Source organism: Primulina tabacum, chromosome 4 (genome assembly GCF_025594145.1).
Source record: "Primulina tabacum isolate GXHZ01 chromosome 4, ASM2559414v2, whole genome shotgun sequence".
In the NCBI taxonomy this organism is placed as follows: domain Eukaryota; kingdom Viridiplantae; phylum Streptophyta; class Magnoliopsida; order Lamiales; family Gesneriaceae; genus Primulina; species Primulina tabacum.
In genome coordinates this window covers 44,724,042-44,796,130 of record NC_134553.1, presented here as the reverse complement: position 1 = coordinate 44,796,130, position 72,089 = coordinate 44,724,042, and the positions used below count along the sequence as shown (strand labels likewise).

Genomic DNA, 72,089 nt, shown 5'->3' with positions numbered 1-72,089 from the left:
TTGGGAACTTTTTTAATAAATTTTGCCTATAAAATATGGGAATATTTGCGAAATTTTAAAAAATATTTCTCCAACCCCCCACAGAATAATTAATTTAGGGGATTGAATTTTAATTAATGACTAGCGTGTTATATAACTTGTATCACGTGGTTATTTTTTTATTCTTTTATAAGGTGGAATATTCAATTTATATGGAAAATTAAATAAGAAGTAGGAAGGTTTCATTAAATTTGTAATAAATTTTGTCTAAAAAAATATGGGGATGTTTATGAAATTTTAAAAAAATTCCCCGAACACTCTGCAAATTAATATATTTAGGGGTTTAAGTTTAATTAAAAAGTAGTCGTGTTAAAAGAACCTGTATAAAATGAGTTATTGAAGAGAATAAATCAAGGATAGTGAAAGTAATTAAAATTATAAGGATATAATAGAAAGATTTACCAACATACACCTAAAAATAATAATTTTAATATATAGTATGAATTGATATAAAAGTTATATCCGGAAAATCGTTCGATCAACGTAAATCAATCTTAGAAAAAAGGACAGGTGCGAACACCACATCTATTGACACATACGTTTTATCTTTACCGGATATTATAATTTATCATTGCTAATTATTTCGGTACATATGATATGGTAAGCGTGAGATATATGGTGTAAGGATAAATCAAGGATAAGTATGACTGGTAAGATAATATATCGAATCTTTGGTATGATTTTAACAAAAGTGATTAAATTTATATATTAGATTACAATGACAAAATTAATTCTACCATAAAAATTTTATTTTTCATTATTATCAAGACCTTGCACTTGAACATCTCAATACTTAAATTATGCTATATATGTGTGTGTATATATGTATCTATATATTTATATATGTATGCATTCAATAAACATTTCACATTAACTTAAATGCATTTTAAAAAAATTAAACAAAGAGATTCCTAAATTCAATTTGTCGATAATATCATGTATATTAAAAAAAATAAAAGCCAAAGCAAATAATGTAGTATGACAAATCTATGAAACAGCCTACTATCAAAACAAATAAACCATTGTTTTCAACCATGTTTCTCAAAACATAACTGGTATGAAATAGAGGATCAATATTTGATCTAAGAAATAGATATCAAATTCACTCTTTTTTAAGAGTTGCTTGACTAACGTGCCTCGTCGGGTAAACTGAGGAAAAATGTCAATTTCTTTGAATTCTCCACTAACTTGTCGGCTACAATAACCTTTTCATCTATTGTTATCATTGGAATTGTACCAATAGCACCGAACACATCTTTAGTTGCATCCTCGGCTTCTAGGAGAGGATCATTTGGCATTTCCGATCGAATAAAATTATGTATTAGAATGCATGCCATGATAATTCGGTTTTGAACTTTCAATGGGTAAAATGATCGACTTCGCCTAATTCAGTAATCCTATGCAAGTTATTTATTTGGGAATGAATTCTTCCTATAATATTGTATGAGAAGTCTTCTGAAGGAAAACTAGGTTTCCGACGTAGCATGTACTTTGTATATACTCGTATTAAAACAGTATAAAACGTCACAAATGCACGCGTAAGGATTTGTTGTAACACTAGCAACACATGAATGTCCTGATCTTCATTGTCCATTATATAGCAACTTCTGTCACACTATAATAAAGATTTTACATCATGTTAATTGCACTGATTATGCAACAATAATCACCAAATCAGCATAATGAATAAACTTTGCTAGTGTTGCAATCTCAAAAACAATCTAAAATCGTTTTTAGATAAAGAAACTATGTTAGTCACAAACTAAGATTAAAAAAAAATTATTTTACAGCTTCGTATTCTCTACGGATTTTTTATTTTTCTAGAAAAAAAAAGGATGACTCAAAACAATTGAGGTTCAACAAATTTTATAAAAAAAATAAAATACTTAAAAAAATTGGTACATACTGCTATCAATTTAAAACAAATATATTATCTTTGTTATATAACTAATAAACTATTAATTAGAAGAAACAAGTAAGCATAAATCCATATAATTATAGAAAAAAATGATGACTTTATTATAGATACAAAGATCTCTGTATTCTTTATTTCTTACCCGACGAACCCGTTTTTTTTTTAAAAAAATTACCCGACCCGATCGTGTCGGATCGGGTACCCGATATCCGAAAATAAACGCCCACCCCTACATATATGCATATTTATGAGGCAAAAACTTCAGACAGAAGAGATCAGTCAAACTATAGTCCACTTTGTCAACCTCTTTCAGATATGAATCTATCTGATTCAGAAGGGAAGAACTTGCATTAGTATCTTAATTCAAACATGGGTTTGATTCGCGTCAAGATAGGCACCTTATCTATGCAATAACGATCTCGCTTTTCAACACAGATTCGTGAACGAGTGAACTGTACTTAGACGCTTCAGTAAAACCACACTGATCTACGAGAGGAGCTGATAGCCATCATCAATGATTAGGAAAAGAAAAAGTAAACAGGAAAGGAGGCCAAAAAGGAAATAATATTGGAAAATAAAGCATAAGAAGGACAACAGCGAGATGATTATTTGTAAAAACAAGAGAAAAAAGCAAAACAAACATCGCACAAAAAAATAACACTAAGAAATTGCATATAAATAAAAGGGTCATAAACCCACTTTGTGGCCCTAATTAACATTAACATCATGACATTCAACCTACTATAATGTCAATATCACACAAAAAAAAAAAACCTGATCAAAACTGATACAATGCTTAATAATTTGCATATTTCATATTTTTGCAATAAATATTACAATTCAAAACAATATAAAAATTAGTTCAAACACAAAATAACACAACATTTTACCTCAAATTTACTTAGTCAGAACTAAAATGTTCATGGAGAAATAGAATCAAAATGTTCATTACTTATTGATTAACAAAAATGGGGTCGTAAAATATCTTTTTGGTTACCAAACGGTAATAGTTATGATAGGGACAAATTTGTCGGCTGCAAGCTTAGTCTATGTTTAGTTGGTTTGATAAGATTTGATAAAATAAATATGTTGTGATTATTAAAATATTGAGCAGGATGTGAAATTTAATAAATAACTAGTGAACTAACGCATGTGTTGCATGTTTGAACTGTATTTTTATAACTAGCATTTAGCACGTACATTTGCATGTGAACTCGTGTTTTATACTGCACAATTAAGGGTCATACTGCAATTTAAAATGACTATATTTAAATAACGATATATCATAATGAGTAGTAGGTATCTTGTGAGACGGACTCACATATCTTTATTCGTGAGACGGGTCAACCATACACATATTTACAATAAAAAAGTAATATTTTTGGGATAAAAAATAATAATTTTTTCATGAGAGATCTAAATAGAATATTCGTTTAAAAAAATTGACCTATGAGAGCGTCTCACTGGAGTTTTTATATATAATAATTGTAAAAAAATAATAAGAGAATAAACTATCATTTCAAATAAAAATATGAAAAACAATAATAGAGAGTCTAAAGGAAATTTAAAATAATGAAATAAAAAAAAGATAAAAATAAAAACCATGACAATATTTTTGTCTCATAATAAATTAAATAAATAATATTATGTGTTATAAAATAATCAGAAAATATAGAAGAGAAAAAGAGAAAATTGAGTGCAGATAATGAGTTCGATCTATTTTTATTCATAACTGAGAATTCCTATTTATAGGATACAATGGTAGAATTCGAATTTGTATATAGAAAGACTGAGATATCTATCTTAATTGAAAATCTATTTAAATAATCATATATATTCATAATCATATCATAATACTCCCCTTTAGATGATTATCTACACAACAACTAATTCGTTGAGTCTTTCATTTGGAAAGATGGTTGCTTGAAAACTTCACGAGGAGTCAGGTGTTGTCTTGATAAAACCTTGGCAGTAAAACTTGGTAAAAACTTGAGCGAAGTAAAAAGAGTACAATAATATATACTTATCCTTTGTAGGACCGAGCGCTTGCCGCTTTACCAAAAGCTATAGCTAGTAGTAATGGTGCAACTCAAATCTTTTAAACAGCACAGCAGCTCAAGCACCACGGTTCGATCGCTCTACTAAGCAAGGACAATTATTGCACCCAACAATCTTCCTCCCAATAATTGCACTCCTTGCAATCAATGGGAATCGAACCCGTGACCTTGGCTCTGATACCAATTGCAGGACCGAGCGATTGCCGCTTTACCAAAAGCTATAGCTAGTAGTAATGGTGCAACTCAAATCTTTTAAACTGCACAGCAGCTCAAGCACCGCGGTCCGATCGCTCTACTAAGAAGTGACAATTATTGCACCCAACATCCTTATATGTTCTCTTGACGATGGATGTGTCTACTCATTAAATCCTTTCTAGTAAAAACTCAATGGGACAAAAATTGAAACGTCCACTAACCGTTTTGCTTAAGAAGTACTGGACTTTTTTTTTCAACCTAACTATTGCATCGGCCGAACACTCATACAAATATATAAATATTTTTGCACCATTTTTAAACTAAAGCAACCAACTAGTATTTGAAATCTAAGGGAATAATCAAAACATGAAATCGTCAAACGTTTTACCAAAACTAAAAAACAATAATTTGAAAAGTATAGCACATACTATCACCTCTCAAAAATTCTCAAAAACATAAATAAATATTCTTAAAATCTTTAACATATATCATAATAATAAGTGCGGAAAAATAGAAGCGCTGGTCCTCGGGTTATGTGCACCGACAGTCCAGCAAAGTTAACCATCAAGACCTCCATCAAACTCACATGCATCAATTACATCTAGTGAGTCTACAGACTCAACACATCATAATATTTATAACAAGTAATACATATACATCTCAAATGCAACAGTGAAAACACTTTTACGTAAAATAACATTTCATGAACATGCATAACTTGAACCCCAACATTTTTCCTTTTTATCATTACATATCATATATCCTTTCATCATGAGCATAAACATTTTTCTTTTTATTGAATTCAGATTGTTAATCGTGACTTTTCTCTCCTCATAAGGTCAATGGATCCATCTACATGTAACCACAGTACTAGACGGCGGGGACATCAGCGACACTCTCACCCGTCAACTGAGCCTTGGCCTATCCTCATAATATGGAAATACAATCGCCGGGCTCCCTCTGGAGCCTTCTCCCATAGACGGGCTCCCTATGAGGCTTTTTTCCTTACGACATCCCCATTCATATCATCATATCATCAAAATAGTTACAATTACTTTACTTCCTCCAATGTTTCACATTTTCATCACTTTATAAAAATCGTGCGTTTAATATCATTTTTTTTAATAACAAACATGCAACATTTCTTTTAACTTTATCGTTTCCTCCAAAAATTCCATAAATAATCATAAAATTTCATAAACATTTAAAATAAATCTTTTAGCATATAAAACAGCATTCAGAGCACTACCATGACGTTTACTAATTTTCGGGTGCAAAATTATCGTTTACCCTTAGACGTAAAATTTCATGTTTTTGACTTTTTTCTTAAATTCATTGACTCTAACATGTCCCAAATAATTATTTAAGCTTAAATTAATTTTTCCATGATTTTATTTGGCTTAAATAGTAGACTTTTTAATTAATCTTTAATTATTTGTATTTAAGGCGTTCTAATCCCGAATAATTTCAAACTTAAATATAAAATTCTCGAGCCAAGTTCGAGCCATCATGATCCAACCTCAAGCCAACCCTTCTCTATACCATACTGGACTCTAAGAATCCAAGGACCCTGACCCTAGCCCCAAAACCGAACCACCCAACCAAAACATGAAGTGGCCGAGAACACCCAACTCGACAAGGACTCTCCCATCGCGCCTAGGACCTAGCCAACCGAACCAGCCCCCAGACCAACACCTTGTGCACTCTATTAGGACCCTAACCCCTTGACCTAGCCCAGCCCGAGCCCCCTGGCCGAGACTCTGAGCCCTTGCGCGCAGCTGCACCAAAAGCGCGCAGCATGGCTCCTCTCGGGTGGGAGTCCTAGCTTGCTAGGACTCCTCCCAGCCCTCTAACTCGAGTCCTAACGTGGCTAGGACCCTCTCCCTAACTCATACCAGACCCTAGCTCAGCCCTGGTCCCAACTAAAACCCAAGCCAAGCAACAAGTCTCAAAACCGAGCCTTCTACGATCACACATGACACCCGATGGTTCCAGCTTTTACTTTTCATGTTGTGCAGCATATTGGTTGTGATTCTAGGACCCCAACTCGTGTAAAAACACCCTTGATCATATTCCTAACATGGCAGCCTTCTTAAACACATACAAACATGATTATGGATCAAATTCATGCCTTCACAATTCACATGTGATATAAAAACGAAAATTTGTTTCATGATGCAGCTTGTTTTCAGGCACAAACGTTTTCAAACAATTACTATAGTATGATAGATGATTAAAAAGGAGAATATGCCGTGCTTTTTCGTAGATTACGCACGAAAAACCGTTGACGATTGAAGAACGACGACGAGGAGGACCTCGGCTTGAAGAACTTGATGTTTTTCCCTTCAAATTCCTTGTGTGTGCCGTGTGTATGTTGGTGGGGGTGGGTTTGTACGTTCAAGGGGTGTGGGGGCGTGGATGATATGGGGTTTAGCGTAGGTTTTAGTATATTATATAGTTAATTAATCACTAAACAAGCTTAGCCCCATTAGTGGGATTAATTAGGTCCATTAGTGTTTAATTAAAATATTAAAAATTATTTTGAGTAGAAAATTTTGTGAATTTATTAGCCTGGTTGCCAACACGTTCGTATTTTTGTTGAAAATCTCGGCGTATAAAATCACCTCAAAACCCCTTATTTTCAAAAATAGGAAAATTCATCAAATCATATTTTAAATAATTAAAAACAATTATTTAATAAAAATATTTTCTATTTTTCAGTCTTCGGTCTCCGTTCCTCGATCACAACTCGAATAATCCTTAAAAATACATTTTAATGCATGTAAGTAGAAAAACTATTAAAACATCATATAAACATGTCACGTAATCAATTTAGCAATTAACATCAATTAATTAATCCTTTTTCATATTTTATAGATTTGCATGCGGTTGGATTACGTCGTCTTAATTTTTGATCTTACAAAAACCTAGTGGAAAAAAAAAGAGTATGACATCTCTTACTTCTGTCTAATCGCCTCATTAAAGCATTATTATGAAAAACTGCTTGAGAAAATTCATAAACAAGTCATATATAGTATATTCTAGATTACTCCCCCTATTGCAAGGATCACTCGAAATCTTTAAGTCATTACCCGATCTTGCATGATATTTTATCAAATTTTGATATCGATAATGCCCTTATGGAAAGATCGGTCACATTGTCTTCAGCTGATATTTATATATGATACTTTAGGACCAAATATATTTTGAGCATTATGAAACAACCATTAATGGATGTAACATCCATATAAAAATGTTTTATTCGTTGTGTACTATGACCAAATAACATATATTTCTTCTGGAAAATATCAATTTTATAATTTAAAGAAAAATTCATGTTTTTTAAGTCGTTCATCTTACGTTGTATTTTAATTTCTTGATAGTTTTGATAAACTATTCATGAATATGTACTAATGTGAATGAATCACATGTGTTTGGATTATCTTAATCTTTATAATGACTTTTGTCATTTTATTGAAAAGATAATATTGAAAATAGAATCTAATTTCATTTGATACTTCAAATCATTCATTGATATTTTTTGTGTTTGACCAACACATTTATTACAAGTGAAAACATTTTCTCATAATCGGCTTCGGATCCTTCTGAGAAGTTTTGGGTTAAAGTTAGCCCATATTGTCATATGCCAATATCCAATCACTTTGTTAACAACATCTACAAAATGTTATTTTATATACTCATTAGTTTTCATATTGACGAAAGATACATTGAGATCAAAATAATTATCAATAATCATATTAATTTGATCTCATAGTTTTGAGATAACATATAATTTGTTGAAATCTCATTTCTTACATATGTTTGTTATTCTCCAAGAATAACATTATTTTGATTTATCAATCCATTTAATTTTACCATCTAAAACCATTTTTTCTGGAGTTTTTCTCTTTCAGTGTACAAAATCTTTTGAATTTATTGGTCTATGCTTCTAGCATATTTTAGATTTACATGCAAGTAAATAAGATATGGTTTTGCAGGACATCGATTTATTTAATAATTTTTCAGATATCTGAACATCTTCTGGGGTTTTACTATTATTTATGTCATGATTTATTTAGGACGATTTGCCTCCTTAATTTTGATATGTTAATTATAAAATAATTTCTTTTGAATGAGAAATTGGTTTTCATATTTAAAACCAATTAGATTATAGAGAGTCAGATAAGACTACATAAATTGTTCAACTAGAACAATATAAGAGCTAATAATGTATTTGAAAACTAAACTTTGAACTTCAGGTTCAATTCATATTTCACAGGGATTGATCGAAAAAGACAACACATTCTAATTGATATACATTTAGCTTTCACGATCCTCTCCCTCAATTTTGGAAAATATTGTTTTACTAAAATAAAAATTGAGAATCGAGTCATAAAAATCTTGTTGTTATTTATTCAAGATACTTCAACATATTTTCAATATCTTTTAGAGATTCAATATAGTGCATTTTTTGCAGAATCATACTTTGATAATAAAATTTGACTCAAACCAAAAATCAACAATAATTAGTTGACACGATATCTATAATATTTTTTGCAGGAAACATATTACATCCTCGAAATACGATATATTGTTTTCAAAATCAATGGTTTAATAATTGATTTGAGGCATTTGATTATCAATCAACCAAACTATTTTTTACTGATTTTATATTCTGAAAATTATTATCAGTAAATATTTTTGTAAACTTCATGTAGCAAGTCGTGTGCCCATGCATATAGTTAATTGTTAATTCCATAAAATATAGTCATTCAATCTCAATTTGAACTATTGATAGTGATGCCAACTTTAATAAATCAACACATAATTCTTGAAATCCTAAAATCTTCTGGTTCTTTAATTCAAGAATTTTCTTATTTATCAATCCAAGAACTTCTGGTATTTGGATAATATCTTTATATACTATCAATATTTTATTATATTATTGTGTAATCAGGATATCAAAACCTATCAATTATGTCAAACTATAAAAGTATTTGTATCAATGACCTATTATTGATATAGAAACTTCTGGTTTGCGATACCAAAACTATAAATTTATAACATAAACAAACTTTTATTCATAATATCAATAAACTTCATATTTACAATATTAATAAACTTCAATATCAATAAACTTATGGTTTATTCAAATATTTATTTTATTTTATTGACATTGATACAATATGATTTCTGAGAAATTGAGTTTGTGTAGCACCCAATTTTATTTTGATATCTTCCGGTCAATCATTTGTATATTATATTTGTATATATATGAGACACAAAAAAAAAATTCAATCTTACTATTTTTTTCAAGAAAATGCATATTAACTCTTCTGGAGTATTATAGCTCTTCTGGACAATTTGTTTGTAATAACAAACTATATTGAATGAATATGGTCATTGCATTCAAATATCAAATATTATCAACACATCATTTTTCATCGTTAATGAAATGATCTTCTGAATCTTTAATATATTTATGTTAACTTACGATAAAAATATAATTTAAGTAGTACTCAATTTCTCCACAAATTCTATATCTTGCCTGATGAAAATCGATAAGAGCTTTAATATACTTCAGGTACGGTATACTGATTCGAGAAATCAATATACATCTGGTACGACATTCGATTAAGATATCTAATAATTTTATTGTACTACAGGTACAAATATTTATTGAGCACACTTGAAACATATAAGTTTCAAGTATTTGTGTCAATATTTTATAATTATTTCACTTCTAATGAAGTAAAATATCCTTCTTCTTTAAAGAATTAATCTATGACAAAAAACATTTTATCGACTATATTTATTAATATTGTCACATTCGCTTCAGGGAATGCATCGTATCGATTAAACAACTCTTGATACTAGTTTTTTATTGCTTCTATTTTGAGACAGTAAATCAAAATTGAAAAATTTTAGGCGTACATTTCTTTTTGTAGATATCAACTTGATCATTTACCTTATATAATGAATTTCAATCCACCGTGAGATTTTTTTTTGTTTTGACAAAGCTTTTTTCCCAATGTTCGTGGGTATCATATGGATCTTTTTAACTTAGATTCGCACGTCAGAAATATTTAAACATGTTTGAGTAGATCTCTTATGAGACGGTCTCACGAATCTTTATCTATGAGACGGGTCAACCCTACCGATAAAAGTAGCATAAAAAGTAATAATTTTTCATGAATGACCCAAATAAGAGACATGTCTCACAAAATACGACCCGTAGAACCGTCTCACACAATTTTTTGCCCACATGTTTTGCATGTGAAGATGATATTAAAAGACTCGTATCATTTTTCATTAGCAACATTCATATCATGGTCAATTGTTTCTTGACCCATATTATATGTGATTAAATAAGATATAAAAATATAAAATCAAAATGTCTCTACAAAATAAACTCACATGGATAAAAGCAACATTTAAACACACAACTTATTAATAACAATTAAAAGCATAAATATGAGAACATGCACAAATAAAATTTTATTTCAAAATTGACAATAAACATGAAAATTGTATTATTTTCATTGTTGAACAAATTGATGAACTAACATGGTTATTTCCACAAGCAACGAAATTTCTTCGTACAATATTTATTATGAAGTACGTAATATATATTGGAGTAAGTCTCTTGTAAGGCGGTCTCACGAATATTTATCTGTGAGACGGGTTAACCCTACTGATATTCACAATAAAAAGTAATATTTTAGCATAAAAAGTGATGTTTTTTTCACGGATGACCCAAATAAAATATTTGTCTCACAAAATACGACCCGTGAGAACGTCTCACACATGTTTTTGCCTATTTATTGACAAGATTTCACAAAGGACACATACGAAAATGGGAAAGAAATAAACAAGTATTTCATAAAGTTTGGTGACCTATCTACTCCAATTTTCAAATCATATTCCTTTTTTTTCGAATAAAAAAGTAAATTTTGATATTCGTCAATAATTATGAGAATAATAAAGCATTTTCTACGAAACGTCTCGTTTACAAGTAAGTCTCGTATATAAGCAAATATATACTTACATTTCATATCAAATCAATATTATCCATAAATATTGTTAATTTTTAGATCACAAGCTTTCAAAGCATTAATCAACTAATATTTTTTTGTGACAGAAATCAAATCAATATTCTTTGGGCATAATATTAAATCTTAGATCTAATATCACTTTTTTTTTTATCAGAAATATTGACAGTTCTCGATCTTAGATTGATATTTTTCATGAATACATGCAAATATTATATTGTAGTCCCTGGAGTATTAACAGATCTTATATCGATGTTCTTTGGAAATATATGAGATTAGTATTAATTATTTATAGATTTTAAATGTTTTTGATAGATGTGAAATTTCAAATCAATGTGTGTGTGTGTATGTTTTTGTTAAAAAGCCTACAAAACACTTAAAAATTTATATTTTAACAACATATATCACAATTGATGTCTCTATGATTTATGTATCCCACCTGTCAAAGAAATAAAAGAGTAAATTTATATGAATCCCTCCTCCACTAAAGCTTCAAGACAAATACCGAAAAATAAAAAGGCAAGAAATTTCTTTTACATAAATCAAATTGGCAAAATGTTGTGTGAAACGGTCTCACGGATCGTGTTTTGAGAAACAGATATCTTATTTGGTTCATTCATGAAAAGTATTACTTTTTATGCTAAGAGTATTACTTTTATTGTGAATATCGGTAGGTTGACCCGTCTCACAGATAAAGATTCGTGAGACCGTCTCACAAGAGACCTATTCAATCAAATTTGATAATAGTGGTGTAGGGATCAGGTGTCAAAAGACAACTCATAATTAGCTCTTTCTTTTGCATAAATCAAATTTGATAATCGAAATTTCTTGGTTGTTCGATCTCTCCAACCTTCCCCTTTTATTGTCTCAAAGAAACTCGTCGTCCGGGGTTAACCAAGAAAGAAAGAAAAAAAACCACCTCAGAATGTAATTGACATCATCAAATTTGTAATTATTTTGGGTACTCACAAATATAATAGGCGATTTTCATACTTCTAGACGAAGTTTGAACTTCATAAATAAAAGCTAGATAATCCTAAAAAAATAGGACAGAAAACCCACATTTAGAACTGATCCATTGGTATCATGAAATATAATTATATAAGCACAAAATGTAGTAAATGTAGAACATATAATTATATATATGTAGCGCCTTTACCCGAACCGCTACTAAACAGATTAATAAGCATACAAAAGTAAAACTTAATAACAATAATTAAACAGTGGAAACCAAAGAATTTAATCATCTTACAACCCAAACGAAAACAGAACAATAACAGCAGTCTTAAACATTAATACAACCATATCGAAAACATAGTTCTGAACGAGAATATGGTAACCCAAATAAAACCTCAACTCGATCGCCATCGAAAATGCAACTGCTCTAGCCACACTCATGTCCGTCCGAACCGTCCAGCCTAAGACATGCCCCGTGGAATGGAGTGTCCACAAGGACGTGAGCGACAATCGCTCAATACGAGAATGTACGAGTATACAAATTGATATGATGCATGCGAAATGCAATATGCTCGGATATCAAGCATTAAATCAAGAATTTCATGCTCAATCTAGAGGGGCATGAGTGTGTAGCATATGATCTGCCCTAGGCATGTTTTGACTCTCATACTCATCATCAAGACGTGGACTTACAATGTCTAGGTAATCAAAGCCCGCGGGTCCAATCGGACATTGTAGTTCTCGATGTCCCATCATCCACAATACAGAATAGGGTTGCTTGGCCCCAACAAACGAAGTAAATGTCATGCATAATATACCAAAACAATAAAACATGTATCATGCAACAAATAAATATGCATCATATAACTGTGTATACTATGCTTGGATATCTCAGTCAATACATCACGTACATCACTAAACAATCTGATAGAAAGCTTACTCGTCTGAACTACCAACATAATGAAATCACTAACAAATCAGATTCTGAATTACCAAACATGCTACAAAGTTCTCCCTAATGATCCTTAAACCACTATTTAAGACTTTAGAATTATACATGCGTCCGTCGTCAGCCTGCTAGTGATGTCTCGATCTTAGTTCCCCAACCCCTCCTCGAGTCGACACAAGCTCCGAAACTTCCCGACACCAAAATATCCTAGAAACTGACTAGAAAACCCAAAGCATATGGCTAAAACTCTCTCTAAATGAAGCGGTTTAAGAAATAAAAGAAATCACCTCCCATTAATAAGCTGCATCCGAATTAGTTCAGAAAATCCGAATCAATCTTATCTATCACGTGTCAAAATGTCATTTGTTTAATTAGATTCCTCGGGAAAATATAATCTGAAATAGATTAGGTTGTCCATTTTAAATTCGGTTGATCTCAGTAGATTGATCCTAATTTATCAATTTCTTAATAATACTTAATTAACATTTTTTAATCATATTTTAATTAATACTTTATTCAAAATAAAGATTAATATCTTTACAATATATATGTGTAAAATAATTAAAAAAATACCCATTGGTTCCATCTCCCATTGTGAAAGCAACAAGATCCCAAGGCATAGTCGGTGGATGAAATCAAGACCCTTGATTACTTAATGGTACAGCGGATCTCCACCCTCGGATGGGGTGGAGGGTTCCGTTCAAAACAAGTCGGTAGATGGAATCAAAACCCTTGCTTTCATCTTGCTTTATGCCCGCACGCAAACCTAACATTTAATCATGTACAATCGCCCGCCGCCGGTAATTACCTGAATTCGGAGCCTTCCTTCTTCCGGCCAAAAGGGCGCAGGCAGCTATAATTGACCCCACAGAAATCAATATTCAACCCAGGTTTGAATAACCAAGCGGCAGCAAATTTACGGGACCATATCGAACAGAAGAAGGCATAAATTCAAAAGCTTCTATGATCACAGTACTTCAGAACTTCAAATTAACGTTAAAAACAGAGAGAGAGAGAAAAATAGATGGAAGCCAAAATAAAGCAAACAATAAGCAAATAAAGCAGCTGACAGTGAGTAAATTAATAACTTTCTTTACTGATATCATTATTTCCATTGATGATAACTTACACTTTCTTCAACATATCATCAGCACAACAAGATACAACACCATTAGCACGCCCGATTACTGTAACAGACCCCACCCAGATAACCCTTTATACATAGCTACAAACCACAAACTGAAAGAAAGCAAACAACCTTCCACAATACCCCACATCAACTATTGCTTCTGAATTTTCTCTTAATTCCAGTCTCGTGAATCCCATCGTCCGTATTCTGAAAAAATAATCTACGTGTGGGATTCAATGCTGCTGGAAATCAGAGCCCATGAAGCGAATTCACGAATTCTAAAGTCAGAATCATTTTAAATCGAGACGAAGTAAACGCCTCAAATCTCTTGTAGCCGAATCATCGAACAGTTTGACTTCGCCATATTTTACGTGCTTCTTGAAGAACGATGGTAGAGGCAGAGATCTAGGTGAAGGAGACATGGAAAAGGCTGATCCCGCATACCCGTCAGTGGATGGCTGCAGACGGATCTGCTTCGGCATCATCCCCGGCGAGTCCGGCCCAATCCGACCGGTCCCGCAAACTGCCAGATCATCGACCGGTTTCAGATCCTGATAATTTACGTTAAAGCTTCCTCCTTTGATCTTAGAAGTGAGGGAATCCAACGATTCGCCCCTTTTCAGAAGCGTCACCGGCCCCATCATGGGGCCGCCGCCGTCGGTGACATCATCTTTCCTCCGTGTCTCTGCTGAATTCGATTTCTTCGCTTCTGTAGCCGGGTTGAACCTTTTCTTCTCCGGCTTCGGAGAAATCTTCTTGTAACCGGCGCCGTTATTCGGCTTCCGTTTAACAATCAAATTCGTCAGATTCCCGTTCCCAGAAAAATTTCTCCGACGATGAAACGGCGCCGGCGGAACCCGGAATCTTTCACCCAACAAATTCTGCGGCCGCAAAACCTCCGTTCCCATTTCTCACCCCCCAGAAAAATAAATTAACAACAAAAAATCTTTCCCAAATAATTATAAACACAACCCAGAAAAACCCACCAAAAATTCAAGAAAATCCAAAGATCTCCGGAAAATAACTTGTAAATGCGAGAAAGAGAGCTTCCTATATAAACAATTCCACCAACTCCTCTTCCTCAAGGGGGGAGGGAGACTAAATCTACCAATTTTTCTTCTTTAACTTCTCGTTTCTTTCAATGAAAATTGAATACACCCAACGAAATGAAGAGCGATTGCTATAAATAGGAGAAAGAGAGATTGGGGAAGTTTCAGACCTACCTTCGCCAACGCGTGAAGAATTATAAATTAAATAAAAATTATTATTAATTATTGATTAAAATATAAAAATAAAGAAAATGGATTTCGGGCCCGCTGAGTTTGAATAAATTAAATAAAATCTTCAGGGTCTGACTACACCGGGTCAAGTATTGGGACCCGTTAGTTGCTTGACTCGACGGCGTCAAGTCTTTGGATTTTAATGTTGAATTAATATTATAAATTGAATTTATTTAATTTTATTAAAGTTGATAAGATAGTTAGGGGTGGGTACGGTATACCGTACCGAAAATATCGGTATGAAAATTTTTTTTTCCATACCGATACCGAAATTTCGGTATACCGCACATTCGGTATACCGAATTTTCGGTATGGAAAAAGTTCATACCGGTACCGTACCGACACCGAAAATTTTGTCGGTATACCGAAAATGTTTTCGGTATACCGAACTTAAATTTAAAAAAAAATAATAATAAAAAATTATTTTCGATATTTCGGTATATACCGAAATACCGAAAAAAAATATATTTCATACTGATACCGATACCGATATCGAACATTTCGGTATGGTATGATATCGTACCGAAATGCTCGGTATACCGATTTTTTCGGTAAGTTCGGTATTTTTTTCGGTACGGTTTTTCGGTATTTCGGTATTTCTTCCCACCCCTAAAGATAGTAACTATTTAGGAATGATATCAATTTTTTCATCCAATTTTAATTTTATATGATAGTAATATTACATTTTTGTTTTTTGTTTTGTTTATTTAAATTTCAACCCACTTTTATTTTTATTTTTTTATTTAAACATTTCAAATATAAATTTTGTCCCTCCATAATTTGTCAAATTTCACTTTAGTCCATCGATAATTATAAAAAAGATTATACACACGCATCGCGTGTGCAGAGTAACTAATATATATTATTTTTAAGACTGAGACTCATACGTAACTCAACTCAAAAAGTTTGTTTAAGAGGAAAATGTTGTTCAAGTTCATATATGCAACTCACAGGGTTTTATCCAACATGTCTCATACCCTCATCACGCCCAGAAATGACCCACGCCTCTCACGCCCAGGAATAAACATTTGAAACGTGAATGTTACAAATGATCCAACTATGAGTAAAACGTATGACTCAACTATGAGCAATCCAACACACAACGGTGGAACCTAGGCTTTGATATCATATTAAGATTGAGAATTAGACATAAATCAACCCAAAAAACTAAGCAAAACGAATGATCCAACTATAGGTAATCCAACACATAACGGTAAAATACGAGCTCTGATAAATAATGTTAAGATTGAGAATTGGACAGAACTCAATTTCAAAAACTAGCTCAAGAGGAGATGATTGTTCAAGTCTATATATGCAACTCCTAGATTTTTATCCAATCGACGTGGGATAACTAACAATTATGTTAAAAAAAGAAAAATATATTATTTGAAGCCTAAGAATAAATGATCTCATTAACATTGTCGACAATTTTTCATTCCCTGTTTGCAACTATTTGGATCGTATATTCGAATTTTACTCTGTCCAACCTTGAAACATGTAATGTCCCTAGATATGTTCGACTTCATCATGTGAGTGAAAGATAAACTGAGTACAAAGGACTTTGAATTCTTTGCTATGCACATACATGCGATATGGGCCAAGAGACTGAAGTTGGTGCACAACAGAGTTGAAAGGGGCATGAAGATTAATGCAGAGTTGAGCGAGCCACGCTTGCATGAGTTCCAGGCTGCCCGACTTTCGCTCGTTAAAACATCGAGTAGTGGCAACATCCTTTCCTCACCATCGCTAGACCAGCTAAGATTGGATGTTGATGCTAAACTCCAACAGCTATGCAATCGCAGGAGTGGTACAAAATCATGAAAGACAACATGTGATTGTGTTTGGAACAAAGATCGATAAACCACCATTAGTTGTATACGTTGAAATTCATGCGATTGAGGATGATAAGGCTGGCAACTTACAGATTCACCATATTACTTCGGGTTCTCTTCTACCAGTGTAAGCAGTCACTCGGTCAAAAGAGAATTTCAGTTATGTTGGCACTATTGCGGCGGAAATAAGAGGTCTCTTGGATCATCATTGTCCCTCGATACTGAGCCATGTCTTTACGATCGGTTAATGTGATCACGTGTTCGCTGGCTTCTTTTGCTCTTTCTTCCCTTCCCCTGTTGTTTGAGAGAATGAGAATTTCCTTAGTTGGTTAGGAAAACTTATAATCATGGATTTTGACCATATTTCTTAATAATACAAGTTTTATTATTTAAAAAAAAACTTTACATGATTCTTTTCAATTTACTTCATGTGTTGTGTTATGATTCATCCCAATCACTAACAATTATATGTATGTATGTATATGTATATATATATATATATATATATATACATATATATGTATTGTATGTAATATTTAAATATTTTACAATAGTCAAATACTATTTCTTAAGTATGGGATAATTTGAACAACATCAATATAGTTTGATTAAAATATTTTAAACACCATCATTAAATTTAAATATGGATTAGAAGTTAACCATTTATTTTCTGATTTCCATATTCACCCATGTATATTTTAAAAGCTATCAAATTAATCTTTTTAAACTTACAAGTTTAAATATATACATTTTTTTAAAAATAAACAATTATCTCGTGAGACGGTCTCAGATACTATATCCGTGAGAATTATTAATCTGATCCATATTTATAATGAAAAATAAATTTTAACATAAAATAGAGTAAGTATTTTGTGAGAGGGTCTCACAAATTTTTATATGTGAGATCGATTGAGTCGATCCATATTTACAATGAAAAATAATCTTTTTAACATAAAAAATAATATTTTTTCATGTGTCGAGTCGGGTTTAGATATGTCTCACAAAATTGATCTGTGAGACGATCTCATAAGAGTTTTTGCGTAAAAAAATTATATTTTTTCACGAATCATATCGATGATATGTCTCACAAAATTGACTAATGAGACCGTATCATATGAATTTTCGTGTGTAAAAATATATAGTATTATATCCATAAAAGTGAATTTTCAATTCTTTTTCATGTTGTCAAGGAAATTTACATGAAAAATATTTATCACAGATATAATAATCAACATATAATATACCCTCATGGTAGTAAACAACTTTTTTGCCTTCTAAAAGTAACAGGTTTTGGCATTGCGTATAAGGCCATCTCCAATCCATATCCTCTATTTTTCATCCTCTATCTTCCAAAATAGAGATCCATGATCTCTATTTTCAAACACCTTCTCCAACCCATATCCTCTAAATATTACCAAATACTCTATTTCTTTAATTTATTTCATTTTCAACTCATATCCTCTAAATATTACCAAATAATTTTTTTTAATTTATTTCATTTTCGAACACATACACACATATAATTAATTAATTTCATAATATATTATTTAACTAAACTTAATTAATTCGCTAAACATGGCACAACTACATGTAATTCGCTTATTAATTTTCAAAAGGACTATATGGCAATTTTTAAAATATCTATTTTATAATTATTTTTCACCCATTTTCAATTCTCTATATGAACAGTGATACTCCATAAATAGAGGATCACTGTTGCATACTCTAAAATGGAGGAAACAAATAGAGTACGGTCGGAGAAGATTTGACGGTTGGAAATGCCCTAGCTGGAGCAAAATATAAAGGAGGTAGTGGGGCGTTAAATAAGGTCTTAACGGCGTCAAAATGAGTAACGGCATTGACTGTTGCTTTGTTTGGCGATGCAAGTTCATGTTTATCTGTAGCCTGTCAGTCGGCTATGATAAAGTTATTGGTCGGTTACGGTCGGTTCGTGCGCATTCACTTGTCCTTCTGCCACGGTTGGTGCAACTTGGTGGTGCACGTAACGTTTATGTTTATTTTTTTTGCCTTGTTAAAAAAATAATTAATTATTTTTAAAAATTATTAAATCTGAAACCCTTGGAGTAACTAATTTTGGTGTCATGATCTGTTTTAATATTAGTTATATTAATAAAATGTTAAAGTTTTAATGTAACTTATATGTAGTTCAGTGGATAGAATGGTTGTTTTTTGGGGTTTAGATCATAGGTTCAATTCTCACTAAAAGCATTTTTTTATTCTTTTATTTTTCGATTTATTTTTTAATTTATATATCAAAATTACATTGTAGTCCCTCGCTATTTCTTATAAATATATTTACAGTGTAATACCTCCCTATTTCTTATAATTATATTTTGCTCCTCAGTTAAATATTAATCAAATGAATTATAAAAAATATTATACAAGCACGATACGCGTGCGTCGGTGCACTAGTTTATTTTTAAAAATAAAAATAAATTAATGTTTATTACGTTTCATATTTGTACATCTTTGGTACTGATAAATTATTTAGATTTTTGTCACAAGAGATCTACTCTTGTGAGACAGTTTCATGAATCTTTATCTATGAGACGGGTCAACCCAACCGATATTCATAATAAAAAATAATACTCTTACCATAAAAATTAATATTTTTTCATAAATGATCAAATAAGATATCTGTCTCATAAAATTTTTGTCATCTCACAATCTGTGTGAATAGATTATTTTATTTTATTTTTTGAATGATTTAAATAGAAATTTAGGGGAATTAACTGGACGCATACATATAATCTATCATATTTTTAATTTATTGAATAATGTATACATTAATCCCTAATTTTAGCTCATAATATTCTAATATTGAATTAATTTTATTTTATAATGATGCGTTTAAAATAAAATTAATAATTACAATTTTTATTTTATTTTGTTATGAGATGAATATAAATTAATAGAACTTGCGACATTTTTTTTTTGTTTTTAAACTATTAACATAAAGTTAAAAAATAATGTTAATGATTCATTAATTTTTAAATTTTTTTATTGTATAATGACCAAAATTTAAAAAATATTTAATTTTAAGCGATTCCGACAGATTCAACTCGAATTGAACTCGTCCGGTTAGTTTCCAAAACATAGATAGAGAGTCTCGAGTTCGATTAGACCCGCTTCAAACCAACTTCATTATCATCTTTAATAAAGTTAGTAAATTTAATAGTGGAATAAACCTTCTTCCTTTAGGAGAAAGAAAAGAAAAGAAAAGAAAAGATAAGAAAAGAAAAGAAAAGAAAAGAAGACATAAACATTTTGTACATATAATTTTAAATGTAAATTTAGTTTGCCCCAAAGACTTTAAGCATCTGCAGTGAAAATTGTTTGGATTTTTTAAATTAATTATTGTCTCTGTTTATTTTTATATTCAATATTGGGCCCACATAGCCTAATACATATGAAACCATCATCAAATCAAATCTATATTAAATTATATACTCTCATTTCCATATATTTAGCTTGTGGTTTTTTTCCCATTATATAATTCAGTTTAATTATTTTTCTAACTTTTTTTATCACTTAACTCTGTTTTATTTCATTTATAATTTTTTGTATACAAATAAAACATAAATTAAATAACAGTAAGATATAATTTTATGTCTCGAGTATATGTCCAAATTGGTAAAGTAGTCGAGTGTTTGGATCACGCTCAGAGTTCGATTTTTCCTGCCAATATTTTCACGGGTAAGCTCGTCACACATGCTTGCCCATTATAATTTACCTAATTAATGTGATTTACATGTTGTTGTATTAGTACGGAAGTTTACCCTGTGTGCTTCGAAGTGCAGCGGCTGCGAGTTCTTATAACGTCCTGTACGTCTCATTCATGCTTAATCATACATTAGATACGGAAAATTGCGGAATAATTTTTCTTATTTTTTAAAAAAACATGTGCGTGCTCACAATATAAAATATCATACATTCATAACTAAATTTCAAAATTTCATATGCAATCATTCCCAATCAAACTATCGGACAGCATGCCATGCAACTCTGTCCCTTGTCCATCTTCACATTCGCTAATAGTATCTTCCTCACTTGTACCATCCAAGCATAGCGAATGTAAAGACTTAACAAGTATATTTATTTCCTAACGGGTACATAATAAAATCATCATACATGCATAAGACGTGATCATAACATAAAAGTTTAACATTCTTCGCTTTGGGTGACGAATTATAATAAAAATGTGGTAACTACCATTAGAGCACATTCATTGAGTTCCATGATCATGTAAATAGTTGCGCAACCTAGGTATATCATGTGATACAGCTCATACTAACCGAAGTCAATATGCGTACGGTCCATTCTTGTTTTGAAAGGATTCCCCACAGTCCATCCAGGGCACCAGTCCCATACTATCACCACAAGTACACATAAACATTGAAATAACGTTTTCATGCTCTTCATTTTTTCATGCTCATAAACATTAATACTTGAAAATCATTCATGCTGTTTACAAGAAAATTAAACATGTCCCATGAATTTTCATAAACATCAAGCTTTCGTACTTAAAATAACTTTCATGAAAAGAAATAATTAGATCGTAATGCATTACGTATAGCTAGTGATCCACATAAGCCATTCTCGACGACAATTTCGTTCATCATGTATACAGACCACACTCAGACGCTCACATGCATGCTGTAAGACATAGTTGACCAAGATAAAAACATGAAAAATATATTTCATACCCACGCATAGAAGCACGCCCGCGTGCCCCCTTCGTGTGGGCTACCTTTGGCTTGTGCAGGCCAACCTACGCAGGTGGGCAAGCCCGTGTTCCCCCTTTCTTCGCGTGGGTGGCTCAGCGGCCACCTGCGCGGATCTGTTTCCCTTCACCCCATACATGCACAACTCGATCGTACACATCCACATGCATAGTACATGATTTTTTTCCCATGGCTTAGACCCTTAATACACGTCAAAACACTTTTTTTTTTCAAATCATAATTAAGAATTTTGATTTAAAAAACGCATCAAAAACTTTTTTCGAAATAACACCAGATTTTAACCCTTTCAAACCCTACAAACTCATAAACCTATACTTCTAAATTTTCGAGAATGGCTTACGCTTCACGTACAATCATCATACATCGGTTCTTTCAAAATATTGAGATTCATTGCAAGAAAACATTATAACTTTAATATACACACATCAATATCAAAATATTTAATTTTGCTTGGATAATGCTTTCAAAAGATTGAATAAAACTTGCGTTTGATCTTCGGTAGGGGTGTAAACAAACAGAATAAACCGAATATTGATAAAAATTTAAGGTTCGAATTCGGTTCGAATTAAGTATATTCGAGTTCGAGCTCGATTCGAAATTCGAAGTTTTTTAATTTTTTGGCTCTAGTTTGGCTCGAAATGAAGTTCGCCTCGAAATCTTGAACATATTCGTGAGCTATTCAAACTATTGTTCGGGTAGTAAGGCTCGACGAAGAATGTTTGAAAGCTCGAAACTTCTGAAAGCTCAAATATATATATTTAATATGTAATTATATTATATTCATAAAATATTAAGACTCGTGAGAGTCTTGCCAACTATCGAAAAAAATACCTTTTGCTCGAATTCGGCTTGAAAAAAAGTTCAAACATATCCAAGTTCGATAAATTTGAATATGAATCAAATATTTATCGAGCCAGCTCGAAAAGTTCACGAACCTGCTCGATTCATTTACAGTCCTAATCATCTGTAGGAAATAATTTGGACTCTGAGAACTCGATTTTAGCCTTCAAAAGAATGAATGACACACTAATCTTTCTAACCTAATGGTGCAATTTTTGCAAACCTACTTGGAAAGGGAATGTGAGTCGGCTATAAACATGAAAAATAAGGTAGGGAAAAAATTTGTATGCATTACGCTTGGACCTTAATTCTTTAACAGAATAATCTATGGTCCAGAAGCTGGCTCATAAGACTTAAAATTTAATCTTTTAAAATAATTCTTTTCCCTATACTTAAAAAGAAAATAAAAATTAAATAGCATATCTTAATTTTAAATAAAATCTGCATATTAAACTTATATTGCTTTAAAATTCTTAAACTTTGTTCATAACCTAGTCTCGATTCCTTTCTTCATCGGAATTATACTCATATCTTAAAAACATCAAATAGTTTTTACATATAAATTCATGATTCAAACCATTAACCACATAATCTTGATGATAATAATAATAAATTAAAATTTTCTCTTGAATGGATTCGTCGATTTTTGGACCTTACATTTCTCATGTCATAAAAAAAAAAACAATTTCTTTGTAAATTTTACATTTCCAATAATCTGTGTAAAATACACATGCTTAAATAAATGGGATGCGGAGACTAGATAAAATACAAACTATGTTGTCCAAATTATTATATTATTCGACATATTTTTAGATACAATAAACATTAGGGGTGTAATATTAACCTCAATTAACATAATTTTTCTTGATTTGTATGATTAAGTTCGTCCAAATTAGAAGTCCAACTGCATATATAAATTTGAAAACATAATAATAATTAATTTATTGATTGAATCTTACCCAAAGCAAAAAATAAAAGAAAATAAAAAAAATAAAATCACTCCATTAATTATTGTGTTCTAAATTACATGTTCAGTCGAGAGACACTGGCTTTAAATACTCAGAGTGACCAATGTTTGTACGATGTTTTTTATAATTTATTTGATTTATATTTAAATTAGAGTTATATAATAATTGTGAAAAATAGTGAGAGTCTAAACTTTAGTTTTGAAATTTTAAACGAGGATCATACCACGATTGTGGGAAATAGTGAGTGACTAAACTAAAATTTTGAAATACCGAATTTAAGAAAAGACTAAATTGCAAAAATAGTGAGTGATTAAACTGTAATTTTGAAATAATGAAATAAAAAAGCAAACAAAAAAAAAACAGACCATGTGACAAATTTTTAATTTTGTTTATATTTAAATGAGGATCATACTATAATTATAAAAAAAATAGTAAGGAACTAAACTACCGTTTTGAAATTTTACGTGATAGTCATATCATAATTGTGAAAAATAACGAGAGATTAAATTGAAATTTTGAAATAATGAATTAAAAAAATCATAATTTTAAATGAAAAATAATATTATAATGGTGAATAATAAGAAAATTTAATAATATAATAATAGTAAGCGATTAACAAAGACTCATTATTGTTGAGTGAAACAAAATAATATAAACCCAACTTGCTGCCGTATTTGTTGATATGGCCCCCTAATAATTAACCATACAATAAATATTATATGACAAAAATTTAAATGAGACGGTCACACGGGTCATATTTTGTGAGACACATATCTTATTTGGGTCATCCATGAAAAAATATTACTTTTTATGCTAAGAGTATTACTTTTTATTGTGAATGTCGGTAGGGTTAATCCGTCTCACAGATAAAGATTCGTAAGACCGTCTCACAAGAGACCTACTCTTATTATATAACGATTCAAAATATAATCAAGTAAACAACATAATTGAGGAGGTGGAGGAGACCTAGACAACATAATTAAGTTTATTTGGATACATTATTTTTTTAAATGAAAGAATTTTGATCTAGATGGTATTACATCGGAATATGTTATTTAATTTTTAAATAACAAGTACTTATTTTAAAATAAAAAAATATAATATATTGTCTTAAAATATAAATAATAATTTTCCGAAATAATGAAATTTTTTATAATGTTGAGAATACATGATCGCTCTCGCGCGCTCACACACATATATAGTTACAAAATAATATAGATTTATTTTTTAAAAAATTTAAAATTCAAAGAAATGAGCAAATCTCATTATATAATTCAGTCAAAGATTCTTTACATGTGTATTATTAAATGAGCTGTTTTATTTTCTTTTTCTTTAACACAACACCGCCTTATTTTGTTTATAATTAAATGCGCCTTTGTTTCCGTAATAAGGTGTTTAGCGACATTATCACGCTACCAATGCCTCCTCCCCACCTACTAATGATTATTTATGTGATGGCCAAATTTAGAAGTCTCTATGACTTTTAAATCATTAAGGGGGCCCGATTATAAATAACAATTATCGAATATGATATTACCAAATGATATCAAATTGCTAAAACACAAAAACTCTTGTGAGACGCGCACAAATTCTCTTTCTGCGGCACATATTGCACGTTGCACAACTACAAGCTGTTGAAAGTTCAAGATTATCCACAACGTACATGTGCACACTGTTAATACTATTATCTGCGGCGTGCATATGTACGCCGTTAATACAATTATCCGCAGCGTGCAATGTAAGCCGTTAATATTCATAGAACATCTAAATTTAGCGACGATTTTTCATAGGGATGTCAATGGGTCCGGGTTTTACCTAGACCCGCAATGGACCCGCGTGTATGGGGTGCGTTTGGGCATACTAAATGGGTCATGAGACGGGTCTCGGGTCCAATTTTTCAGACCCGTCCGGATATGGGACGGATCATGGGTCCTATAATACCCGCCACATACCCGCCCTATATATGTGGATATAAATACTCTAAGGTTTTAGTTTTATTATTTTTCATTTTTTTAGTAGCCCACCTCAACCATAACGGTCTTAGTTATTCTTATGTCAACTGTTGCATTCGAATCTGCTTTTAGTAATAGTGAAAGAATAGTTGGTCCTCATCTTAGTAGACTTAATCCAACGACTTTGGAGACATTGATGTACTCGCGAAGATGATTGTGGGGCAAGGTGAAAGGTAAATAAATCATAGTTTTATTATGTTATTGTACTTTCATTTTAATTTTTTACTGTACTTTCTGTTTTTAAATTATATTTTTTTACAATTTGAAATTACAGTTTTATTTTTTCAATGTACTTTCTCTATTTAATTTTTTAGTTAATTCTTCAAGTAGTTTACCAACTTGTCCCACCATTCTAGATGAAGAGAAAAATGATCCCGAAAAATGTGTCTGAAATATTGCATACTCGTTGATTTTATATTGATCTGTTTAAATTATATTATAACTTATTTTTGGGGATTTCAAGATTTTTTTGGAGAGCTTGTAACTCTTTTTTTATGTAATTCTGTATGTCGTGAAAATACTTTGTTTGTTATTATTAAGTGTGGTCGAAGATATGAATTAATTTTTCACAAGGTTGTATTTAGAGGCTTGTTTGTTTCATAATTCAGTCATGTGAAAAGAAAGATTACTTTTTTATTTTAAAAAATTCGGGTCTCACGGGTCTACCCGGCCCCGTTTTGTATTCAAGGTGGGATGAGTCCGAATAATATTTAACCGGGGTGAAATGGGTAATGGGTCAAAGTTTTTTTCATGGGGAGGGTCTTTGATTTAGCCAAACCCGCCCCATATCCGCCCCATTGACATCTCTAATTTTTCACAAACCGTCGCTAATCGGCGACGGTAAAAGACCGTCGCAACCGTCGCTACTTTAGCGACAGTTTAAATTACGTCGCTAATTTGCGACGGTGTTTAAATTTAGAGACGGTTACAAAACCGTCGCTACTTTTCGCGACAGTTCAAAAACCATCGCTAATTTTTCGTTAAATTAAAAAAAAATTACTTTTATAATTTAATAATTTTAAAAAAAATTACAATATGACTATGATAACAATACTCATGATCTTAACTAACACTTAAAAAATTAACCAAAAATTGAAACAAAAAACGTACCCTAAATCGAAACTAAAATCGAATAAGAGAGAAAAATTTAAGTGTTGTGAAGTGGTGTGGAGGAAAATTGAACAAAAATCGGATATTTATAGTCAATTTGCGACTATTAGTGATGGTTTTTAATTAAACTGTCGCTATTAGCGACGGTTTTTTCTTGAACCGTCGCTGCTTGAAAATGAGCGACAAAAGTTAACAGGCTATTAGCGACGATTGGTTAGTTTTATTAAACCGTCGTCGATTTAACATCAGCGAAGATTTCTTTTAAACCGTCGCTAAATATAGCGACATTTGGTTTAAACTGTCGCGACTTTTCAATTAGCGACGATTTATCTAAAACAGTCGTTAATTTAAAAATTGCGCCCATTTTTCGCATGGTGCTAATATGCATGCCGTGAATAATAATATTGACGGCATGCGATTAATGTACGCCGTTGATGTCTAGACACGATTTTTTTAAAAAAATGATTTACTTTTGACAGCGCACATAAACATGCACACTGTTAATAATACTATTAACGGCGTGCCTTTATTGTGCTCTGCGAAAATTGCATATGTTATTAACAGCTCACATATAACTGCACGCTGTCGTTTATATAATTTATTAACAGCACACATAAATGCAAGCTGCAGATATTACTATCCGCAGCGTGCTTTTAATGCACGCCGTTATTTTTGTCATGTGCAACAATATTAACAGCGCACATATGGGTGCACGCCGTTAAACGTAATATTCGCAGCGTGCTTTTAATGCACGCTGTTGATGACGTGCTGCGGAAAATCATTTTCTTGTAGTGTTATCATATGAATGTTATACGTGGGTTAACCGTAAAAGAGTATTACTTTTTATTATAATATGGACATGGTTGACCCGTCTTACGAATAAAAATATGTGATATTGTTTCACAAGAGACATACTCTTATTAAAACAGGCATCGTCCTAAAGATGGACAACATGTTTTTAGTTAAATAGATGTAAATTTTTACAATTGAAAATTGACTGGGATTTGTCATTTGACATCAAAGTCTTAAATTTGATGTGAGATTTTTTATTTGAACATAATAGTAACAATCACCTTCTCCAACAATAAAAATATTGATTCAGATAAATATCCCTCTAGTTTCAACCGATTCTCGATTATGTCTCGAAGATTTTCACGGGCCAAATTTGTCCTCACCTATTTGTTAGAGTAGGTGCCCGGCAAGCCAACTTGTGGCTTGGGCTTTATTGACTCTAATATAAAACAATCTTTATTTTAATATTATTTTACGATTTTATTCGATTATGGCATTATACTTTATCTGTATACCCATGCAAGCTGCATAGATAAAGTCCTTGAATATACAATAGGTACCATGAGGTCTGCGACTCAACTAAGATCATGAAACTCATTAGGAAGTGTACCGTATATTCTAAACAGGTTCCTAGTCGAATCAGCCGCCTAAAACAAGGATAAAGGTCGCTCGAGCTCGAGACTAGCATCTGTGATGTAAACGCCATGTTTCATTGGCAAGGGCATGGAGATGTCCATTCACACAGATGGGTGATCATATGATGATGCACTGAACAACCCTCCCTCGGACTATCCAAGTGGTTCCCACTTATCGAGTAGAATAGTTCGCAGTTATGGTTGTACATCATTAGTCCTTTGACCCGGGGCAATGTAGGGGCTATACGTACTAGCATGCACTTTGATCCGTTTACCGACTCCATCGAGGGTCATCAGGTGGCGAGGTTGGGTGTAGTTTCGAAATACGTAGGAGCAAATGCATTGTAGTCGGGGATTCACCGTTCGCCTACGGGTGAAGATATCCTATGTGATCTGATGAGTTAATAGTGCAAGGAGTCTCTGGCCAGAGCAAGAAATATGCTTTAGGAAAAGGTGTTTTCCTAGTTGCACATGCCATGCGACTATTAATACTCAAAGATAAATCACATCATTATCGAATTCATATGCAACTCTCGATATACCAATGGTTGCAGATTCGATCGGGATATATGTGTTGAAGAGACCGTACTGTACGCTAACCATGACTAAAGGTTCTTGCAGGCACTATCAGTGATACCTAGGGGATCATGGGGCGATGCAACTAGACGCTCTTACCATGATCCGATGGGTGCAATCAGAAATGAGTTCTGACATTCTTGATCAAAGAGTTGATGAAAAGAATGGGGTTAACTAGGGTAAACTCGAATAAGAATAAATGTTATTATGAATCACATGGAGATGTGAACCCACGGCTAGCTATATCCATGAACCATTGAGGGTCACACAAGTATCGGATTCTGTGTTCCCGTTGAGATAGTCAAATTTCAAGGAGTTGGAATTTGGCGACTATAGTTTGATGGAGATCAAACGAGAAGCTTATAAAGGAGTTTATGAGCTGATTCTATAGGATGGAAGAAGTGGAAGTTAGCATGATTGCTAAATAAGGAAGGAAAGTGGAACTGCCTGTTTTGTGAAGGAGTTCACTAAAACTGGCAGCTGCCAAATATGGTAACTGCCATATATGGTAAGTTCTAAATTTGGTAAATGAAAATTTTGATCTTCGAAATTTTCAATTTTCATTATATGAACAAGATTTGTATCATTGATACATCGGCGCCCTCGGATCGTCGATCGGGGTTATAATGAGTTCGGAATCATTTTTTTTTGTGAATTTAGAATTTACTAATTAAATGATTGTGCTAGTAGTGGTGCTACTAACATACACAAATTCCCATAAATATTCTAGAAGAGTCTAGAATTAAATTGACCAAGGAGTTAGTTTTTAAATTAAATAATGGTTATTTAATTTAATAAACATATACATGTATATATTTTATATGATGATATAAAATATGTGTATATGATATTATTATATTATGTATTATTAAAGATTAATAAATACATTATATATTAAATATATGTGAGTTTAAATATAATGAAATTATTAGAGTCCTTGTTGGAAAAGGACTCCTAATTAGATTAGGAGTATCCTTCTATAAATACAACATTAGGGCTCATTGTTGGGAGATGAAAAATTGCACACAAAATCACCACAAATCCTCTCCAATATAAAGTCACGGCCATCATCTTGAGAATTGGAAGAAATTTTTGCCCAAATTAAGCAAATTGGATTTGCTTAAATTATTGATTGAGAATCAATTATTGTTTGGCTAATTATGGATTGAGAATAAATAAGATTTATTCAAAAATATTCTCCAATTTCCTCCGATAGGTTCACGGCTACCTTGAAGAAAAATTGAGAAAATTTTTGGTCAAGTGCTTTCATCCACGCCGCGCCGCACTAACTCCGAATTTTGGAAATTTGGAGAATACAATCTCAACGCACAAATCGCTTGTGATTTCTAGTGCAATCCAAGCGAGGAAAACAGTTTTCGATCGTAGATCTAATTGGGCGATCAAAGAAGAAGAGCCGTTCGTAGGGATTTACAAGAAGAGCTATATCCGCCTAAACACCGGAATAGTTTGGAGTCCAGCATCTAGAACGCGAAGGTATAATTAATCAATCACCCTATGAATGTTTTGAACACACGACGCCCAAGAACAAAATTTTTAAACTTCCGCTGCGTCTTGGGTGCGAGAATACGATGTCCCAACACTATTCACATTTATCATAATATCATCATTGTCGTCAAATCCATCGTTTATTTCGTGAAATTCAATCTATTGAAATAGCTGGAAGTTTTCGTCAATATCTGCAATCAAACTTAAGAATCGAGAATACACATACAGTGGTCGAATAATGCCGTTGTGCGCTCCCGACGCCGTCATAGCGGTGAAAAAGCGACATATCGGAGAGAAATTGAGACGTATGAGATAATGAATTAACCCCAAAACAATCGAAAATTGACCAATGTTAAATGTTTAAATGTCCCAAAAAAAAAAAAAAAACAATCTGTTCATGTGTAATTTGTTTCACTTTATCAATATGAATTTCAACAATTTTAAACATATTGTTAATTATTTTTATTTAATTAAAAAGGTATAACATAAATAAAATTATTAAATCATTTGTATATAATTTTGAATGAATATATACACACTTTCAAAATTTATCAATTATGTTGCAATACAATCAGCCACTTTAATACAAATTTAGCCAAATTTTAATATTTTGAACATAAGAAATTGACGTTTAATTATTTTTTTAAAATTGAATAAATTATTATGTCTAAAATGTACTTTTTATAAAATGACACCTTTGCAAGCTTAATGGAGACAGCTTTTCCCACTCCCCAAGAAAGTGATCAACTTTTTTTTTTCCTTTTTATAAAAAGAAACAGGAAAAAGTATTTTATTGATGGTGATATTTGTGAATATTATATTTATTTGGTAAAGTGTATTAGTTGAATAAATCTGGTAATAGAAAATGGCAGTTTGCATAACATACATTGATAAAACAATGGCATGACAAAACGTCTCCGTGTAGATTGTCTTGACAAAAGAAGAGTAGGTCTCTGGTAAGATGGTCTCACGAATCTTTATCTGTGAGACAGGTCAACCCTACCGATATTTACGATAAAAATTAATACTCTTATCATAAAAAGTAATAATTTTTCATTGATGACCCAAATAAGATATCTGTCTCACAAAATACGACCCATAAGATCGTCTCACACAAATTTTTGCCACAAAAGAATTAGTTGTACTGCTATATTTGCTTTTGCTTTTCCTTTTGAAAAACAAAATATTAGAGATAAAAGCAACCATAAATTTATCATCTTTATCTTTTTGCACCAACCAATTTAAAATTTATTATTATTTTTTGATAAATAATGTATTATTAAGTTGTGTTTTAACGAACTGCAATATATTTTTTAAAAAAATATTAATACTACACAGTACACGACACATTCTTAATGAAAAACTTGTGAGGATATTACGAGAAATGTTAGTTATATGAAGAAATATGTATAATAGTTCATATCTATTATTTTTATTAAATAGCTAAAATAGAATTTTATTCACTAAAAATGACAAAAAATAAAACCCGCTCAGTTTTCATTTTAGTTTTGAGTTCTGTTTCCTAATGTGTTTATATCTTTTTTTACATTCTTCCATAACAAAATTATCTTTAATTTTATTGATAGGTGATTCAGCAGGAAAACCTCAGAAGCCTGGCCAGCCGAATGAGTGTTCAACTGATGAAGAAACCCAATTGATCAGTCCAACTGAACGAGTGTGAAATCAGTTCAACTGACGAGTCAACTGATTTCACCAGCCCAACTGAAAGATCAGTTCAACTGACCAGTTCAAAGTATCAGTTAGAATCTTTCAGTTATGGATGAAGACAAACTCTTTCAAATGGAATCCAGCTGTACGTGAAGGTACAAAGCCATTATCCAGTCAAAGGACAATAATGGACGTTGCATCAGTGCATTAAAGACAAAACGTTTCGGAAGGGCAGTCGACAAGTCGAGACACAAAGTCCAAGAAACGAATTCAAGATGCAACATATACAATGAATGAGTCTCATTGTACGATCAATTTTCCCGCCTATATAAAGAGAAGATCAGTGAAGACTCAAAAACACACAACTCAAGAGACAAAAGAAAAGGGCACGCTTCAAAGTCATATCAGCTTAAGAGAAGCATTCATCAATTGCGATTTATTTTCAAACTCATACTCAGTTTACAAATCGCAATCTCAAGCTCACACCACACTAAGTTATTCCTAGCAATCATGATACTCATTTGAGCTATTCAGTTTTCAACTGATAAATTTTGTAAGTAAAAACTAAGAATCTCAATTTTGCAGTGTTTAAGTCCAAATTGAAATGGATTATTACATTTTTATTGTAACTAATCAAAGTTTTTTCGTAATATGAATCTTCCCTTCCACTAATATATATAAAACAAATAAAAAAGAATATGCAGCCAAAAAATAAATGAAGCACCAAAGGATAAGAAATAATGGAACAACGCGATATATAATGAAGTACTGTGAGCATTTCGAATTTCCACTTACGAAGAAACTGCGAGTGAAAGGAAATAAAACAGTAATATTTGAGACTAATCAGGTGATAATGAATACAAGTAGGGGTGTGATTTCCTCGGAAAACTCGATACCCTATTCGAATGTTGGAATTTATGGAGGATATTTTTTACAATATTAAATAAATGAGTAATCGAATATCGGATATTAGATAAAAATGGGTTTTAAAAAATCATACTCACACCAGACCCGAACACACGATTAAATTAATATATATATATATATGTGTGTGTGTGTGTGTGTTTTTTTTTTTTTGGGCTATAGTGTTAATTATAATATATTTTTGTTGAATGATATCAGTTGGATGGAATGAAGAAAATTATTAGATATAATTGATGTTATTTTTGTAGGATAATGACATTATGATAAATTATTTTAAATATTTTGTTATTTCTTTTATAATGTTTAATTTACTAATTTTAATTATATTTATTTTTTTTCTTATTATTCTAAATAAACATTCATAACTTACTCGAAATTGCTTAAATTTGATAATATGCAATTATATGTGATAATATAATATTTGAGTAGAATATGAATATTCAATCTTCCGGCAGATATGATGATGTAGACAAAATTGAATATCCGATGGGGATGAAGAGGAAGATGAATATAAAAAATGGAGATAGAAACATAAGATATGAAAATCATACCCAAACTCGATTCATTGTCATTCCTAAATAGAAGTGATTGCCAACACATGAGAGATTTTAAGGCAGCAAACCCGAACTTGGAAACCATGTGTTCAATCGTCGGATAAAAATAAATTTGTGAGGTGAATGGTGAAAGGCAAAAAGTTAAGTGGGATTTAAAATCTTGAAATCTCAAAATGAAAACTAAACATGGTTTAGATTTTGATTTTTTTAGAAGTTTTGAAAAAATGGAATTTAAAGGAGAAAAACTTTATATGTGCGTACCTGAATGGATTCAAGCAATGCCTGTAGAGTTATAATCGAATAAACTGAAGAAGACGGGGATGAAATAGCACACATTCCACACTCTCCTCCGTTTCGCCATATTTTGCGAGAGAAAAATAATTGCCTGATATATTTCGATATTCATTCGCTCCTTTGCATCTCGATTTTGCCCAGAAACATTTTTGGATCAGTTTCAATCAATTCTCCAGTCTCGAAGTGGGATAAAACTTGATCCTCGATTTTATTCTCATTTATTTATAAGTTTTGGACAGTTTTCTATTTTAATTTTTAAAAAAAAAAAATTATTTCACCCTTCTTTTAATTGATTTTTTTTATACTTATAAAGATTTTTTAAAAATGATGGACTTTTGTGAAGTTGATTGCTTTGTATTGACTGTTATAGATCTCATAGAATTGTAAAACAAATTTCATTGACTCTTATAGATTTTTTTTCAAGATTTTTGTAAACTTTTTCATAAAATTATGTGAATTTTGTAATATATAATTGTGATTTAATTTTTATTAATTTATTTGAAATAGTTATTGGACATAGATAACCTCTTCAATTTTAAATTATTTTTTATTTATTAATATACTTGAATTTTACTTACATAAAATTAAATCAATTTACTTTGTAAAAAACGAAAAAACTATTCAATATATTGAAATCAAAATTTCAATTTTTTTATGTCAATTCAACATATTAATGAACGATATTTTTATAAGTTCATAATAAAATTTTATTAAATGAACACTAAAAATAATGAGTAGTCTTTTATAAAAAAATTTAACCATTATTGACAATTTGATCAACATCGCTCCACATTCCATTGGCTATGATATCCCTCCATGTATTAGCATTTGCTCGTTGTTGTTCTTGAGTATCAAATAAGTTATCAAAGTTGTCATCTTCATAAACTTATGCCGATGAAGATAGTTGAGCTTCATTATCTGGTTCAATTGGAAATTCATCACATAAATACTTCTTTCGAAGAAAATTGTGTAATCTAGCACAAGCCAATACAAGCTCTGTTTAGGTAATATATGGAAATGGAGGATTCATCTTGAATATTTTGAACCGTGATGTAAATCTATCAAATGTCCGCTCAATAACATTTCGCAAAGAAGCATGACGAAAATTGAACATCTCTTTAGCATCTCCGGGGTGACGACTTTGGCTTGTAAATTCTTGCAGATGATAATGTACACCTCGAAAAGGAGCTTTGAATTGACGTCGATTTGGATATCCACAGTTGGATCAAGAATTTGGTATATTTTGGTGGTTAACAAATAATACTATGGGAAAACTGACTTAAGAGAAATTGATACAGCGGATACAGTTAAACAAAATTGATATCGCTCTAAAACTGAATAATAAGTCTAAAGGATTTAAGTTTATCAAACATCAAAATCAGTCTATGACAGAACTCTAAACTGATGTCCACATCAAACAGTCTGAACAAACTGATCACAATAGTGTACGAGTCAAGACTGATCGTAACAGTGTACGAACTATCAGAAAAGCGTTGTTGGAAATTATAAGTTTCATAGTATGACAAACTGATCAGTAACCGATCTCATAAATGAATGAGATTTATCGGACTGAAATAAGACCAAGTAGAACTGAAGTAAATAAAGTTCTAAAAATTATTAATAAGTCTCAAACTGATTAATCGAAGATTAACAAACTGAATTATACCAGAACTGAAGAGCATAACTGAATGTAAATTGGTATAGCATAACAGAAAACTAGAACTGAAGCTATAAGAGCATTCAAACTGAAAGGACATTAGTTAGACCAGCTGACTGATCATTCGAACAGTTTGACTCATGATCAGTTGATCACGTCATCAGTTACAGTTTGAATCTCAGCAGACAAACTGACACTCCGTACCAAAGAAGAATAGACGAAGCATAATAGTCTGACACATCGTACCTTTGTCAGAAAAAGTTGTATACATGAACTAAAAGACGATTCAACGGATATTAATCATTAAATAGATTCAATGTGACTGTTGGAATCGAAGAGCATATATAGCTGAGGAGTTCGGTTGTGAAGTGTTAACATTCTCACGAAAAACAATTACGAACAACCAATCAGTTGCGATTTATTTTCAAACTCATACTCAGTTTACAAATCGCAATCTCAAGCTCACACCACACTAAGTTATTCGCAGTAGTCATGATATTCATTTGAGCTATTCAGTTTTCAACTGATAAATTCTGTAAGTAAAAACTAAGAATTTTCAATTTGACAGCGTTTAAGTCCAAACTGAAATAGATTATTACATTTTATTGTGATTAATCAAAGTTTTTTAGTGAATACATATCATTGATATTGAAGAAGTGGCGTATGAGCATTTGAAGTATCTGAACATCCATAAAAATCCTCATGTCTGATTCTTTTGTTCATTCAGTTATCACAGTACCCAAACCAGAATATTCAAATATATCCTTCAATTTATTTCCACACTATCTCGGTTAACTAATCGATATTGACATACAAGATTTCAGAATCAATTCTCAAAGAGTTGATTCACATTCGAAAAATATATTAAAAAGCTCAAGTGTTTATTCAACCTCTCATTCTAAACACTTTACATGCATTAACCGATCCTAACAGGATGTATCAAAGCGGTTAAATATTGTTCTTGAATACTTCTATACACATACATATGATAATCGTGACTTCTTTCAATAAAATCATAATGTTTTTCAGATAAGAATTTGATGACTAAAAGATTAGAATGCAGGCTCATCTAGCTGTACAAGATGATGATATGTGGTACATCATAACTGATAGACCAATGAAAATAATGAAGGAGAATACTGCAGTTGCTCTAACTAATGGAACACTTCATCGTATTGAGAAACCACATGATGAGTGAACAACATTTCTTCTTTTTTTATTTATATTTTCCGGATTTTATTACTTTCAATTACTTGATCAATAATTGGAATGTCATATTTATTCTAGATCTATCATTCGAGATAGGGGATTCGAATAGAACCATAGGAAAATATATTGTTGTTGTTTATAGAGTTCGGAAGGCCTATAACTCCAATGAATCCATTAAAAAAATTCTTGCGTTATTGAAATTATTTATTGTTTGATTTTTTTTATAGGGATATTGGAATCGACTTTAGATAATTGATTCATACGCAACACTTGCAAAATGGAGTATGAATAGTTGAGAATTCTTGTGTAGTAAACGGGTTGAAATTATAAATATAGATGTCAATGATAATTTAATATAGTGAAGACCAAGTGAAATCGTACATCTAGATTCTTATTCTCGCTGATTTTAAATCGTTTGCGCGCTTTCATTAATTTTATTTCATAATTAATAAAGAACATTCTACTAAATTTTCTAAATAAAGTCTGATTATTAATTGTGGTAATTAATTTATAATTAAATTGCACTCCCTGTGAGATCCTGTGAGATCGATATATGTTCTCCACCGAGTACTAAAACTTGACACCGTATAATTGCGAGTAGCAAATATTGCAATACATGGAGATATCCATTCATATAGATGGTGCTCATTTTTTTGAGGCACTGAACAACTCTCCCTTGGATTTTCCAGGTGGCTATCACTTATCGAGTACAGTACACCATTAATCTTTAGACCCGAGACAACATAGAGGCTTTGCGTACTAGCATGCACTTTAATCCGTTTACCGACTCCATTGAGGATCATCATGTGATGAGGTTTGATTTAGTTTCGAAATACGTAGGGTCAATGCATTGTAGTCGGGGATTCACAACTCATCCACAAATTTGGAAATCTTATATGATCTGATGAATTAATAGTGTTGGAAATCTCTGGTCAGAGTAAAACATATGCATTATGGGAAGTTGTTTCCTCAGTTGCATATCTCATGTCACTGTTATTGCTCAAAGATACATCACAGCGTTATCGAATTCATTTGTAACTCTCGATGTACCAATGGTTACATATTTGGTCGAGATATACGAGATAAAGGGACCGTACTGTATGCTAACCATAACTTTCTGGTTTTGTAGTTACTATCATTGATACCTAAGAGATCATAAGACGATGGTACTATACACTTTTACCATAATCTGATGGGTTCAATCAAACTTGAGTTATGACGTTTCTTGATCAAATGGTTGATGAAAAGAATGATGCTAATTAGAGTAAGCTCGAATAAGAACTAATGTTTTCTTGAATCACATGATGTTGTGAAGTAATAGTTAACTGTATCCCTGAACTACTGAGGTTATACAAGTATTGGATTATATGTTCTCGTTGAGATAATCGAATTCAAAAGCTTGAATTTGACGATTGTAGTTTGAAGAAAATCATATGTATTGATTATATATATGTTTATAGGTTGATTTCAATATTAGAAGTTATGAAAGTTCGCTTAATTGCTAATTAAGTGCGAAGTGTAGAACTGTATGCTTTAGTAAATCATTTCACAAAACATGCCGCTGCGAAAAATGGAAAACTAGAAAAATTTTACCTTCGAAATTTTCACTTTTCATTATATGAATAAGATTTGTACCATGGATACATTGACATTGTATGATCGTCGAGCGTAGTTATAATGAGTTAAATTAATTAATTAAGTAATTAAATAATTGTTATTTAATTATACTATATTATATATTATCAAGAGTTGATAATTATTTAATTATACCATGCATTTTCAAGAATGAAAAATACATCACGAGATTTTTAAATAATGAAAATATAAAATCACGATTAAAAGATAATCTTGGTTAGACGGAAAGACTATGTTTATTAAATACATGTTAAAAGCTAATAACACATAATTAATACAACACAACTGAAATCTACACGAAGATTCTATTGACACTGTCTCTCAAAATCTCACATAACCCGACCACCATCCTTGGGAAGGGAGACGTATGGTCGAGCCACCTCCACCAATGTTGTGCGCCAGCATTGCCCTATCCAGGGCCGTGTTTATTAAGAGTCAAATGAGTCCAATGACTCAGGTCCATCTTTTTTTTGGGGTCTAAATTTTTTTTAAAAAATTATTATATAAATACTTGTTACTGGATAGCCCAAAATCAAGTATTTATTAAATGGAACTTGCTTAGCATGTTATCGATTTATCCCTCAATCTTCCCCAATATTCATCTGCAGACAAGCTCTAATCGACTCCGGTCGTTGCGTCATCTCTAGGTTTGATTGAAAGACTCGTGAGGAGCTGTAAGTCTATTTTCTCGTATTTGCTTTGTTCGGGCTTCTAATTTTTTATTGTAGTTTTTTACTTTCTTCGGGGCTTTATGTGGTATCTATAATCTACTCTTTTGATTGAAATTTTGGTGGATGTAATGCGTATTTTCTGTTTTAATTCAAAGTATTTTTTCTCGAAATTTTGGTCACGAGTCTTTCTCAGACTCTGTTGTCTCTGTTTGCTCATGTTTTTTGTTTCGCCCCACGTATGACAAGTTCTCTTTCTTCGTACGAGCTATTTGTCTGCCTCTGTATTAAAGCTCATCAAAACTTTTCTCCGATCAACCATGTCACGAGAAAGATTGAATGGATTGGCTATGTTATCGATTGAGAAAGAAATTACTGAACAACTTGATTATACATACTTGATTAGTATTTTTAGCTCTAAAACTGTTAGGCGGGTTGTTTTTTAGTGATCATTTTGGACATGTTTGATATTTTTATTTATTTAGTTTTTTATATTGTCTTTGACGTATTGATTTAATTTGAAAAATTGCTATGGAACTAAAAAAAATATGAACACACTACTATGATTCGGATGCATGTTTTTAAAAGTTAGACTCGGGCCCAAATATTATTAGGATCGGCCCTGGCCCTATCGCTGTCGTTGTCGCCGCTGCACCGCTGCCAGAATTCCAAGATTACGGTGATTCATCATACGTAAATTTCATGTGGATTTCTAGTGTAACTTAAACGAAGAACAAAATCTCTGATCGTGAATATGCTCAAAAAGTTAAAAAAAAATTCGTAAGAATTTACAAGAAGGGTCAACTCATCTAATTCGTGATTAGTTTGGTATGCAGCATTCTTAAACGCAAAGTAAATCAAATTTAAATATCTTATGAATAGTTTAAATATACCATGTCCAAGAATATTTTGAACCTCAAATAAAAATTTTAAAAACTTCTTCTGTGTGTTGAGTATGAGAATACCAAACTTTGCTATGTTCACGACTGATAATTTGGTCTGAAAGCGCATTTGATCCTTTTTCATGAAGTCTCGCGTTCTCTTTGAATAAATCGCGCGACCCAGGACAGTTTTGTGCATCTCAATTTTTCACCGATCGAAACGGGTCTCGCTGTGCGCTGCTGCAGGCAACTCTTGGGCTTTATCGTTTCGTTTCCCCTTTCATTGGATTTGTTTATCGTTTCCCTATTTTACTGGTTTGGATTTTAATTAATAAATATCAGATTATGGATCTCTCAATTTTTGCATCAATATCGATACATCAATTTTAATGATTCAATTGTGTTATACGTTATGCATTGTTCTGATTGCCGATTTGTTTTTTCTGTCTGTTTCTGCTGCTTGATTATTTTTTGTTGTATACTTGTTATGGTTATGGTTTACTCTTGTAAAGAGATCGCACCACTCTTGGTCAGCTTTTTTGAGTGAATTTATATCATAAAATTACTCTTTTTATGACAAACTTTTGGGTCAGCAAGTTCGTTTTTCCGATTTCATCGGACTTTCTAAATGTCAATTTACCATTGAAAATTATGTATTTAGTGTGGTTTATGCTTATTCGGAATGGGAATTAAAAGAATGGGGAAGAACTTTGAATCATTGTTTATTTGTGATTTTTTGAAATGGCAGTTGGCTTTGCATAGTCATTTTGCCTTGGTTGATTGTGCTCAGGACGGCATAACCGTGATAAGCATCGTTGTTCTGGTGTTTTATCCATGTCAATGCTGAAAGAGAATGATGTTTCTTCTACCTCTGAGGTAATCAACTCTGAACTCATATTTGTAATTTAATAGATTTAAGGTGTTGGGGGTGTTTACAAAGATGAACTGTATCTGGATTTTGCATATCTACTGCGACTAATTTTTTAAAAATGAATTAGGTGAAAATGTTGATCATTTGTGCCTGTTATCCTAGAATAGAAGCCTTCCTAATCTTCTTCATATAATTTTAATTTTATCTGTTATTTTAAGGTGTACTTTGCGATGAGAATTGATTTTTGGCCCTTGTTTTTGCCCTGGACTCCCAACTTTTAAATCAATTTCTTACTGCTGCTCAGTTTTCGGTTCTATAATCAGTCTTATGTCTCTTGCCCTGTTCCTTAGCTACATGCCTACATCCTTCCATTTTCATGATGAACAATTTCATAGATGCCTCAAGGGTGTGGTTGAATGTTGTCTCCTTCTTTAGCAACCATATCAGTGGAACTTATAAAATTTCTGATGAGGTGACTTGTGGTTTTTGTTTACTATAATGAACATGATTGGGATTTTCTTGTTATTGGGTTTGATTTGCAGTTGTGCTCTGACCTTTTCAGAGACCTTCTTGATTCCATCATCATTGATGTTGCATCGGAGTCGCACCGTATTGTCAGACTAGGACTTGATAGTAAAGTGGACCTCGAGGAAGAAGAACTAAGGTTGTCTGCCGAAGCAAGAGCAAGGGCGTCTGATCCAAGTCATAGCGGCGAAGCCAATGGAAAATATGTTGATATATTTGGGCAAACTCACCCTCCAATTGCAAATGAAATATTTGACTGCATGAACTGTGGGAGGTCTATTATGGCTGGAAGATTTGCGCCACACTTGGAGAAGTGCATGGGCAAGGTCAAATTTTCTTCCCAAATTCTCCTAGGTTGCACTTGATTGATTTGATTTGGGTTGAAATTACATAATTTGATATATAGTGCAATCACGCTAAATGAAATGAAAACCATACTAAATTATAGCACTCTCCTTGAGCATGATAGAATTGGTTTCACTTTTTGTCAAAACTAAAATAAAACTTCAATCATGGTTCTACAGGTTCAAATAAGTCAGCCTGAACTGCAAATTTTTGCAACATGAACTTCATCCTCTAGTTTTCAAATGTCCACTATGGCAAATTGAGATAAAATGTCATCAGTTACATTACTTGGCAGTCTCTGTTACTCATGACTCTTCAATCACTTGGCGACAGGGTAGGAAGGCTCGTCTCAAGGCAACAAGAAGTACTACAGCTTCACAGAACCGGCAGACACGAGGAAGCTCTCTTTCCGCTCAGCCAGCAAACACTAATCCCAACCGTGTGCCGAATGGAAGTTTTGGAATTGCCGGGGATGAATACTCAAATGGCACACTGGATGAGCCATGATGTTCAGACTTCAAGACGAAATCAACCCCTTGAGGCAGCCCTTAGGCACACAAAGAGAGGGAACAATCCACCAAACACCGTTATTTTTGGTTTTGGTTCATATATGCCAAATTTGCCTTTCTGACAACCCAGCTAGTATTTGAATCAGTGAGAATTAACCCCCAAAAAATGATACTGGAATTTCCCCATCGTTATGCGATAAGATTTTTAAATCTAACAAAACTATGAGGCTTTTTCAGACCATCGAGTCAACTTGGTAACATGCTTGTTTATGTAAACTTCAAATTGAATTGTGCCGTTTTAAAACCCATGAAACAATTCCAGATTTTCCAAATTTTACATCTCATCGACCAAAAATCCATGAGAACGATACGCAATATACTTCAAATTCCCTATACATTCTATATAATATATAAGACAAAATTATTGACAAAAAAGGTACCCGCCAAAACCTAATGCATGGTTACAAATGGCCGCAGACAAGAGAGAAAGCAACCACTCATTTTTACACACACAGAATTTACATCGAATTGAAAACGATCATACATCCAAGAAATCCAAAACAAGATTTTCTTTGCCCTTTCCCCTACGAGAGAGACGATATTCCCACGTTAATAAAATATAGTTCTCACTTCGTCCCATCTTCAAATAGTTGTAATAGTTTTAAACCAAAAAGAAGAAGCAATTTTCTTATCCAAACAAAGGCAACATTTTTTCGCCCACAAATTATTAATATTATATTATATACAAATAAAATAAATAAGAAATCCATTTATTTACTCTTTTTGTGACTTGAGTTAGTGAAGAAGCAAAAATATGATGTCGAAGAGAATTGGGAGGAGGCGGCGGCCCGAAGTTGGACCTTCCCCACGAATTGCTGGAGGTTTTGCCCACCGATCCGTTCGAGCAGCTCGATGTCGCGCGGAAGATTACCTCCATTGCTCTGTCCACGCGTGTCAGCGCACTCGAGTCGGAGGCTTCCGTCCTCCGCCAGGATGTGGCTGACAAAGACGCTATCATTTCCAGCCTCGAATCGCAGATTGAGTCACTCGACGCCTCGTTGAGCGAGGCGTCAGACAAGCTTGCTCAAGTTCAGCAGGAAAAGGTCGGACACAAATCCTGACTTAGGACGTCGAAAAATTGGAGTTAGTTGTTATCTGTTAATGGTGAATTGTTATTTTGTTTGGACTTTGGGGTATGGACATTCTATGTTTGTTTGTCTGGATTTGTTGAGGTATAGGAGAGCTTGATGAAGGAGAATGTGCAACTTAGCGGCACGGTGAAAAAGCTGAATAGGGATGTTACAAAGGTGTAATTTTTAACTTTTGGCAGTCTACGTTTGTGAATTATGCGAGATTTATAGTGGTTTAACTTTGTGTCATTTCTGGTGCACTTTCTTTCTTTTTCATTTCTGATACTCCCGGATATGTATGGTGTACAGTTTACAGCCTCTTTCTTGGCTATTACACTACAGCAAATTAGCAAGTTAAAATTAATTTATTGGGATATATACATGGCGTTTGATCATTGAGAAATTGTATCTAAACTTTGAATTGTTCCTTTCTGTTAAAAGCCATATTGCATTTTCTTATGCTGCATACTTCGTAAAAGTTTGTAGTCAGTTTAGGCTGACTCCTAGGTTTGGCCACATAAGTCATCAGAACTGTGTGTCCCATTACCTTCTTCGATATGAAACATTCAAGTCCTCTTAGGCACTTAACATCTAAATCTTGGTAACTCATTGAAATCTTGTGTCAATATTAATTACTGTGTTCATCTAGAACAATGTTCTTACAGCTTTTGTTGGTGTAGTTGGAGGCCTTCAGAAAGACACTCATGCGATCTCTGCAAGATGAAGAAGACAACCCTGTAAGTGATTAAATTTCTAAATAAGATCAGCACATATTTTTCGTGCTCTTCTGATGAGCATATTTGCAGATATAAGGCTGAGGTTCTGCTCTAACAACTAAACCATCGGTTTGATCACTTTCCGTTTTTGGTTTGATAGGCAAGTGCTCCGAAAGCTGCTGCCAAATACGATTCAAGTAATCAAGGTCTGCTATTTCAAGTGACTTCTTTTCATGGGTTCTAACCTAAGGGGAAAGATCCTCCCAAAAAGAAAAGTGCGCTGCTCAATGCAGCCGCACAAACTACTCTAAAATAGTAAAAAAAAAAATTGATTCTGATTCCGCAGTGTATTCTTTATTTCTTATGTGTTCATTTGATTATGTTGTTGGAATGTCTTAGAGGATGATGCATTATCACTGCCAAGCAGAACAGCTTCAACGCACAGCCAATTCTCAGATCATGCCAGTAACTTGTATTCTGACGACACAGAGTCTGAAAGTATGTGTTATGTTGTAGAGTTAATTGCTGATTTTAGGAAAACCCTTCTTGCCCTTCTTTTTTTCATTTTCGATATGATCTTCCCATTGCATTTGCCTGCTTTGAAGTGCAAAACTGATATGTTTCTAATCATTCTTTTATCAACATGACAGCTGTGAGGCCACGTGTATCACAGGGCTTGCTGCTAGCATCCCAAACTAGCGGCACACCTCGGTTTACGCCTCCTGGTTCCCCTCCAAGTCTATCTTCTTCATTGTCTTCTATGTCATCTAGCAAGTACAGTTCGATATCTGGCTTGGATTCAGGATCACAAACAGGTTAGTCATAAATCAGTAAAGGTTATAGTCTTACAGAACCGTGAATACCACTCTTATTACTCAATTACCTTCTTCTATTTCAAGTCCATCTTATTCGGGAATTACGAATGGTTGCTGGAAACTACTTATGATCTTCATTATATCGTACTTTCTATGTCATATTTCCTTCAATAATATCTTAATAAAGGCAGCCTAGTATCTAATGACTTTGTTCTTACATCAGGGAGAACCCGTGTAGACGGAAAAGAATTCTTCCGCCAAGTCAGGTACATGGTTTTTCTCATGAAAAATGGTTGATGAACATTGTCATGGCTCTTTATCACACAGAACCACTAACTAGATACTCTCAGTTTATCATGCTATCTCAATAAATTTAAATCGTATTTATCAACTTTATGTGTGCATTTTTTCCCATTAAGTGGGTGGTCCATGATCTTGTGAAAAATGCAATTGAATGGCTACCCCTTTATAATTTCACCATTATTTCTAATCTATCCACATCTCTTCTACTTTTTTATTACTGACCGATGTTCTAATAGTCGCACCAAATGTTAAATGATATTTTTCTTGGTTCGTCAGAACTCGGCTATCATACGAGCAGTTTGGGGCGTTTCTAGCAAATGTGAAGGAATTAAATTCCCATAAGCAAACAAAAGAGGTACGCGATTATGTACATTACTCGCACGCGACATCCGTTGATCTTGCTTTCTTGTGTGCGGTACAAGAATTTATCGTCTTCTTGATCCTATTTACTCGCTTATCATGTTAGGATACCTTACGGAAGGCCGATGAAATCTTTGGCCCGGATAACAATGATCTTTATCTTGTTTTCGAGGGTTTGATCACACGGAATATCAACTGACACATCGTATGATTTGATCTTTTATTTTAGATTTTATGTGCATGCAACTATAGATTGTAAAGTGAGTTTATGATATGCATACAAGTATATCACAGATGATTATAAATTCAAAGTTGTAATCAGATTACTTTTTGTTATAATCTTATTGTTGTTTTCCATGTAAGCTTATGGAGTTTGCTTGGTGAGTTTTTCTGAATCCTAGTTGATAAAGAACCAAAGAACTATTGGAAGAGAGGAGATTTCTTTCGCGGGAGTCCCCCCTTCAAAATGACGCTGTCATTTGTTTCGTTGACAGTTTTGTTAGTTACCCACGTGTCGACATTGAAATCTCATCTAAGTGAACTAAATTTTGGTACCATTTCTTTCTTTTTTTTTTTAAAGAAAAAAAACAATTCGGTAACCAAATTTCGTTAAATCATAAAAGAAATTTCTTTACTTACATATTTTGAAATTTTTTTATCATTTAAATTTTATTCAATTCTTTGTAATCATGTGAATTTTCCGATAATGCCATTAACATGTGTAAACACTAGGGATGATAATAGGACGGGGCGGGGGCGGGTTTGCCATTCCCGTCCCCGAATTCCATACCCGCCCCGATCCCCACTTTTTCGGGTCCGAGGAATCCCCAAACCCGAAACTTCGGGGATCAACTTCTCATCCTCACTCTCATCCCCGTTTCAAAAATATTAATATGGTAAGATGATGACGGATTCGAAAATTTTCCCAAACTAAAACTTATTATTATCTATTATTATTAGTGATAATATTAATATTAATTTTAATATCAATATTAATAATAATATTATTAATATTTTTAAAAATAATATTATTATTATATTAATAATACTTTTATTTTATTATTGATATTATTTTCGGGGTGGGTTCGGAGATGAGGATAATAATCACATACCTGCCCCGAACTACATCGAAATTTAAAAAAATCCCCAAACCCGAACCCGAACCCGAAAAAATCGGGGATCTCATCCCCGTTTCGGGTTTTCCCCACGGGGCTCCAAACCCGTGAAGGAAAGTTGTCATCCCTAGTAAACACCTCATCTCCAAATATAAAAATAAATCTAAAAAATTAATGACATGCATTGACATACAAGTCATATTTTACTAAAAATGAAAATTTTATATATAGAAATTCGTAATATATTTTTTTTAACATAATATATATGATAGTGTACGATATTTTTTTTAAAAAATATACCATCTAATGTGCCTTGTAACTGTGTGGAAAATCAGTATATTCCGTGTAAACGTCGTGTATCTAATTCTGTGTCCCAGGTGACACTTCGGAAAAATTAACCTCGGAGAAGCCGAATTTTCAGCATGAAGATCTTACATTTAATGTGGACAATATTCACCCACCATTATTCCCATTTTTCATCATTTTCTCATTCTTCTTTCTTTCATTCTGGATTGGAAAATTGCTGGAACTTAATATATAATATATAAGATATAGATCATTGGTTCTTGAGGTACTGTTATTTTGATGCGTTTGGAGCCATGGAAATTGCTCGTGACCCTTTAACTTCCCCAAGGTAATTTTGAGTCATTTTCTTTACGTTATATTTTTTCCTGAAGTTAGGCTGTATGCATGTAATGTTTTCTGGGATTCTGCTGAAGGATTGTTAGTGGTAAATGGTGGATGGATTCGTTGATCTTTAAATCTGCAAAAAATTTGGTCTTTTTTTCTCATTTTATGATAATAACGATCCATTTCTGCAAAATCTTGCCGATTTTTCATGTAATTTGCAGAATGAATAGATAATCTCGTTTGTGTAAAATTGTTCCGATGTTGGATTAGCAAATATTAACAGGTTCTCGAATTACAGGGGAAGTGATAATGCATGCAATGCTGCTGCGGAGAGTTCTGAAGGACAATTTTTTGTGATAGGAAAGAAACTGATATTTTCTGCTTCAGCCATTTCTCTTTCTGATAAAGGTAGTAATCTTAAATCTAGCTTCCGGTTCCCTTTTTCCTTGAAATTTCGAGTTTAAGTGAAACACGCTAATCTCATTACAAAAAATTGCACTCTTGAAATGTGCCTAGAATTGAGAGCTCTAACTATTGAGGACGAAACAATGGAAGAATGCTTGGTGACGGAGGAAGTTCGCGAGGAGGCAAACACGGTAATTTGTTCCGTTACAAGAACTTTAGATTCCGAGGCTGAAACAAGCGAGAAATCCGATTCTCCATGGAAAGGGTTTATTCGGAAACTGAAAAAGGGGCCAACAATGCATTTGCATACTTTTCATCCTACCTTACCTCACCTTCCTTCGATCAAGAAACTCTCGAGAAGAAGAACAAGAAATACACAGAGTTTGCCAGCATTGCCCCCTCATATAGAAGCCGACTTGTACTATTGCTTCGAAACTTCGTGGAAGAATTTTTCTCTTTCAGACCTCCAAGAAATAACCGATAACTTTAACCATGGTATATGATGAAGAACTAAAATCTTTCTCATTTTGAATGCTTAATTTCTTAATATAAATGCCAAGAAAATGCATCCGTTTTGACAATCTTTGTTTTCTTTAATTATGTTTGGGTAGATAACTTGATTGGAGAGGGGGGATACTCAGAAGTTTACAAGGGGCATTTGGGAGATGGTCAACTAGTAGCCATTAAGAGGTTGATTCGAGGAACTCCGGAGGAGATGACTGCAGATTATTTATCCGAGCTTGGAATACTAGTACATGTGAACCATCCAAATATTGCCAATGTGATTGGTTATGGAGTTGAAGGAGGGATGCACCTTGTTCTTCCTTTGTCACCAAATGGGAGTTTGGCATCTTTGCTTATCGGTTCGTTCTTTCATCTAAATTAAATAAATGCAACCTTTGATTTGATTTGATTTTCACTTTTCAAGATTCAAGAATTTCATTGTACAATACACAGACAAAAAAGAGAAATTGGGATGGAGTGTAAGGTACAATATTGCTCTAGGCATTGCTTCCGGTTTATCATATCTGCACGAGGGGTGCCAACGAAGAATTATCCATAGAGATATCAAGTCTGCCAATATTTTACTCACTGAAGATTTTGAACCTCAGGTAGAGGGATCCTGATTAAAAACATTACGGTGACCATTTAAAAGTAAAATTGGATCGATAGCTTGATTTTTGTGAAGTTCTTTAGTAGGTGCTTAATGTTTTAATTTTAAGTACAGATTTCTGATTTTGGTCTCGCAAAATGGCTTCCTGATAACTGGACTCACCTTGATGTTTCACAGTTTGAAGGAACGTTTGGGTAGGCTGCTTTTATTGCTAAGCATGAAACTGCTAAAAGCCTAAAACTTTTGAAATTTTGTCAATATAAGTAGATTTTTTCTCTTTACTCGGCAGCTATCTTGCCCCCGAGCTTTTTATTCATGGCATAGTTGATGAAAAGACCGATGTATATGCCTTTGGAGTACTGTTATTAGAGCTCATTAGTGGCCGGCCAGCTCTAGACGAGTCACACAACAGCGTTGTAATGTGGGTATGCACTTTTGCTTCTGTTCTTGGCCTAGTGATGTAACTCTCTTCTTATTTAAACAAAGAAACACTATCTATCTTTCATAAATTTATTAACATCTTACAGGCAAAACCTCTGCTAAACAAGAAATGTATTGTCGAGATTGTCGATCCATCATTAGATGGTTCATATGAATCTGATCAGATAAATCGTATGTGTACGGTTGCATCCCTATGTACAGATCAAAATTCAATTGAAAGGCCTCAAATGAGCCAGGCAAGTAACTTATCTTAAGAACCCCTTCGGTGTATCAAGCACAAAACAGTATGATATAGTAATTCATTCGGATTAAATGATTCTTTCATGGGAGGCAGGTCGTAAGAATGCTAAAAGGTGATGACTGGGTAACTCAGAGCAAGAAAAAGTTCCAAAAGAGGCCTGCACTCAAGAGGACATGCCCTTTGGAGCTAATTGAGGAGGAAGAATGCAACTCAAACAAATCATCTAGTGAAAGGAGCCTTAAATCTGATAACTCGTTGGAACAAGAAAACCAGTGTCTAAATGGCGGTTCCTGAGACAAACTAACAAAAGACAACTCAATTGTGATTGAGTGATTGAATGTATGTATAGTTCCTCCAAGTTACTCACTATCACCTCGGATCGTCGTATAAAAAGTTCTCCCTAGGATGTTACTAGCTTGATGATGGTCCAGTTGAACAAAACGGAAAGATATACGGTAGAAATGGCTATGAGTGAGTTCACTTTGTTTGTAGAAGAAAAAAAGTAGGATGGGAACAAACAAACATTGGTTCCCTTGTTTTTAATCTCTCACTTGTAATTGAGTCATTTCTTTAGGACTTACATTTTGTTTGTTCTTGATTCAATGATAGTTTTTCTTTTACTCTTTATTCAAGAAACTCATACTTTCCTCTATATCTTTGGTCATATATACTCAGATTTTTAAACGTTTGGGATGTTATGTTATGTTACATTCTTGAAGTGAATGTTATAAAATAAGTTGTTACAACATCCATTTATGCAAAAGCTTTTGCTATATGAAATTATGTTGGGTGCAATAATTGTCTTTGTTTGGTAGAGCGATCGAACCGTGGTGCTTGAACTGCTGTGCGGTTTAAAAGATTTGAGTTGCACAATTACTACTAGCTATAACTTTTAGTAAAGTGGTAAGCACTCGGTCCTACAATTAGTATCAGAACCAAGGTCACGGGTTCGATTCACATTGATTGCAAGGAGTGCAATTATTGAGAGGGAGATTGTTGAGTGCAATAATTGTCCTTACTTGGTAGAGCGATCGAACCGTGGCGCTTGAGCTGCTGTGCGGTTTAAAATATTTGAGTTACACCATTACTATCAGCTATAGCTTTTGGTAAAGCGGTAAGTACTTAATCCTACAAATTTTATATTGAATTTATTGAAAACAATAATTCCTTTTTCTCCCATTTTATATTTCGACATTGGCTTTATTATTGTACACTTCTCTATGCATAAGCAACAAAATACATCACGAATGGTCACATTCATTTGATAGAACTATAAATATGAACAAATGGTAGTGGACCATCCAAAAGTTCCCTTCTCTTTTTATGCACCAATAATTGAATGCAATAAGGTGGTCCTACAAAATTATTTCAAATATTTTTTAAAAAAATATTTATAAAACAAATTGTTACTTTAAAATATAATAAATCATATAAATACATTTATTAAAGAAATATATGGTTACATGTAAACAAAAACTAAATTATTGATTCTTATTCAAAGTCGGGATGAGTTGAAGAACATAAAACTAGCTCTAATCGTTCGACGGGTTAGATTAATTAATCAATCAATCGCATATTTTATAGAATTATTTTTTTCATGTGCCTCATGCTAATTGCTAACGTTGGCTAAAGTAGAGTCATTTAGGATATGCAATGTCATTTAGTGTTCTTTGAACAACCTATGCCAAAATAACTAAGCCATATTATTTCAAATAGACCAATGTATTATTTTGTACTTGAAAATATTTTTAATAAGCATTTTGGCTGGCATTATTGGCAATATCCACAGACCACATTATCTGTGAACTACTAGAATTAAGCCCATTATTTTAATATGGCAACTAATCAACAACTTTACATTTTATGTATTTTTATCAACTTGTTTTTATGTGGTTGTTAATGTCAAACATAAGTTAATCGTGTTTTTTTTATTGTTATTTTATGCTCTCTCTCCCAAATTCATGCGATTTTGTTCATTCCACTATTGAAAGCATGCACACATTACAAAATTTTATTTAACAATTACCGATATATCATCGTTACAACTTTCAATTGTTCTCAAATATTTCATCGAATTGAGTATGATTGTATGTAACTTCAAGGGTCTATTTCTTTGTTCAAGATCCCTATCACGGACTGAAAACAAATGAGTTCGGATGATGAACTTATAATATGATTATCGACTCGAATTTATGACTACAAGTTCATTCCATATTGCCATATTGGACTAGGTTAACTAGAGTTTATTATGGTCTTCTTGTTTGGGATGAAAATTAAATGAATTCAATAAATTTGAGGTACACCCCAATTGAGTTGTTGAGCATTAAAATAAATTTGAGGCGAAGGAATCTTCATACTTTGGGCATGGAGATGTTATTATATTATAAAGTATGTTATCTTTAATCCCTTTCCCATTAAACACGTTAAGGGTTCTTTCATTTTCTAATAATCTTTAAAAATATATATTATTGCAGAAAAATTAAATAAATTATTCTTGGACAGACATATTATTGGCAAAAACTTGTATGAGACAATATCACGAGTCGTACTTTGTGAGACATATATCTTATTTGGGTCATTCATGAAAAAGTATTTTTTTTATATTAAGAGTATTACTTTTTATTGTGAATATCGGTAGGGTTGACCTGTCTCTCAGATAAAGATTCGTGAGATTGTCTCACAAGAGACATACTCAATATTGTTAGGTCAATCTATGTGATAAGAGATGCTTCAAGCACAATGGAGGGCATCTAGAATACATTAGACTTTGATTTTAATATTTCAATTATTTATTTTCAACTTTTTATTGTAAAGGGTGCATGAAAAAGAAAGAATGAAAGTGAGAGCCATGCTAAAATATTCATTTTTTTTTAAAAAAAATGCTCTTTTTAATATATATATATATATATAGGGAATATAATTTATCCCAGCATCAATAATAATGATGCGTTGAAAAGATATTTAAAGACTTGTTTTATATTAAACTTCATCGAGTCTTTCGTCACTTTTTCGTGTAAATTATATTTTTAAAAAATTAAGATGCTCAAGAAATACAGTTTTATTTAATTAAATATTTTTATTATTTCTCTTTTTTTATGAACATGTAGTTTATCAGCTCAAAACATTAACATAAAACGAGTCGTATTTTATAAGACGGATCTCTTATTTGAGTCATCCATGAAAAATGTTATTTTTTATGCTAAGAGTATTACTTTTTTACTGTAAATATCGGTATGATTGGCGCTTTTCACAGATAAATATTCGTGAGACCTACTCCAGTATTAAATAAAGAATCGATGCATGTTGTTGTAATATATATATTTATTATAAAAAAACAAGGAGAAATATAATTGGAAGCAACATTACAGAGAATCTGCAATAAAATATTATACATGGAGAAAGAAGTGGGGATGGCAAAAGATGGTGGTAGGCTAGGCGAGACGTATCTGCAGATTTGGATAGCCTCAACAAATGGTGCCACAAAATGCCAAAAATATGGTAGGGGCCGTCGATAACAAAACAGCGCAAATCCCAAATAAATAAAAAGGCAGAGAAAAAGTAGTGTAGACTGCAGATTTACACTGCAGATCACCAGAACCAGGTAAAAAAGTTTCCATCTTTATCAGTGCAGCAGTCTGTGTTCAAAGAATTAACTCCACCAGATCCCTTTCAAGATTTTATTATATCCCTCAAGATCTGGGATTGCCAACTTTTAACCGGTCGGCTTTCGTTATTGGTTTGTAAAGACAAACGAGCTCTTGTTTGGGAGGCGGAAACATGGAGGTGGGTCAGTTGCAGAGGAGTTTTCTTGAATATATTGCTGCTTTGTTTCGTGAGGTAACTAACTAACATAGGAGAAATGGGAAAAAATATGGATTGGTTTTCTGACGTTTTCTTGCTGGTTTTTTCTTCTATTGGTTTGATGCTGTTCTCTGTTTTGTTTTGATGTGGGTATTTTGGTGGTTGTTTGAAGGGATTCTTGGATGGGCAGTTTAGTCAGTTGCAGCTGCTTCAAGATGAGAGTAATCCTGATTTTGTTGTTGAAGTGGTTTCTCTTTTCTTTGAGGATTCTGAAAGACTTCTCAATGATCTTACCAAAGCTTTGTGAGGATTCTTCTTCTATGTGTTTATCTGTGTTTGTATGCATCATATTGTGTGTAGTAGTAATAATATGCATTTCTGGCAAAGCCATGGAGCAAACAGAGCAGTATCCCCATTGACTAGAGCTCTTTGCCCCTATATTATTTACCTCTCATTAGTTTCATGTGACAATTGTAGAGCGGAAGTATGAATTTGAGAGATTCTTTCACCTCATACGTTAATCTCTTGGTTTTCCGCCCTTTAAACTCTCCATTTAGGTTTATATGGCATATGATAGTTGCTTCCAACCACTCAAAATCTGGAAATACATGCAAATTTCGCGCTTATCGTTGTTTTTTTATGTCTTGAAATTTTACTCAAGATTCGGGTAATGCAAATATGTTATGTTTCATGGTTCCATGATTCCATCTGTGTGCGAGTGAGCTCTTTTGAGTGCAAGAGATAGAGTAACGGTGAGATTATTGTACAGAGATCAGCAGAATGTGGACTTCATAAAGATTGATGCTCACGTTCACCAGCTGAAAGGCAGTAGCTCAAGGTATTCGTAACAAGAAACAAAATATTTTAGAAGGTTTTTTAGATGAAGTATTTTGTTTACTTTTGTTGTTTGGAATTATAGTACTTACAACTTCACCATTTTAAAATAGCAGATGAAAAATTACTGACAGTTAGCTAAGTTTCAGCCTTTCTTCACTCACACCATATCACTGGATAAAAGAGGCTTTACAAGCTCCCTCTATATCACTTTTCAACACAATTTTTTTCGAATTCATAAACTTTCACGAATCGATTCTCGAATACCCATTATAGAAACATATTCATATGCGAAGTTTTCAGATTGAACTCATGATTTTCCTCTAGTTCTAATAGTTTGTACTGTTGGTATAATAGCATTGGGGCACAGCGAGTCAAGAATGCCTGCATTACTTTCCGAAACTGCTGTGATGAACGAAACATTGAAGCGTAAGAATTTTTTATTTTTATTTTTTCCCCTTCCAAGATCCCCATATGAAGCTAAATAGACACCGATCCTGACTAGTTTGAAAATGTGAATATTTTGTTAGGTGTTTGAGATGCTTGCAAGAAGTTAAGCAGGAGTACTTGCTTGCCAAAACCAAGCTTGAGGCTTTATTTCGGGTATGTCCTCGATCTCTTTAACTTGTCGAGAAAGATGTTCGGGGACATCACCAGAAATCTCGATCACACACTTTGCTGTCATTTTGACACGTATCACTTGTGTTTTTTTTTAGTTAATCAAATCTTGTTGTGCTATTATACTAAAGGGATACGTCATAAACACGCCAAGGGTAAGGACGATACCAGAAATCTTGATCAGGGATCGAGGAATATTTCCATATGTTCATTGATAATCTGAAAGAACAAATGCTGAGAAATTGAAATTTCTTTACATATGAATTGTAAAATTCGTAACTTACTTACGTTTTTCTAATTTCAGTTGGAGCAACAGATTGTTGCCGCTGGTGGAGCAATTCCGATATTGGATGAATTCTCTTAAAATGAGTGTTATTTCCTCTGCTGAGTTTTCGAAGCTTATGGGGGGTTCTGCTTCTATGTCAAAAGTCATTCTGTTAGCTTCTTGTTCTGATTATCTTTGCACCATTAAGTTTCTCTAGCTTCTGGTTCTAAGATCAAATGTATTATGTGACTTACACGTTTGAGTTCCCTGTCGTTTACGAACAAGAAAGCAACGTAATTTTAACCATATATGCGTAAATGAATGTCAGGTGCATACTATGTAAGTTCTAGTCACAAAGTATCATTTACCCATTGTCTGAAACATGAGGCAGTTACCAGTTAGAACTGAAGTTTTGTGATGGCATATTACAAGTGTAACATAACCATTGGAGAAGGCATGTTGTAATGTGATTATTAACCAAGTTTTAAGAAATGTGCACGGAATAATGAGTTAGAGCTATAGCTCAGAAAATAATACTACAGTTTAAAACAAGCTGAAAGCAAGTTATAGTGTGTGAGTTTTCGTATTAGCTTCTTCAAACTACATCAGTTGGGCCACCTAGAGATGAATTTGAGTTCCATTCGGACACTCCTCGACAAGTTCACTTTTCTTAATGCATTGTGTTTTTGAACTATGGGAATATACGAGTACCTTGCTTAATGCAGGAGTATATATAAAAATATATATAGATTAAATTCTCTGTATTTTTATATTAATCACTATCAACAATTCTTGACGAATCCATCTGTGTCCCTTGCAGGATTTCTAAACAGAAACACTCAAAAGAATCATAATTATTTATAAAAAAAATATGTATCCCAAATTTTTTATCTATTGAAAGTTCGCATTTGTGCCACTTCCATTTAATTTTGTGCTCTATTCCATTGTCTTCTCTGCTCTTTAAAGCTTCCAACTACAGCAGATTGCTTTTGCTCCCCAAGTTGGTTTGCAAAAACATTGTAATAAGCTAAAGAATCCACATTTTCTAATATCCTCACTGAATTCCCATTATGTTTACCCATAGTTATCTGTCCGTCTTCTGACTCTACACCAGTCGCCAGTACTTGAACTTTCTTTACTCCAAATGTTGCATTTAAAATTGAATGATCACCTGCTAAGATTACTGCCCCGATAATTTCTCCTGAGAATGTATCCTGCACAAGGGGAAAAATTAAAAGTTAATAAGTTTGACGTATGATTAAATTCTTGACAACAGACATAAAAAATTAGTTTCGGCAACTTCATTGATTATGGGTCTGCCCAGTGGACTACCCTTGAGATTTTTCAAACTAAGGATCACCCCAGCTAGCTATCCATTCAAGTTTTCTATACCATATATTCTTGGTTACTATGGTGCACACAAAAATTTAGTTGAGGTGCGACTAAATATCAAGGGGTTCATCCCTGTTGGATGCATTTTTAAATGTTAAAGACCATATGCTCTTGGCTACCTTTAAATTGTTTTATGACATGTTCTTCACTAGCAGAGAGCGGATCCTAGATTTTAATCAAGGGATGAATAGTTGGATTCACCAAAGTTTGAATTTTTTCAATACCACATGTTGGTAACGAGGATGAGTTCTTTGCAGCCTATGCAATTTTGAGATCAGACGTCTGGCAAACAAAGCCTCAGGGGTCTTCTTCGTAAGCCGCAGATTCTCTAAAATCTTGGCGAATCGGCTGACTCTACGTTGAACTCGAAGCGGGATGAGTGTGATGTTGTGTCCATGATCAAATACTGTTTTTGCAGCTAAAGGATCAAGAAACATGTTGAGTTCTGCATTTTTGTTTGAAGGAATGTTGATCACATTTCCTCTGATACTGCTCTTTTCATCGTTTAAGTGTCCTCCCACTACGAATATCTCCTACAAAACACCAATAAATTTTCTGAAATCCTTAACTGTGTAAAACTGCAAAATAAGATTGGATAAAAATTTAATTCTTCAACTATGCCTATAGTAACAAAATACTAAGCATACTGCGGTTACCTCAATAAAAGAGGTTGAAGTCTTGTCTGAAAGAATAATGTTAGCAATATTTGTCAAAGGCCCGTTTGTCAGAATGGTAACTTTAGATTGAGACTTCAGTGATTTGACTACGGATTGCCATATTTCAAGAGCTAGTGGCTGTCTAAGTTCAGGATGATCTGTGTCTCGAGGAGCTCCGAATTTCACAGAATTTTCTACTGTATATCTGAATGAAAAATATCAAAGATTCATTTGTAAGTTGTAAATGTATTTTCCAAATAATCATCAAATTATATGATAATTTAACATATGTTTTGAAAAGGATGTTACACTGGCAAAAGAAGAAATGAGGGTTAAGAGTGAATGTGTGTGTGTGTGTGTGTGTGTGTGAAAATACATAGGTATCATGGAACTTACATGTAAGGTAAGGCCTGGGACTCAGACCGAATAAGGTGTAATGAGGTTAGTCTACTAAAATCTAAATAAGTGAAATAAATTTCATTCCATATCATTCGATATGTAATTTACAAATGAAAGAAAACAAATATCTATTAATTCAAGAGAGAAATATGATTAACTATTATCTTGATTTTCACATCGAATTCAGCATCCTTATATTTAAAGAATGACTCAAGTCTTTAAAGCACACTCAGATCCATGCTTCAAGATCAAGGTACATGCTTCATGGAAGTTTGCGCATACCTCTAAGGACTTCATAGCGAGATCTTAAATGTATATTTACTAGCTTTTATCTTTCCAATGCACTAGGCCTCAATGTGAGCTGACTAATATTGTTAGAACTTAGAAGCAAAGAAAATAGAGAACTCTAAAAGGATTAACTAAAAACCTTCGAGGACTTCGAGGTAAATCACGAGCCAAGCCATACAATGTGTCGGAATCAAGGAAGCCACCACTGCCGTGTGGAATGGCTCTATTGTAGTTGCAACCTCCAACGGCCGAGAAGATATGATCTGATTGATTCAGTGGGAACACGTCGCCCAATCCAATAGGAACATCATCTCGGCCCATCATGTGTAGCAAATCATAGATAACATCTATGGTTGCTGCGTTTGCCCATCCAGTCGGTGTCACTAATATTGCCTGGATTTCACCAGAACAAATGCACACTTTGTAACACATTATTTTACTACATATAGGTTTTCCTATTTTATGTGTACTTTTATATAAAAATTCCCTCCAATTATCCATCGAAATTCCAAGAGCAAGTGTGGCCTATTACTAGAAAGACTCGTGGAATAATTTGTGGAAGTGGGAAAGAAGAAAGCTGTACTTTACCTTAAGATTTATAACTTCTATGGGCATCTTGAGGAGATAAAAGAGAGCCAAGAAATCTCCTGCACTCATATCCATGTCAAAGATAACGTTCTTCCCAAGCTGTTTCCCCTTCAAATCTGGTTTGTATAAAACTTCTTTATAGTCAAGAAACTGTGTCGTAAAATTGAACCGCCCGCTTTGTTGAGGCCTGTTTACAACCTACAATCAAGATCATCTTTCATTAAACGTAATCAAATATAATATAAAATGAACATGATGAATTTAAAGTGTTATAAAATGCATAGATCAAACTTTACATCAAGAAAACTTTTGAAAAATTCTCTGTTCAAAGGACTGGTTCTATCGCTGTTTGGCTTGGCTCGTATGGCAACGAGAACATGAGCGCCTTCTCCACCAGTCACTTCTGCTGTATACCCATCCTGGTAACTTCTTGGAGACGTGTTAGAGATACATAAATCGCAGGGAAACTTTAATTTATAGAACTTTGTGAAAATTTGAGATCTTACCTTGCATCTGCCTTTTCCATTCTTGACAATGCAGAATGGATCGCGAAGTCCAGTCTGGACATGTCCACTATGAACACCATTTCTCTTTAATCCGAACCTTGGTTTTTTATTGCCATCGAATAATGGATTTGAGCCATCAGATATTCCATATGGCTCGTTCGAAGTAATCACGGTAATGTTCATATACTCCATGACAGCAAATTCATTTTCTCCATTATGGTTCTTATGATTGAGCATTATGGAAGTGGCTACACCGGATAGAAATGAATCCCACATGAAGTAACTCTGCAGAAAGTGAAGTTTCATTATTTTAAATCTTTTGTTGATATGATGTCTGAGTCTTATTTCAGTTATATACATTATAAAACTGGTTGTCCACCCAAGTATCACGAGCCATTTTCAATGACTTGGATATGTATTGTGCCTCATAAGTAAGTTGATTCTTCTCAAGTTCTTCGAAAAAATTAAGTGAGATTGGGATCGTGTTTGTGGCATCTAAAGGAACAAGAGTAACTGGAATGCCAGAATGAATCACCTGTCATGCAATGATTGAGAAAAGATCATATAAAATTAAAACTATGTAATGAAGATACTTAGCGAGTAAGAATTCAAAAAAGGTATTCATATTTTCTTGAAAATATAGTCTGCTAAAACAATGGATAAAAAATGAGATCTCATCCAAAAAAACCTGATATGCAGCAAAGGGATCTCCAAACATGTTAAACTCTGCGTAAGGGTTCGAATTGTAATCCGAAAAAATATTTCCTTTATCACCACACTGCCGAGGCTGACATGACGATTCAGCGGTCTTAGGACAGCAACCGGTTGGATTTTTCGACCTCACACCACCACCCATTATGTAAATATGCTCAATATTTTTCTTCAAATGTGGATTGCTCATCAGAAAAATACCCAAATTGGTATTTGCTCCAATCAAAAACACTGTTATAGGACCAGCAGAAATCTTTTCAATCATCACCTGCTGAGCTGTTGGCTGTCGCAGAGGCAAATATCTCCTACTGCCCTGGTTCAGATTGAAGATTATCTCACACACAACATTCCAATTTTCGAATATATTAATCGATATTGATTAATAAAGGAGTATACCTGCGGAAGAAAGCTTTTCCTGAGGCCAAAATTTGTATCAATAGCTAATTTTCCTCCAGAACCTACTGGTATAGCTTGTCTATATCTGCAATATCCAGCAGTACCATTTCCCTGATGAAATGACCCAATAATACTTATGTCAAGATGTTAAGATCGGAACTTGGACCTAACTCAACCCCAAAAGCTAGCTCAAGGGGGGAAAATTGTCCAAGCCCATATATACAACTCCCAAGTTATTTATCCAACCGATATGGGACAATTAAAGCACCCATTTCATGCCCAGGAATGAACATTTGGAGCGTGAAGTTTACAAATGACCCAATTATGAGCAGAACGGGTGACCTAATTATAGGCAGTCCAACACATAACGGTGGAACTCGGGCTCTGATACCATGTTAAGATCGGAACTTGAACCCCTAACTCAACCCCAAAAGCTAGCTCAAGGGGGGATAATTGTTCAAGCTCATATATACAACTCTTAGGTTATTTATCCAACCGATGTGAGACAATTAACACAAGACTTATTACATGAGAGTGCGAAATGCAGGGTGTGTGGAGAATTCATCTTTCATTAATGAAAAACTGAGTTCTGAATTTTACAAGAATACCTCGTTATATTGTTCATGCTGACTATCATCTAACTGTCACTTAACCAACTAACAACTCGATTATTTTATAACTTAATATATCTGATATCCCCCTTCAAGATGTACTATAAACATTTTTTATGGATATCTTGGATAATAATGCCGATAAAGTAGTAGATGGTAAAGGTTTCGTAAACATGTCTGCGAGTTGCATGTAATAACAAATATGTAGTAACTTGATAGAACAATCCGCAATCTTTCTCTGAACAAAATGGCAATCGATCCTGATGTGCTTTGTCCGCTCAAGGAAGACTAGATTGTTAGCAATATGTATTGTTGATTGGCTGTCACATAACCCAGTTGCTGGTGAAGGGGTTGAAACATGAAAGTCACGAAGTAACTGTGTGAGCCATGGGACTTCACTTGTAGTGGTGGCCAAGGCTTAGTATTCTGCTTCGGTGGATGATCAGGAAACGGTAGCTTGCTTCTTTGCTTTCCATGATATCAAGGCATCACCAAGGAATACACCGAGGAATACACAAAAGCCTGTGACAGAATTCCTGGTGTATGTGCAAGCTGCTCAATCAGCATCGGAGAATGCCCCGCGTTTGGGTGGATGATGAGGTAGGGAAGAATATTCCTTGACCAGTGACTGATTTGAGGTAACGGAAAAGATGGTGCACAGCTTGCAGATGAGTCGTACGAGGTTTATAGACAAACTGACTAAGTTTGTGGACCGTAATTCCGATGTCTGGGTGTGATAATGTGAGATAAAGAAGTCGACCAACGAGACGACAATATTGTGAGATATCTTCAAGTGGCTCACCCTCAACATTTTTTACAAGAAGAAGAGGTTCCATGGTAGTTAGAACAGACTTATTGACTAAAAAACCAATGTACTCTAACAATTTTAAGGTGTAATATCGTTGAGATAGACATATTCCCAGCTGTGATCGTGCAATCTCAAGACCAAGGAAATATTTAAGTGAACCCAAATCTTTGAGTTTAAAAAGACCTTGGAGAGATGCTTTTAAGGTTTGAATGAGATGTGGAGAGCCCCGTAATGATAATATCATCCACATTTACAATTAAAGCATCGAATGAGGATCCTGATCCTTTCGTGAACAGTGTATGATCAGATTGAGATTGAGTCAATGTTCTAAATTGCTGCCTAGGCAGCCGTCTAGGCGTTAGGCGGAGGCCAACCGCACCGTTAAGGTGCTAGGCGGCCAGCCTAGGCGCTAGGCGGGTCTGGGCGCGCCTAGGCAGAGGCCAGCCGCCTAGTGGGCCAGATTTAAAAAAAATATTTGGGTTTTTAAAATTTAAAGATCTGCTAACAAGCTCATGTCTAACACACGCTCACTAGGTCTGCTGGCTTTCTTTTCTTCTCGTTATTTTCTAGTGTCTCATTCAAGAGACTCCTTCTTGGCCAGGACGCGCTATCTTTCATTCTCACTCTTATGCTGTGATTTTTCTGTTAAGAATGATGTATCTTTCTTGGGATGGAAAACAAACTGGTCTGAAGTTCACGCCATTCCTACAGCCTACAGGTCCATCGTCTACGAGGTGTTCCTGTTTCTTCAATACTTCTGATTATCATTCAAATCAATAATATATATGCTGAGATAAAAATAATAATAATAATAATATATTATGTTAGCTGTTAGCTTTTAAGCTTCAGTCCATATATTTTTAATTTTTAATACAACACTTCTAATTTTTGTTTTCTATAAATTTGATGGGACCAAAAACCAGTAGCACCGAGTAATGTTTCAAAACCAATAGTGGATGATTGACTTGACTTTGGTTTTGTGGTATAGATTCAGAGTTTAAGTGAAAATGTTACATATCAGTTGCTTATGTATAATGGATGATTGACTGGACTTTGGTTTTGTCATATAGATTCAGAGTTCTTGTAATCCTTCAGCTGTTACATATCCTATTCTTGGTGCAGGTCTATTGCTGAAAAGGTTTAAGTGTTTCGTGATTTGGAGGGTAACAGTGGCAAGCAATCCATCGTCGACTGCATCCGTCACTTAGCCTGAATCTGGGATTCTTAAAAGAAAGTCAAATGACATCGGATGGGAGTTTGGTATGTTGATTGATCCTAAGAACCTCGACAAAGCTAAATATAAGTTGTGTGGGAAAATGATGTCCGGTGGAGTATATAGAATCAAGGAGCACATAGGAAATATACCTGGAAATGTAACTGGTTGTCGAAACGCATCTCAAGAAGATCGTAATAAGTGCAAACAGGCTATTTTAGAAGGGAGGAACAAAAAAAAAACAAAATACTGGAAGAAGAAAGTTGTAGAGCAGAGCTGAATATTTCTCTAGACGAAGAAGAAGATGCTGAAATTGAAGGGATAGATGGAATTAAAAAACCTCATTTATTTGGCCTCATGGATAGATGTACATCGATGATTGCACTAAAAAAATGCAAGTTCAAGTAGTAGTAAAGTGATTCGCCAAAAAAAATATAAACGAGGCTCTTTTCAAAGAGAGAACTCAACAAGTTCAACAATATATTGGGAGATGAGCTTATGAAAATGGAATCCCATTCAATGCTCTTGATAATGATAGCTTCAAGTAACTAATAGAGGCAGTAGGTCAATTTGGACCAGGGTTCAAGCCTCCAACTCAATATCAACTTAGAGAGCCACTTTTGAAAGCTGAAGTTGAAATAGCAAAGCAACTGTTGAAGAAGCACAAAGAAGAATGGGCAAAGAATGGGTGCTCGATTATGACAGATGCATGGAGTGATAGAAAAAGAAGAAGCATATTACATTTGTGTACTGTATTTTTAGAGTTCAAAGAGTCTTCAGACGAGGCACATACAGCTGGACTTATTTTGAGTATGTTAACAAGTGTGTTGAACAAGTAGGAGCTCAGAATGTTGTTCAGATTGTAACAGACAATGCCACCAACAATATGGTAGCGGTTAAATTGATGAAAGAAAAGCGGCCTGGGATTTTTTGGAGTTCATGTGCAACTCATACTGTTAATCTCATGCTTGAAAGTATTGGCAAGCTTCCAAGATTTAAAAGATCATCGACCAAGCCAAGTCTTTTACAATTTTCATTTATGCTCACCGTAAAACTTTGTCATTGATGAGAAGTTTTACGAAGAAAAAAGACATAGTCCGGCCAGGCTTTGCTAGGTTTGCATCAAAATTCCTCACATTGCAAAGTTTGATAGATAAAAAATCTAGTTTAAGGGACATGTTTACAAGTGATATGTGGGAGAACTGTAAATTGTCAAAAAACAAACAAAGGGAAATTGGCTTACTCTACTGTGATGAGCATGAGTTTTTGGAATGGTGTGACACTTTGTTCGAAAATATTTGCTCCTTTGATAAGAGTTCTCCGATTGGTTGACGGAGATAGAAAGCCATCCATGGGGTTTCTATATGGGAAGCGAGCTTCTTCGAGCTAAAGAAGATATCAAGATGGCCCTGAACAATGTTGAATCAAATTATCGACCTATCATAGTGATTATTGAGTCAAAAATGAAGGATAGACTTGATACATCATTGTATACCACAGCTTTTTTGTTGAATCCCTACTTCTACAAAGATAGTTCTATTGCTCTTTATGGAGAGGTCGCGGCAGGGATTTCGAATGCATGGAAGTTTTGTATGCCGATGAGTGTGAAACGCAAGAAACAATTATTAATAATGAATTTGCAAAATATAGAGATAAGACTGTGTTATTTGGGAAAGCATTGGCTGCAAAAACACAGTGAAAAAATGACGAAACATTTGATCCATGCACATGGTGGAATACCAACGGGGCTCACACACCCAACTTGTTAAGAGTGGCATTGAGGATTCTTTCATCAACTACAGGTTATCTGGTTGTAAAAGAAATTGGAGTGCATTTGAAGGAGTAAGTTTAAATTTTAATTAAAATAAATTATTAATTTTTAAAGTGTATGTTCATATTCCTAACTATACTAATTACTTTTTAAGTTTTTTCTTTTTAGATTGAAAAGAAATAGGTTGGATGTCGATAGGTTGAACAATCTAGTATTTGTCCAATTTAATGCTAGATTTTTTAACAAGCTAAAAAGAGAGAAAGAAAGGAACGTCGACGTCCTTCTTGAAAAAGATGCTTCAAATGCACAAGGTTGGATTGTGGATAGTGGTGAAGAAAATGAAGTCAAACCAGGTTCGGGGCTCAATTGGCAAATAGTTGATGAAGCAACTGAGGTAGATGAAAATCTACAACCCCGAAGAAGTTCTAGAGTTAGAGAACTTCACGATGATGATTTTGAATCCGAAGAAGCTCTAGAGTTAGATAACTTCACGGGGATGATTTTGAATCTGAAGAAGAAGATGATGATCACAATGATGATATTGATTTTGAGGGCTTTTGGATGCCTTGTTTTTGCATTTACAATGGCAGTCAGCCGTGACAAGTTATCACCTAGAGCTCGTGCTTGTGTTTTTCTATGTTATCCTTCCGGCATTAAAGGCTACAAATTACTTGACATCAAAAGCAAATAAGTTTTTGTTTCCAGGGATGTGCTATTTCATGAAAATACATTCCCATTTATGTCAACTGCTTCAGACATAAGCATCAATCCATTTCCTCATGTGGTTATGCCCGTTTCATTAGACATACAGAATTTTGACACCACTATTTCAGCACCAAACGACTCTTCACCCTTGCTTGATTCAAGCACAACCTCACAGTCCCATGCCCAAGCCACTGAACAACACTATGTGCATCTGATTTGTGTAGGATTAAAAACACCCATGTAAAATGACTGCAGTCATCCATCAAGGTTAAAAAATAATGTTGGTTGTTTTGTGTAGAAGTGTGATATGGTCCCCAAACATCGCAATGCATAAGATCGAAAGGAGAAACAGACATATTACAATACGATATAAACGCCAATCTCCATTGTTTAGCTAATGGACATATGAGACTAGATTTACATTTATCATGGTTGAATACATTGTGTTGTAAGTGACATTTCAAAGTTTTCATGACTCTAACAGATAGATGACCAAGTCTGCTATGCCATAAGTCCACTGATATCTGATTTACAGAACCATTACAAGAATCTAAACTTGTATCAAGAATGTAAAGCCAGTCAACTTTCCTACCCTTGCCAATCGTCTTCCTCGTCATGACCCCCTGGATAACAAATAAGTCATGACAAAACTGATTTCACAAGTGGTATTGGCAAGAAGATAAGGGCTAGACATTATGTTGAATTTGAAGGCTGGAATATATAGAACACCTACAAGAATTAAGGAATCTCCAAGCCTAATATCTCCACAAAACTTAACATCGATACTGGTGCGATTAGGCAGGGTAATTTTCGAACCCCTAACTGGTTTAATGGACTTAAACAAGGATGCATTTGAACAAAAGTGTTTAGATGCTCTGGAATCAATAATCCAACATAACGTAGACTTTAGATTATTAGTATCATATGTTAATATACAAGTACTTGTGATATAAGCATTACTTGAGTCACTGCTCGGATTATGTTGATTCTCAAATGAAGAGAGATGTTGAGTAAACATCATCCTCAATTGTTCCATTTGGTCTTTGTTAGAACATCGGAATGGATTTAGGGATGGACCAGTGTCACCTCCAGGATGATCAGAAGAGTTGTATGGCCCCGAGATCTGATTCACACTAACCATGTTTGACCTAGTTGAATTGTTCCCTCGATGCTTAAACCCCGAAGGATATCTATGTATATTATAACATGTATCCACTCTATGGCCATTGACATTGCATTTCGTGCAGTTTGTGTAGTCTTGGTGGCCCTCTAGCTTTAGAATGCGCTTGAGATTGCTCACTCTTGATGGCAAAGGCCATGACTCCTGTAGACGTGAGGCCAGTGGATTGAAATCCAATGGCCTTTTAGCGTTCTTCCTGGATAACCAACGAGAACACACGTTTGATGGGGGGAAGTGGAATAAGCAATAGAACTTGGGTGCAAACTTGGGCAAACGAATCATTTAGCCCCATGAGGAAAGTCATGATATAGTCCATCTGGAAATATGTGTCAATCTTTTTTACTCATTCGCAATTGCATCGACCACAACTGCACATTGGATGAAAGTTATTCAATTCTTCCCAAAGGGCTTTGAGCTTGGTGAAACAAACACTTACAGAGTCTTGTTCTTGACGTAAGTTTATCAGATCACATCGCAACCGAAAGATACGAGGCTCGTTGCTCTGTTGAAAATGTTCTCCGAGATCTTCCCAGATTCTTGCAACGGAGTCAGGTAATGGAACACTTGCGGAGATTTCTTTGGAGACAGAATTCAAGATCCAAGAAATTAAAATATTGTTGCTTCGAGTCCAATAATTGAGTAGACTCACATCTGCATCAGAAGGTTTAACGATTGTTCCGTCAATAAAACCCAACTTGTTTTTGATGGAAAGAGCGATCTTCATGGCTCTGCTCCAAGATGAGTATTTGTCTCCGGTGAGTGATTGCGAGACCAGTGTGAGACCCGGATTATCGGAATGATGTAGATAATAGGGGCTCATAGGATCATCAATGGTGGACTGACCATTGGAATGAGATGAATCGCATTAATTTCCAGGAGCCATGAACTACGCTGCTGAAGACTTGTTGAGAAAGAAAAATTGAAAACGGAGGCGTCGATCTGGAGAGGAATACGCAGGCCAACGGACTGTGGTGTACGGAAGCTTCAAACTGATATCATATTACGTGAGAGTGCCAAATGCAGGGTGTGTGGAGAATTCATCTTTCATTGAAGAAAAACTGAGTTCTGAATTTTACAAGAATATCTCTTTATAGTGTTTATGCTAACTATCATCTAACTGTCAATTAACCAACTAACAACTCGATTATTTGATAACTTAATATTAAATATCTGATAAGATTTGATATGATACACGATCAAAATTTATTTTTCAATATGGATTCATGTAACCAGATGGGAAAAAAAAACCTGTTCAATAATGGGGTGATATCCACCAACATTCGGCAAAATTGTACCGTCTTCGAGTATACTGCCTTCACCTCCAACACCAACAGAAATGTCATCTCTCCCCATCATGTAGAGAATGTCATATACTTGATTTACAGAATGTCCTGCATCAGTCCATGCATTTGTGTTAATGGTAACTGCCTGCACAAGTTAGAGCGTACAAAAGGGAGAAAAAAATCAACATGCGTACACTATTGCATAAGCCAAATCAAGAAAATGAAACATATAAAATCAGATTAAGCACACAAAAAAAATTGGTAAGGGGTAAAAGAGGAACAATAATCCACAACCATTTTTATACTGCAAGTTTGCAACTGCTCAATGAAAACCAGACTGTATATTAAGCCATACTTCAGGGATCGAATTCCAAACTCAAAAAGCTAATCTACCCGAATCTAAAATACTAAGTTGCTAAGTAGAAGAGTCTCTAAAACTCATATATCTTTAAACAATTGTTTGTGGAAAACGATCTGAGATTGTAGCATTTTTCAGCCTCCAAGAAACTCACGCACGGTATGCAAATGCCCTTCAATTCTTTTTCTTTTTATGATTCATGTCAACAGCCTATAATCCGATACATGCCACATTTTCACACCAGCAGATGGTATCGCATCCATTCGGTAGGAGTACCGTATTATCAAGAAATGAAAACGATGGAGAACTCAAATTTCAAGAGATTGGTCTTTTATTAAGTGCTAGAGCATACTGGAAACGTAAAACAAGATAAAAGAACACACATGAAAACTTCATGACATTGGGCATGAAGCTAATAAATCAAATTCCAGCGAAAATTCTTTCAACAAAAAACAAATGTTTGTGTCACTTAGAACGAATACCTGCAAATCAAATTCTGATCTATTAAGCTTCAAAAGGTACAACAGAGCAAATATATCATCTCTATCGACATCTGTATCCAAGAGAATCCGATATGGCCGCCGCTCCTCCACACAATATACGTTACTTCCAACCAATAGAAACATGACTAATAGCATACATACGCATACACATCTCTGTACCAACATCTTTTCTTTCCTTTGCACTTTGCACACTGCACAAAGGGCAAGAAATCCAGATTCTTGAACCGCCCGAAGGAAAGATTTTCACTTTGAAATTAGTAAAATGTGCATCAGACCGGTTTCCTAGAAAATAACGAAGAATCTCTCAGAGAAAATAAATGAATCGATGATAAGAACTTCGTAGATACAAAACCTTTGCACCTACAAAACCATCATATCATACTGCCTTGTCTTGGGTCTTTCAGGCATGGAAGAGTGACTACAGAAGAGTTGAATGATATTTCAAGAACAACTAAAAAAGAGTTTTTGAAGATGCATGTGCCAAAGACAGAGGCTGAGAGAAGAAATATGCAGTAATATTAGAAGATTGTTGACACGCTAATTTCAACAGGCAGAGTATATAAATGATGATGATGGCATGGCAGTATCTTTTTGGACATAATAATAATAATAATAATAATAATATATAGGATAAATTAGTATTAATTTGATATAAATATATTTGGATGGAGAAATTCAATTTTTTTTTTTTGTTTCACGTCAAAAAATTGACTTTTGGGATTCTGATTTTGTTTCGGTAAAAATTTGTTTGAGACGGTTTCATGGATCGTATTTTGTTACACAGATCTTTTATTTGGGTCATCCATGAAAAAGTATTATTTTGTATGCTAAGAATATTATTTTTTATTGTGAATATCGGTATGGTTGACCCGTCTCACAGATAATGATTCGTGAGACCGTCTCACAAGAGATATATTATTTGGTTTTTATCTAAAAAAATAAAAGTTATGTTCGCTTATTGTTTACAAATAATAAAATTTATATATATTTTTAAAAATGAAATTTAAAATTCCTATTTAATTTGATAAAATGTTTCATTAAGATTGGGTTTCTGTATCGAAAATTGTCCATAATGATGGTTGGGAATAAAAGTATTTTAATTTTATGGATGGATTTGTGGTTGTTAACGGTGTAACTAATGATAATTATTGTCATGTCGATAGTCAACCATTTCGCTACTTTCAACTTTCTAGCATTGTTTTTAAACTCGGATCGTTCGAACGAGAATCAATTATTAGTCCGGTTCAGACCTATTCCATAAATTGTCTTAACAGTCAAATTGAACATAATTAGTCAAAACTGGCCGAGAATCAGTCGGACCGATCATGAAAAATCGGAATCAGTCCGATCGAACCAGTCCGATCTGAACGGTTTAATTATTTTTAAATGTAGTTTTTAAATCGTGCCAAATTGAAAATTAATATGAATTGACTGACGAATACATCCTGAAATAATGTGCTATTAAATATTCTAATGATGTATAGCCATTCTACGGCTGCTTGTCTTTTGATTTGAATTTTGCTAAAATAATGGGAATAGACTGATAGAGACTTATTAGTTTATATTTTTTAATCATGTTTTTATTTGTGGTCACTTTCGACATATTTAATTGATATATTTTTATTTTGTTTTGTCGTAGGAGTAAATTTTATGATCTTATAGCAAAATTGTGCTAAAAAAATGATTTTTATCATGTTTGGAGAACATAAGCCGAAGCCTTGAAGTAAGAATAAGATAGACGAGAATATGGCTCAAGACGTGGGCACGCCTGCCTCATGGACGAAACTAAATAAGCGAATCAGAAGAAAATTTCTATCAAGGTATGGGCACGTCTTGTGACAACAAAAACTAACGAAATTTGCAACTATTAGAACTCCAGATTTATGATGATAATATCATATTTTGTGAGTTATAATTGTGATATTTGATTCATTGAGGAGATATAAAATTTTTATTGGGCTTTAACTAGACTATCGTCTTCTCTGGAACGTGAAACACAAAGGAGAGCGTATGAATATTTCATCTTTATCAAGAACCCTATTTTTTCATCTTTCTTTATTATTATACGGAGATTGTAAACCAAATAATGCTTGGCCAATGTTCTATTTCTAATTCAAATGATATTTCCTTTATTTCAATTTTATCACTACGAGATTATGCACTTAATTTAATATTCTTGTTTGTATCCAGTATTTGTTAATTAATGATTTATTTCTATTAAAGTTGTATGTCGATTGATCTGGCAAATTAATTTGATGTATGATTTTCTATTGTTATACATGAAGTCAGTTATCCGTAATTGTCATGAATGATTGGTATACGAGTAGAGATATATCAAGTGTGTTGTGCTATCATAACGTACTTGATCAAAATAAATAAATGAAATTGTATTTTTATCAATTGCATCTATCTTGATTGTTAGATTTTCAAAATTAATTGTTTTCATAAAAAGAAAAGTTATATTTAATTAATATAGAATGTTATTGTGTCCAGTAAATTACTGATAAGCTTTGACTGAACGTTGGATTTAGTAAATTAAATTAGAAAAAAACAAGAATTTTAACGGCTATTCCTATAATGATAAGGTTAATTACTTGGAGCTACATGAATAAATAATTTTTAGCCGATTATCATTTATACAATTGATTAGTGGAATATTCTTGAATCAGAACTTAACAAGATTGAATTCCTTCTTTCGTTATAATCACAATGACGGTTTAATTTTCGTTTAAATTCATTAATTTCATTGCTTGCTAATTTTAGTTTTAATCTTTTATTTAGTTATTATCCAAAAAAAAAAAAAAACATTTGTTATTTGCATCTACTCGAAAGAAATAAATCCATGTTATGTGTGGTTTTATCAGGTTAACATAGTTTGTAGACTACTACGTTAACTAATAGATTTAATAAGTCTTGCATTGAAAAGTAGCGAATACACATCATGAAAATACAAGATGTCAAATTGGTCATTTGATGGAATTTATGGTTTTTTATTTTGAATTCAAATTATTGTAATACAATGACAAGTTGGTGTTTATATTAAGATAGTATAAGAGGCTACGTTAGTGTATTTCTATTTTTATTTGTTTACTTTCTTGTGATACTAACCACACATTTGGAGTTTATTTTAATATAGCACGTAACCCTATCTAACTTGAAAATTGATGGTGACAAGGATAGCCATGCATAAATGGTCGTACATTAGGGTTGAACAAATATTTAAAAATTTGGAATTATTGGAAATATGATTTTTCTTTCGTTGTTTTATGATTAAATCTTGGTGAAAATAGGATTTGTGACCTCTAATTTAGATATTCTGTTTGGTGGATGATTCTTTTACAACTCTTTTTTCGAGATGTGAACTACTTGATAGTTGTTTAGCTCAACCCAATTTTAATCGAGCCGAGCTTGAGTACTTGATTGAGTACTTTTAATTTATTTTGACCCATAATTTTAGTCCAAAACTTATTATTATCTATTATTATTAGTCATAATATTAATATTAATATTAACATTAATATCAATATCAATATCAATATTAATAATAATAATAATATTATTTTTAAAAAAATAATAACATTAT

General features: G+C 33.4%; 6 protein-coding genes and 1 pseudogene across 18 annotated transcripts; 5 read left to right on the top strand and 2 right to left on the bottom strand.

Moving 5' to 3' along the window:
* Positions 1-14,447: 14,447 nt before the first annotated feature.
* Positions 14,448-15,475, bottom strand: LOC142543388 (uncharacterized). The gene has a single exon (XM_075650624.1). It carries the CDS (start codon positions 15,199-15,201, stop codon positions 14,584-14,586), a length of 618 nt encoding a protein of 205 aa, XP_075506739.1. The 5' UTR covers positions 15,202-15,475; the 3' UTR covers positions 14,448-14,583.
* Positions 15,476-40,177: 24,702 nt separating this feature from the next.
* Positions 40,178-42,570, top strand: LOC142543387 (SAGA-associated factor 11-like). Of its 4 annotated transcripts, none has more exons than XM_075650622.1 (4): positions 40,178-40,976; positions 41,322-41,443; positions 41,534-41,822; positions 42,175-42,570. In XM_075650622.1, exons 2-4 carry the CDS (start codon positions 41,388-41,390, stop codon positions 42,346-42,348), a joined length of 519 nt encoding a protein of 172 aa, XP_075506737.1. In that variant the 5' UTR covers positions 40,178-40,976; positions 41,322-41,387; the 3' UTR covers positions 42,349-42,570. The 4 variants fall into 4 exon arrangements, with proteins under 4 accessions (XP_075506737.1, XP_075506738.1, XP_075506735.1 ...); XM_075650620.1 differs by lacking the exon at positions 41,322-41,443 and having other exon boundaries at positions 40,185-40,346; positions 40,849-40,976; positions 41,514-41,822; XM_075650619.1 differs by lacking the exon at positions 41,322-41,443 and having other exon boundaries at positions 40,185-40,415; positions 40,849-40,976; positions 41,514-41,822.
* Positions 42,571-43,099: 529 nt separating this feature from the next.
* LOC142543386 (uncharacterized protein At4g15545-like) lies at positions 43,100-46,036 on the top strand. Its single transcript, XM_075650618.1, has 9 exons — positions 43,100-43,453; positions 43,589-43,657; positions 44,161-44,217; positions 44,357-44,402; positions 44,596-44,694; positions 44,847-45,011; positions 45,235-45,277; positions 45,591-45,669; positions 45,781-46,036. Exons 2-9 carry the CDS (start codon positions 43,598-43,600, stop codon positions 45,871-45,873), a joined length of 642 nt encoding a protein of 213 aa, XP_075506733.1. The 5' UTR covers positions 43,100-43,453; positions 43,589-43,597; the 3' UTR covers positions 45,874-46,036.
* Positions 46,037-47,098: 1,062 nt separating this feature from the next.
* LOC142543384 (receptor-like cytosolic serine/threonine-protein kinase RBK2) lies at positions 47,099-50,203 on the top strand. Of its 2 annotated transcripts, none has more exons than XM_075650616.1 (9): positions 47,099-47,423; positions 47,703-47,827; positions 47,936-48,319; positions 48,436-48,687; positions 48,782-48,936; positions 49,053-49,132; positions 49,228-49,363; positions 49,466-49,615; positions 49,714-50,203. In XM_075650616.1, the coding sequence occupies exons 1-9, from the start codon at positions 47,389-47,391 to the stop codon at positions 49,912-49,914; spliced, it is 1,518 nt and encodes a 505-aa protein (XP_075506731.1). In that variant the 5' UTR covers positions 47,099-47,388; the 3' UTR covers positions 49,915-50,203. The 2 variants fall into 2 exon arrangements, with proteins under 2 accessions (XP_075506731.1, XP_075506732.1); XM_075650617.1 differs by having other exon boundaries at positions 47,100-47,423; positions 47,718-47,827.
* A 2,777-nt stretch (positions 50,204-52,980) lies between these two features.
* LOC142543383 (histidine-containing phosphotransfer protein 1-like) lies at positions 52,981-55,476 on the top strand. Of its 2 annotated transcripts, XM_075650615.1 has the most exons (7): positions 52,981-53,221; positions 53,367-53,457; positions 53,594-53,724; positions 54,191-54,259; positions 54,613-54,684; positions 54,786-54,858; positions 55,178-55,476. In XM_075650615.1, the coding sequence occupies exons 2-7, from the start codon at positions 53,398-53,400 to the stop codon at positions 55,235-55,237; spliced, it is 465 nt and encodes a 154-aa protein (XP_075506730.1). In that variant the 5' UTR covers positions 52,981-53,221; positions 53,367-53,397; the 3' UTR covers positions 55,238-55,476. The 2 variants fall into 2 exon arrangements, with proteins under 2 accessions (XP_075506730.1, XP_075506729.1); XM_075650614.1 differs by having other exon boundaries at positions 53,030-53,457.
* A 390-nt stretch (positions 55,477-55,866) lies between these two features.
* Positions 55,867-69,012, bottom strand: LOC142543382 (nucleoside hydrolase 3). Of its 8 annotated transcripts, none has more exons than XM_075650605.1 (13): positions 68,867-69,012; positions 68,486-68,788; positions 67,611-67,790; positions 60,075-60,185; positions 59,656-59,991; positions 59,326-59,502; positions 58,968-59,252; positions 58,758-58,880; positions 58,462-58,659; positions 58,013-58,266; positions 57,187-57,391; positions 56,755-57,063; positions 55,867-56,352 (listed from the first exon to the last, which is right to left on the bottom strand). In XM_075650605.1, exons 2-13 carry the CDS (start codon positions 68,669-68,671, stop codon positions 56,062-56,064), a joined length of 2,655 nt encoding a protein of 884 aa, XP_075506720.1. In that variant the 5' UTR covers positions 68,672-68,788; positions 68,867-69,012; the 3' UTR covers positions 55,867-56,061. The 8 variants fall into 8 exon arrangements, with proteins under 8 accessions (XP_075506720.1, XP_075506721.1, XP_075506723.1 ...); XM_075650606.1 differs by having other exon boundaries at positions 68,871-69,012; XM_075650608.1 differs by having other exon boundaries at positions 68,889-69,012.
* On the top strand, positions 61,336-64,580 carry LOC142541283 (uncharacterized; annotated as a pseudogene).
* Positions 69,013-72,089: the final 3,077 nt, after the last annotated feature.

Coding starts and splice junctions, on each gene's coding strand:
- LOC142543382 (XM_075650605.1), bottom strand. CDS start 68,671: ATGTTGGTACAGAGATGTGTATGCGTATGTATGCTATTAGTCATGTTT. Junction 67,791..68,485: donor GATCAGAATTTGATTTGCAG/GTATTCGTTCTA, acceptor TAACTTGTGCAG/GCAGTTACCATTAACACAAA. Junction 56,353..56,754: donor ATCCTCGTTACCAACATGTG/GTATTGAAAAAA, acceptor CCCCTTGTGCAG/GATACATTCTCAGGAGAAAT.
- LOC142543388 (XM_075650624.1), bottom strand. CDS start 15,201: ATGGGAACGGAGGTTTTGCGGCCGCAGAATTTGTTGGGTGAAAGATTC.
- LOC142543384 (XM_075650616.1), top strand. CDS start 47,389: ATGGAAATTGCTCGTGACCCTTTAACTTCCCCAAG. Junction 48,937..49,052: donor CTGAAGATTTTGAACCTCAG/GTAGAGGGATCC, acceptor TTTTAAGTACAG/ATTTCTGATTTTGGTCTCGC. Junction 49,133..49,227: donor CAGTTTGAAGGAACGTTTGG/GTAGGCTGCTTT, acceptor TTTACTCGGCAG/CTATCTTGCCCCCGAGCTTT.
- LOC142543383 (XM_075650615.1), top strand. CDS start 53,398: ATGGAGGTGGGTCAGTTGCAGAGGAGTTTTCTTGAATATATTGCTGCT. Junction 53,458..53,593: donor TTGCTGCTTTGTTTCGTGAG/GTAACTAACTAA, acceptor GGTTGTTTGAAG/GGATTCTTGGATGGGCAGTT. Junction 53,725..54,190: donor AATGATCTTACCAAAGCTTT/GTGAGGATTCTT, acceptor ATTATTGTACAG/AGATCAGCAGAATGTGGACT.
- LOC142543386 (XM_075650618.1), top strand. CDS start 43,598: ATGAAGGAGAATGTGCAACTTAGCGGCACGGTGAAAAAGCTGAATAGG. Junction 43,658..44,160: donor TGAATAGGGATGTTACAAAG/GTGTAATTTTTA, acceptor TTGTTGGTGTAG/TTGGAGGCCTTCAGAAAGAC. Junction 45,012..45,234: donor GGATTCAGGATCACAAACAG/GTTAGTCATAAA, acceptor TTCTTACATCAG/GGAGAACCCGTGTAGACGGA.
- LOC142543387 (XM_075650620.1), top strand. CDS start 40,935: ATGTCAATGCTGAAAGAGAATGATGTTTCTTCTACCTCTGAG. Junction 40,977..41,513: donor ATGTTTCTTCTACCTCTGAG/GTAATCAACTCT, acceptor TTTGATTTGCAG/TTGTGCTCTGACCTTTTCAG. Junction 41,823..42,174: donor TGGAGAAGTGCATGGGCAAG/GTCAAATTTTCT, acceptor ACTTGGCGACAG/GGTAGGAAGGCTCGTCTCAA.